The sequence below is a fragment of the Phoca vitulina genome, unplaced genomic scaffold, assembly GCF_004348235.1.
Source record: "Phoca vitulina isolate PV1807 unplaced genomic scaffold, GSC_HSeal_1.0 scaffold11, whole genome shotgun sequence".
Lineage (NCBI taxonomy): Eukaryota > Metazoa > Chordata > Mammalia > Carnivora > Phocidae > Phoca > Phoca vitulina.
In genome coordinates, this window is record NW_022589714.1 from 8,518,342 (window position 1) to 8,590,430 (window position 72,089).

At 37.0% G+C, this 72,089-nt stretch overlaps 1 protein-coding gene and 2 pseudogenes across 2 annotated transcripts; 1 reads left to right on the forward strand and 2 right to left on the reverse strand.

The window, feature by feature from the left end:
* The first annotated feature begins 28,954 nt into the window (after positions 1–28,954).
* LOC116635441 lies at positions 28,955–29,503 on the forward strand (annotated as a pseudogene).
* Positions 29,504–37,576: 8,073 nt separating this feature from the next.
* On the reverse strand, positions 37,577–40,820 carry TPBG (trophoblast glycoprotein). 2 transcript variants are annotated; one of them, XM_032409381.1, is made up of 2 exons: positions 40,621–40,820; positions 37,577–39,905 (listed from the first exon to the last, which is right to left on the reverse strand). In XM_032409381.1, the coding sequence occupies exon 2, from the start codon at positions 39,563–39,565 to the stop codon at positions 38,306–38,308; it is 1,260 nt and encodes a 419-aa protein (XP_032265272.1). In that variant the 5' UTR covers positions 39,566–39,905; positions 40,621–40,820; the 3' UTR covers positions 37,577–38,305. The 2 variants fall into 2 exon arrangements, with proteins under 2 accessions (XP_032265272.1, XP_032265273.1); XM_032409382.1 differs by lacking the exon at positions 40,621–40,820 and adding an exon at positions 40,067–40,128.
* A 15,748-nt stretch (positions 40,821–56,568) lies between these two features.
* On the reverse strand, positions 56,569–69,618 carry LOC116635747 (annotated as a pseudogene).
* Positions 69,619–72,089: the final 2,471 nt, after the last annotated feature.

Genomic DNA, 72,089 nt, shown 5'->3' on the forward strand with positions numbered 1-72,089 from the left:
GTTCCGATAAGTGGCTTTTTTGGTTTTGCTGGAATCTAAATGCATCACTTTCAAATTTTGGGTCAGTGGAACATAAAAAAAGCCTTAAACAATTTATACTTCAGATTCATTAAGGTAAAACATTTCCACATAGAGTTTCTTCAAGAAGAAAGCATATTTCACAATATGCATAACTGTGTTTCTTTACTTAACTGGGATGAACTAAATATTCACAAATTCATCTCTAAGAAACCAATTACAAATACAATTAATAAAAGTCCCCTACTTCTAACATGTCTTTCATCGTATTACATGTAACACATGATAGAGAAATATGTCGTTAATAATCATAATTATGTAATGTCACAATCATCCAGGTGTTCATTAAATTAACAAATATTTATGTAATCCTCATAATGGTCTGGTAGGACAAGCTATATCTTCTTTTTTTCTGTACAATGGCAAAAAGGAGGTATTTTAAACATGGTGTATGATATAATAATAGCTAATATTTATTGATTGCTTACCTAATAAAGTACTTTCCTTATATCAATTCATTTAATCTTAATAAGTCTTGCTGATGGATACTGTTATCCCCATTGTAAAGTTGAGGAAACTGAGGCACAGTGACAGAGACTCACCCACAGTGACACAGACACACTAGGAAGAGACAACTCTGTAGCCTGGTTCAAGGTCCTGTTCTTGGCCCCCATACTGTTATTCTCATGTAGCAGTCTCCTTCCCAAAACAATGTGCTGCTATCTCTTTCTATTTGCTAAAACATAAAAGTTTTTCTTCCATTTTTTTTAATCCTAAGAAAAATGTTCAAAAGTATGACCTGCTTCTGTGTCTCCTATCAAGTAATAATGGCTCTGGTGTTCTGGACATTGATTTAGGTGCTTCTTTTTATCTCTAGGTTCTTTGAAAGCACCTATCATTATAATGCCTGTGCGCTCAGACAAATATATGAGCCATGCTTTAAAGAAGAGAGATAAATTTCCTCCTGGTCTCTATTACATTTTAATAGTGTGAAGAATAATGCAGTGGACAGATAATGGAGTAAGGCAAGGAATTATGGGAGGAAGCTTCTTTAATGTTTTTTGGCTGAATCACCAGATAAAAACTCAGACCTTGGCTACCCTGGCGTAGATTTCTGAATCTTGGACCAAAAAGACAGAGAAATAATAGTAACACTATGGTGCAATAGTATAAACCCTGTGATATACATCTAATCCATGAGATTTATAGTGGAGGACTAGGCTAAATGTTAAAGTGTTTTAATTAGGTTTTCTTGTACTTCCAATAATAACTGTCTTTGGACAAGATACACAGTGAGTCTGTCTTATAATGAATTCCACAGTATGGAACAATCAGAGCACTGCTAGAGAAAGAATCTAAGTTGTTTACATATCAGGTACAACTGCATAAATTATCAGTGAAACAAAAATGCCATGTATAAAGATACTAGAAACACATCAGGATGAAACCTAACTCTACGTTCTCATGTTTTCACATTCTTTGGGGCGTGAGTGCCTTCCTTTCCTGGTTTATTTGCTTGTAAATAATTTAGTTAATTTAACAATTTTAGTTTTATTGGGTTCTGTTTTCTCTAAGTTGGGAATGGAATGGAGGCGTCTTCAGCCCTATGTTCAGGCTCTGCCCCTGTGGGAGATCTCTGGAATAGGAGTCTTGGCCATTTGTCACTCTCACTTATCATAGTTTGTCAGGCTTCAAGTCAGCGGCAGAGAGGTGAGAACTTGTCTCACAAGGCCCCGTCTTACAAACGCCTTCTGAAATTGTTCCTGCTAGTGGCAGTGTGCCAAGAGCAGCTGGTGCCCTGGGGAAAGGCAGGGAGCCTCCCAGTTAGAAATAGCTCTGTGGATCACCCCACAAAAGCCATGCTTCCTGCAGCTGCTGTGAAGGCTGTGGACGCAAGGAAGTTGTTTAAGTTCGGTGTTAGTTCCAAATGTCACGTTTGGTGACATAATTTTGAAAGAAGAAAATTAATTATGATTTAAGTTCAGTAACTTAGAAGACAAATTACAAAAGAAGTGCAATAATTTACATTACCAAAACACCTTTAACATTCAGAATTTAAAGTACTTTTCATTCCTGAAATGAATATAGTTCCTATTGCCCAGAGAGATTTGTAGCTTAGTGGTTCTGGACTTTTTGATCTTATTTATGCTAAGTGAAATGTGCAGTACCTGATACTTTTTTAAAAATATAAAGCATAACAACATTTATGTGTGAATATGATAATATTTACACAGAAATTTCTCACCTTACATTGCTCCAAAATATATGTAAGAAAAAGTTAACTTGAATTAATAGTGTGCTTATGAAGAGACTTCCTAAAGGTGGATCTTTCACTTCTAAATCCACTTTCACCTTTCTTACAAGTTACCTTGATTATAATTAGAATATTTTATTGTTATTTAATCTTTATTTTCTTACAGCATTTGTGTTCAGCCTTTTTGAGTAACATTACATGATAAAATCACGTTATATTAATCTTCAAAGTGACTGCAAATAATCAGTGGTGATGGAGGTTAGTTCGTTTTATGCTGATTTCTTTTTGTTGCTGATGTTTGACTAAAAGCAACATACAATAAGAGAAGGCTAGTAAGATATTGATCCTGAATAAATGACTCACCTTAGACATTGTTTTGTTGGACATCTGTGTCTTCTCTCTCGTTTCTATATCGAGCTGTCAGTCTTCACAGTACTGAGTTCACAAAAAATCATAACTTCTGTACTGTTACATTCTACCCATCATTACATCATACTGTTCAATATTATAACTACTGTACTATGATATATTTCTATCTTCCTTAGTCTTATTTTTACCTAAGCTTTTTAGTTACTAAAAATTTAAAACCAGTATCTTTATTTCTAAAATCAAATCAGTACAATCATAATTATCCAGTTTATATATTGTTATTTTTGAAATCTGTAGCCATATTCATCACTAAAAAATAGTATTTTATTTTTATTTTTTAATTTTTTAAAGATGTATTTATTTTATTTTTTTAAATTTTTTTTATTTTTTTAAAGATTTTATTTATTTATTTGACAGAGAGAGACACAGCAAGAGAGGGAAGACAAGCAGAGGGAGTGAGAGAGGGAGAAGCAGGCTTCCTGCTGAGCAGGGAACCCGATGCGGGCTCGATCCCAGGACCCTGGGATCATGACCTGAGCTGAAGGCAGACGCTTAATGACTGAGCCACCCAGGCACCCCAAGATGTATTTATTTTAGAGAGGGGGGCAGGGGCAGAGGGAGAGGGAGAGGGAAAGGGAGAGAATCTCAAGCAGACTCTCCACCAAGCGTGGAGCCCAATGCTAGGCTTGATCTCACAACCCTGAGATCAAGATCTGCGTGGAAATCAAGAGTAGGATGCTCAACCAACTGAGCCACCCAGGCATCCCTAAAAAATAGTATTTTAAAAGGTACACAGCTCATTGCTCTGTCTCAGTGTCTGATCTGATAGCCTTTGATGTTCTTCCATAGTTTATGTGAAACCCTAGAGAACAAGAGATACTGGTATAAATAACATCGAGAATCCTAAGTCAGAGAACCTGAGCTCTAATCCTGAGTTTGTCACCTAAGAGCATTGTGACATTTAGAGAAATCCATTTTTGTATGTATAAAACTGGAATAAGACATCCTTTCTCCTTGAGTTGTTTTGAGGTTTTACGAGCTATGATTTATTAAGTGGCCAACACCATGCATGACCTCCAATAGGTGGTCAATGCATGTTCTTTTTCCTTCCCTCATTTGAGTCCCAGTTTCCTCATCTGTAAATCAGCAATAATAACACCTTGATAGTTCAGTGGGGTACAAGAGCTGGCTTATACCAGCTCGTGAGAGCTACTTGCTAAATTTTTAGGAACTTTGCAAACCAGTTTTTAAACACAGCCAATAATAAAGATTAAATGATATAAATTTACAATTAAATAAACTATATTAAAACACAAAGGTAGTATATATTTATTTATTTTTTTTTAAGATTTTATTTATTTATTCATGAGAAACAGAGAGAGAGGCAGAGGGAGAAGCAGGCTCCCAAGGAGCAGGGAGCCCGATGCGGGACTCGATCCCAGGACGCTGGGATCATGACCTGAGCCGAAGGCAGACGCTTAACCATCTGAGCCACCCAGGCGCCCAAAGGTAGTATATATTTAAAGTGTATCACTTTGTAAGTATTTTGCTATTACCTATGTTCTTGAGGTTATTTAGGTGTACTGTATCTATGTGGTGAAAATATTATATAAAGGACACCACATTCAGTGAAGTCATCATGTTGGAAGCTTGAAATTGGTCGTGGTGGGAGTATTTACAATGCAGAAATTGTCAAACTCTTTAAATCTGAGATTTTTTTTTTCCTAAGAGAGCTGGTTGCTAACATTTATCAGCACTATAGATATCTAACTGGGTTTGAAATGGAAAAGCCCTCCATACACGTAGATAATTTAGGGGTTCCTTCTAAGTTTAAAGTCTAATATTCCTATAATGTTGAAAACATTGTATGACAAGACAGACATGCTGTTGGTGATCACTGAAACATCAACAGTTAATAGTAGGTTGACTATAAAGCTTGGAAGGAAGTAGCCCTGAAGATTGGGCATGAAGATGATTGGATCCTTGGATTCAAAGAGATTTAAACATATGACCATAATCATTTGGTAGGCATGTATTTCAAGAAGTAAACTCTGCAAATAGCCCTAAATATCATTTAGTCTCTCATTCTAATTATAATCTGTAATTTAGTGGCTCCACTTTTAGAATAGACATAACAATACTGCATCTTCATTCTTTACAGTGTTACGATGTACATTTATAAGATGTCTTGTTGATAAAAAAAGGTCAGTGAACTTTGTAAATGACTTTTTTCTGAAGTCAAAGGTGTTTGCCCCTGAAAATATATTTTAATTATTTGAGACCATGATATCCACCAAAAAGGGGTAAGGGAGGGTAGGTTTTACTCAAAACTTCCTGGAAAAGAAAAAAATTGAAACTTTTAAATACATGCTAGCAGTGAGGTATTTCTATATATATATCTCAATTATTATCTGGAGTATTTTTTCTCATTAGTGCTGTTAAAAAAAGCTCTAATATCCCATAAAACTCTACTTTGAAGCAGCTATTTGCACCTAAACTTTTTTTTCATTTTCAGGTAACAAGTTGAGTCTGCTAAAAAAGCAGTCTCAGCATGCCAACTTTGAGAGAATAAAACATTATAAATTGTAATGTTTGGGAAAATACTATAAATGAGCCATTTTGAAAATAAAATCTGGAAAATATAAAGAATTAGGGGCGCCTGGGTGGCTCAGTTGGTTAAGCGACTGCCTTCGGCTCAGGTCATGATCTCAGGGTCCTGGGATCGAGCCCCTGCATCGGGCTCCCTGCTCCGCGGGAAGCCTGCTTCTCCCTCTCCCACTCCCCCTGCTTGTGTTCCCTCTCTCGCTGTCTCTCTCTCTGTCAAATAAATTTTAAAAATCTTAAAAAAAAGAAAAAGAAAATATAAACAATTAAGAACAAGTTAATATTTGAATATTTCCAGCAATGATTTTGTTTTATTTCTCTTACACTAAAATTCATTTTACTTATCCAAGAGAGCAGCTTCTATTACAAATTACTTTAGTATAAAGAAAGTTATTTTAATCTAATTATGTAATTTTATCCTGATTATGTAAAATAGCATTTTATTGATAAATTTTCTCCCAAAATTTATATTTTGCTTTTAAATTATTAAATTATTTTCCTATCCACATTTTTCTTAGATTAGTGCATAATGTTCTTTTTTTATTGAAGTATAGTTGACATACAGTATATTAGTTTCAGGTGTACAACCTAGTGTTCAACATTTATATATACTATGAAGTGATCACCTAAATAAATCTAGCTACCATTTGTCACGATACAAAGTTGTTACATACTATTAACTGTGTTCCCTATGCTGTACATTGTATCCCCATGTCATTTTTTTTTAATAACCAGAAGATTATACCTTTTAATTTCCTTCACCTATTTCACACATTTCCCTACCTTCATCCTCTCTGGCAACCACCAGATTGTTCTCTGCATCTATGAGTCTGTTTCTGTCTTGTTTTGTTTTGTTTTTTAGATTCCACATATAAGTGAAATCATGCTGAATTTGTCTTTCTCTGTCTGACTTATTTAACTTAGCATAATATCCTCTAGGTCTATCCATGCTATCCCAAATGGCAAGATTTAATTCTTTTTATAGCTGATTAGTATTTCATTGTATACAATTACTACATCTTTTTTATCCATTCATCTGTCAAAAACATAGGCAGTAAGCTCTTGGACATTAGTCTGAGCAGTATTTTTTGGATATATCTCCTCTGGCAAGGACAATAATAGCAAAAATAAACAAATGGGACTACATTAAACCAAAAAGCTTATGCACAGTGAAAAACCACTAATAAAATGAAAAGGCAACTTACTGAATGAGAGAAGATATTTTGCAAATGATAAAACTGGTAATGGGTTAATATCCAAAATATATTTTTAAAAACCCACACAACTCGGGCGCCTGGGTGGCTCAGTTGGTTAAGCGACTGCCTTCGGCTCAGGTCATGATCCTGGAGTCCCTGGATCGAGTCCCACATCGGGCTCCCTGCTCGGCAGGGAGTCTGCTTCTCCCTCTGACCCTCCCCCCTCTCATATACTCGCTCTCTCTCATTCTCTCTCTCTCAAATAAATAAATAAAATCTTTAAAAAAAAAAAACCCACACAACTCAACATCAAAAAAACAAACAATCCAATTAAAAAATGAACAGAAGATGTGACATTTCTCCAAAGAGGACACAGAGACGGCCAAACAGACATATGAAAAGATGCTCAACATCACTAATCATCAGGCAAATGCAAACCAAAACCACAAGATATCATGTCACACTTGTCACAATGACTTTTATCAAAAGACAAGAAATAACAAGTGTTGTCAAGGATGTGGAGAAAAGGGAACGCTTGGTGGGAAAGCAAAATGGTGCAGTGACTATGGAAAACAGGAGGGAGTTTCCTCAAAAACTAAAAATAGAACTACCATATAATCCAGCAATTCCACTTTGGGGTATTTTCTGCAAAGAAAATGAAAACACTGATTTGAAAAGATATATACACTCCTATGTTCATGCAGCATTATTCACAATAGCCAAGATACGGAAACAACATAGTGTTCTTTGTGACATTGTAATTATGAGACTGGGTTTGGTCCCTATTATTTACTGATCATGAATAAATTAATATAATTCTTCTGATTAGTTTCTTGCAGTCATAAAAACTAGGAAAACAGTACCTAAGAAGCAGTCCTAAAAATGTTTTTATCAGGCAAAAGTTGATTTCTACAATTCCTATTGAAGATGATATAGGACTTCTCACACTCAAGTGTATTTAGTAGGGTAAACTACTATACCAATATCATACAAGAGTTCAAAATTCCATCAAGAGAGCAATCCTCATTAAGATCATTTTAAGCTTTCACTAAAACATAGAACTTAAAAATAAATGAACGTCTACACCACTAAAACCTGAAATTGGTTGTATTACATACATGAGACTGTAAAGAATCTGTCCAAATTGTAAGGCATGTTGAAGGTAGATTAAGGAAAATTCAGGCAGACCTCAACTCTCACATGAAATGAAGAACATTTGGAAAAAGGTACAAGATATTTGGAGTACATCAACTCTACCCCATTTGTCACTGACTGCAAAGAATGTGGGTGTTCACCCATTAGAAAGCAAGACAAACAATTCTACATGTTCCTTCCACAGCAACATGTGCATACATCATATTCCAATGAGGATAGGAGTTGATGGAGAGATGCCCTACCCTTTGTCCTTGGAAGACAATTCTGTGGTACATGTTTCTCCAAAGGTCCTCAATGGAATAAAGCTCTAGTTGTCCACAGTTGTAATGAGCTCAAAAACAACTTTTATGACTTTCTCTTCTTTCTCTGCCTCACATTCTTTCACTCTAGCTTCCTGCAAATTAACTACTTATACCTGACTCCTGTGCTAAGGGAAACCCAAACTAAGACTACTTCCCTTTCTTTGATTCTCTATAATTTTATTCACCCTTTAAGAGTTAGCTCAAACAGGGGCACCTGAGTGGCTCAGTCATTAAGCGTCTGGCTTCGGCTCAGGTCATGATCCCAGGGTCCTGGGATCGAGTCCCGCATTGGGCTCCCTGCTCAGCAGGAAGCCTGCTTCTCCCTCTCCCACTTCCACTGCTCTCTTGCTGTGTCTCTCTCTGTCAAATAAATAAATAAAATCTTAAAAAAATAAAAAAGACTTAGCTCAAACATTACCTCCTCAGAAAAGCCTTACCTGACTGCTCTACTCTGATTTAGATACCTCTTTTATTATAATATTATAATTTCTGATTAACTGGAGTCTTTCTCCCACCATCAGATTGCAGCCCCCCCCCCCCAGGTATAAATCAGGACACTTTCCTATTGCTTTTGCACCCCAGTGCCTGGTACATGGTAAGCTCTCAATATATGTGTGTTAAATGGGTGACTGAAATGAATTTTAAAAAGAGTAAAAGGAGAAGAAAGAGGAAGAAAAGAAATAAAGATAGACTTCTCTTGCTAACATAAAATAGATCAAGATTTTGTGCCTGATCATCCCAAAATGCAGCTCCCCATAACCCAACTATATTTCCTTTTTTTGGCTTACAAACTCATCCCATAAAAATAGCCTGAAAAAAGCTTCCATATCTTAACTCCTGAATGAAAGGTAAAGGACTTGGTAAAGTGAAGGTGTCTGAGATTTTTTCAGCAACATCAGGAAAATAGACCTATCTTCTTAGCTAACTCCTACAAGAAATTACTTGGTAATTCCCTTGATAGATAATTCTCAGGAACAAAAAAAGTCACAAGGTTACACTTGGAAAGTTATTCATACCTACAACAGGAGTGGTAGCAAACCCTGGAATGGTGGAGCAAAACCCAGGCCAACAGTGAATGAATGCTGTGCTGTGCCAGGTGGGACATACACAGACAAAGCAGGGGTCTGCAGCAAGAGCTAAAGAGGAAGGGGCTTGCCGATGGGATGCAGAGCTGTGGCTGCCATGGTTAATAACTGATGGTGTGGTGAGACAGATGGAAACCACTGGCACTCTTAAATGGAACTTTCAAAAACACTAGAAACACTTTATCCCTTTACTTTAGGACAAAGGAAGAGCAGCAGGGAATCCAGTCTTGCCAGAAATAATCAAGTTAACTAGGTATGCAAGTATGACGCTTTTTGTCTGATATGGAAACTCTTTTTTTTTTTTTTTTTTGGAAACTCTTAAATTAGGAAAAAAGAAGGCATGCAGTTATAAATGTAAAACTTCTACATCAATATATTATAAACTGTAGTTTGTGACCAATTAATGAGACATGGAATCAGTTTATGAATCTTGCCCAGTATCTTTAAAAAATTAAGGTAAAATGGAATAGGTTCAAGTAGAAAACTCAGAGGAATTTACATACACAATGGCACAATTGAGTTTTCTTCCATCTTCCTTTAAAGAAGACTGATTTTGACAATCACCCACAGACAAGATTACCCTAGATTGCCATTGTAGAGGTCCAGAAGTCTAACAGAGAAGTTCCAGCATACTGCTGAAGAAAAGAAAATCCAAGATTGGATGTACTGAAGGGGGTAAGAGGAACAGCTTCACTTTACCCCAGAATTCACATTCTGCAAATCTCACCCCACACACCCTACTCCTTGGCCAGCTGCCTGTACATGCTTCAAAGGTGGCAAGTGTGAGCCTCTGCAGATGGCAAGCTTTGCAGGTGAGCACATGCAGAAAACCAGCCTGATTCTGTAGGATTGGGAGAAAGTACAACTTGACAATTCAGCACCACCCTAGTGAAAGCAATGGGAGTTTTTCAACAACCAACCTGACTTTGCAGGAATACAATCTTAATAATTTAAGAAGGAAAAAGAAGTGTAGAGCAAGCTTATCCATAGAAAATGTCTAAGAAATCCTCAGAATCTCTAGCAAGAGTGACAGAAAGTGTTTCTCTTCTGAAGCCCATCAGTAACACTGGAGGATATGACTGCTTCTTCAAATGTGAAGGCAGCAATTCGAGAATTCAAGGAACATGAAAAATTAAGGAAGCATGACACCATCAAAGGAACACAATAATTTTCTAATAAATGAACCCAAAGAAGTGAAGATCTGCATTTTGCCCCATAAAGAATTCAAAATAGTTGTTTTAAGGAAGCTCAGCAAACTAAAAGAAAACACAGACAATTCAATGGAATCAGAAAAACAAGACACTATTAAAATGAGAAGTTTAACAGAGATATAGAAATCATAAAAAAGAACTAAGCAGAAATTCTGGAGCTAAAGAATACAATGAATGAAACAACAAAAAATGCAATGGTGAGCATCAACCACAGACTTGATCAAGCAGAAGAAAAATCTGTGGACTTAAAGACAGCACATTTGAAGTTATCTGGTAGGAGAACAAATTAAAAAGAATGAAAAAAGAACGAAGAAAGTCCATGTAAATTATGGAACATCATCCAAAACAAAACAAAACAAAAAATAATTTATGCATTGCAGGAGTCCCAGAAGAAGAATGGCAGAAAGGGACAGAAAGCTTATTTGAAGAAATAATGGCTGAGAACTTTCCAAATCTGGGAAGAGATTTGGACATCCAAGTTCATGAAAATTATAGGCCCTGAACAGATTCAATCTGAAGAGAGCTTCTCCAAGACACATTATAATAAAACTGTCTAAAATTTAAAAAACAAAGAACAAACCCACCCCAAGACTGAGAATTTTAAAAGCAGCAAGAAAAGAATATTATATACAAAAGAAACCCCATCAGGCTGTGAGGGGATTTCTCAGCAGAAATTCTGCAGGCCAGTAGAGAGTGGGTTAATATATTCAAAGTCTTGAAAGAAAAAAATACCAACAAAAAATACTTTACTCAGCAAAACTGTCCTTTATAAATGGAGAGATAAAGACTTTCCCAGGCAAACTAAAGCTGAGAGAATTCACTACCACCAGACCTGCCTTAGAAGATGCTAAAAGGAGTTCTTTGAGCTGAAATGAAAGGATGCTAATAGTAACATGAAAATATATTAAAACATAAGATGCATTGATAAAGGTAAATATATAGTCGAATTCAGAATACTCTAATACTGTAATGTGTTGTATAAACCACTTAACTCTAGTATGAAGGTTAAAAAACAAAAGTATTAAAACTAATGAGTTAGAATAAATTTTAGTGGGCATTCAATATAAAGAGATATAAATCATGACATCAAAAATATTAAATGTGGGAGGAGTAAAAGTGTAGAATCCAGGCCAGTGTCCTTCCACCAGAGTGGACCTCAATTCCTGGCTGAGAGCTCAGTCCTAACGGTGGTGTGCTGGTAAATGTTCTTTGGGTAGAAAAATATGTGTATATTTTTATAGGTAATTTTATTCTCATGTTACTCGCATAAAGAATATGTTGGGGCACCGGGTGGCTCAGTCAGTTAGGTGTCCAACTCTTGATTTCGGCTCAGGTCATGATCTCAGGGTCATGAGATCCTGCAGGGTGTTGGGGTCCACACTGGTTGTGGAGCCTGCTTAGGATTCTCCCTCTACCTCTGCCCACCCCCCCACCCCTCCAGCTTGCATGCACATTCTCTCTTTCTCTCTCTCAAAAAAAAATTTGTAAGTTTAAAAATGATGATAAAATATACAATACTCCTTTAAAAAAAAAGATAGTAGGAAGGGAAAAATGAAGGGGGGAAATCGGAGGGGGAGATGAACCATGAGAGACTATAGACTCTGAGAAAGAAACTGAGGGTTTTAGAGGGGAGGGGGAGGGGGGATGGGTTAGCCTGGTGATGGGTATTAAGGAGGGCACATATTGCATGGAGCACTGGGTGTTATACGCAAACAATGAATTAGGGAACACTACGTCAAAAAAAAATTAAAAATTAAAAAAATATATACAATACCCTTTATTATAAATTTCATATGCCCAGTTGATTTTCACCAAATACTTTTAGCTGATTTTTGCTGAATTATATCCATAGCCAAACTATGGTTACAATTTAACCAGGATTTGACTAATGGGATTGTATCTCAATCCACTAACTCTTTTTTTTAAATTGTGGTAAAACACATAAAACTTATCATCTTAACAATTTTTAACTGTATGGTTCAATAGTGTTAAGCATATTCAGATTGCTGTGCAACCAATCTTAGAATTTTTTCATCTTGCACAGCTGAAACTGTATAGACATTAAACAACAACTCTCCATTCCTCCTTCTCCCCAGCTCCTGGCAACCACCATTCAACGTTCTGTTTCTATGAATTTGACAACTCCAGATATTTCAAAAAGTGAAATCATACAGTATTTGTCATTTTGTGGTTGGCTTATTTCACTTAGCATAATGTCCTCAAGATTCATCCATGCTATAGCATGTGAAAAGATTTCCTTCATTTTAAGGCTAAATAATATTCCATTTTAAGTATGTAACAATTCTATTAATCCATTTATTTGTTGATGGATTTGGGTTGCTTCCACCTCTTGGCTATTGTGAACAGTTCTGCTATGAACATGGGTATGCAAATAATCACTTTACAATCCTGCTTGTAATTCTTTTGTATATATACCCAGAAATGGAGGTGCTAGATCATATGGTAGTTTTAATTTTTTTGGAGAACTGCCATACTGTTTTGTATAGTGGCTATACCATTTTACATTCTCACCACAGTGCAGGAGAGTTTCAGCTTCTCTCTATCCTTGACAAAACTTATTTCCTGTTTTGTTGTTGTTGTTGTTGTTGTTGTTGTTTTTATAGTAGCCATTCTAATAGGTGTGAGGTGATCCACTGACTCTTCACCCAATAAAATTGTTGTCGGTAAGTCTGCTGTATGAACTACTATTAAACTACTTTTCACTTCCATACAGATTATATGCATTAAACTAAAATCTCTTTTAGGTTCAGCATACTTATGTTAAATTTCACTCACTCATCAAGATGAGTGATTACTTTGCTGAATCAGATAATAGTTTTCCAATAGTAGAAGAATATTTCTTCAGTTTTCTGTGCTATTCACAATGGAACAGCTACAAACAGCATGAACAGTGGAGTCACCAAGGTGTGCTCCATGGCACCTGGGGGTGGTGTTTCTACTGATAACAAGCAGGCGACTGGGCTGGAGAGGGAGGTCATGATGGCTGCCTGGAAGGGACTAGACCCATACAATATGCTAGCCCCAAAGGCAGCTTCAGGCACCAAGGAAGAGCCTAATAAATTAGGGTCCCTTCTATCACCAACAAACGAATAGTGGGCTGCATCTGTGAAAAGAACAAGAGTGCCGTCATCTGGTTCTGGCTGCACAAAGGCTAGACCCAGTGAGGCTCTAGCTGTGGAACCCATTACAAGCTGGTGCCCCACTAGTTGGCCCACTGAGCCTTTGCACCAACTTATTCAAAATGTGCTGTAAAGTTTTTTCTTCCCAATAAAGACTAGCCATTGGCATTGGCTCCTTCTCCCATTAAAAAAAAAAAAAAAGTTTTAAAATTTAGTTTGCATTAACATTTGCCTCATCACTTCCTTAAATCTAGATGAAAGATAGGCCAACTTTTTCTATAATGGGCCAGATGGCAAATATTTTAGGCTTTGTGGACCATACTGTCTCTTTCAAAACTATGCAACTCTGCCATTGCAGTGTGAAAATAGACACCAATAATATATAAGTGAATGTGCATGGCTGTGTTCCAATAAAACTTTATTCATAAAGGCAGATGATGGGAGAGCCCTAGTTTTCTGAACCCTGGTTTAGACAACCAACAAAACAATAAATGATTAGCCTTGCTGCTTGACAATTTCCCTTAAGGCAGTGCTCTCACCATTGTCTACTTCAGGTTACCAACAGGAAGTTACTGAAAGTGAAGTTAGAAAGAGATGCATAGAAGCATGCCATTTATAGCCTTCCCATCACACAGATACAGTAGACATAAATAATAAAATGTAGTAAAATAATTAGGAAGTGATAAATATAATCACCTATGTTTTTAATGTAATTTTTTATTTCTAAATTTATATAATTTAATTTTTATTAATGGCTATAATTAAAAACTGTCTCATGAAATTCCTAAAAATTTAACCGTTGTTCTCACAAGCCAGTGTGGACCAGCTCCAGCATCCCAGTGGTTCAATTCCAGTGTTCTGCCAGTCTTCTCAGACAACTGAGAACCAATCCAACCCCTGCTCCTTGTTCCCTTTCAAACTTTACAAAAATGTTCCTTCCAAAAGATGTTGGAAACCTAATTTCTGGGTGTGTATCCTACTAGCCCATAAGCTAATTTTTTATTTTTTTTTAAAAAATGAACCTCCTCTTCCAGTAATTATTTAGGCAGTCTCGCTTTAAGGTAATTAAATTTCTGACCAAACTTGCAGTGTATTGGATCTTACAGAACTGAACAATCACTCATGTGTTTGTATTGAGTCACATTTGCTTTAAAAGAATGCATGTACTCTTTAGAAGTTTCTGAAATTACAGCACTACTCAGTCTGGGAATCAATAACTTTGGGTAGAAAGTAAGATGGATATAAGATCATGCATGTGAGCAGAATCAGGTGATCTGTATTTTAACTCCCCCAGCATACACAGTGTAATCTTGGACAACTGATTTCACTTTTTTATTTGAGTCTGAACTTTCTCTGTTATGCAAACTAAGGCTGGTAATAATGCTTGGTATGCTTAAAGTTTGTGAGGGCTAATATTGCTAAAGTTATTTGAAAAGATTGGCTAATGGGGTTTTGGAAATATAGGTCAACGTTTATCATCTTGACATAAATGTGAGACATTAAAGATTGTAATTCCATGAACCTGACATAAACACTGTAAGCTTTGAAAAATGTGCCTAGATTCTTAGGGCAAATTGAAACTACCAACTGAATTTAGCTTTTTAATTTTTATTTTCATTTTCTTTAATGTTCTCTCCCTTTCTCCCTATGCCATAAGTGATTGAGAGGTGATGGCTGAATTTATTCAGACATGGGTTTTTGTGTGTTGTCTTGGATCTGGAATAGACAGACTGTGGTACCAATACCACTATTTCCATTTTTCCTTTCTCTGCCCTTCCTTTCTTACTCTATACTTTCCATCCTCTTTTTTTCCGTCACTCTTCCTTTTTTCTTACTTGCTAAAATACAATGTATACACAAACATTTTAGCCTGGTGTGACCTTTGAATCAGTTTGAGGCATAGTTACATAACAATGTATATGGTTCTCTTTTAAATAGGAGGCAACCTAGATTCTAATGATCATTGAGTCCTTATTTATCAGGCCATTGTATTACCTCATCCTTTTTCTGTTTCCAGGTTGTTTCCAGGCGCTACCTCCCACTTTCCTTATGGGTACACATACCAAAAGACAGCCGACAGCCCTCCTAACATTAATATATCTCTTTAATAAAAGAGACATGAGGGAAGGACATGGGCTGTGGGTAGTTGAGTTCACTCTGATAAAGCATAGCCTTGGCATGATAACTCTTGTTCTATGTCTTCTGTAAAGCCCAATTCAGTTTGTGCTCTAGTCTCATGAGAATGTCAGCCTGGCCCATGGGTCCTTTCAGAGACTGACATATTTCCCTAGTATGAAGAGTCACTGTGACATCTGTTTGCTTAATATCCCAATCTAATTATTCTTCACTAGTATTGTACATAAAGGTAAGTGTTCCAAATCACATCAAGTTGGAAAATATATTTCTCATTTTTTAGTGGAATACCATATTTATACTGAAAAGCTTCTGTTAATGAGTACTTTGTTGAGGACGGTAGTTGTAAAAGGGTCATCTAACCCTGGGTTTTATTTGCCCTTTGTATGTATATGGATTTGAAAGAGAAAACGCTTGCTTTTATATCTGCTAAGATTAGCTACAAGTAATTGTGGTTAGCTTTGCTGAAACTCCTCATCCTAATGATGCAAACAAAAATCACAAAGCACAGAGCTTTAGGTTTCACAGGTGACTCACAAAGACTAGCAATCCATCTTGGAAGTCTTAGCAGGCCTGTTTTTGGGCTGTTCTCCACACATGGCAAGGCTGAAGAATCCCAGGTGTTCTTGCTGAGAGCAAAGTGAGAGCATGAAGATTGCCCTGAGAAGCAAGAACATGCTCATTAAAGTAGGTTTCTGGTGGGAGGTGAATCCAACTGGCAGTTCTGTGTTTCTCCTTGTGGTGACCTCTTTCCTTGTTAGAGAGGGGGTCTGATGTCCAAATGTATCCGGGTTTAATGAGTTGCAGTTCACTGGGGACCCAGAGAGGACAAAAGAGTACCTGCTTGGTGAACCAAGAACAGTATATTGCTTGTTTCCTGGATTCTATACCATTTAAACAATGTAAAAGTTTTTCTTTTGTGAGATCTTTCTATCCCTTGGAACTCTGAAATGGCATATGTAAATATAGGAAACAAGAGCTATGACATAAATGGACTAATCCAGTTGGCTATATTAATGATTTCCTTATGATAAAATCACTAAACTCTTCAAAAATGATTTTGCAAGACCAGCAGACATTCATCTCTCTATTGCAAATGAAGATGGAATAAATCTAGAGAAACTCTTCTCATAGGTCTGCAGATATAGGATGGCTAATCAGGTGAACAATCTTTTAATAATAATAAACTAGGGAATTAGGTCACCATATTGGATTGTTTTATTCTGTCAGATACTTACTAATGGCAAGAATACTTTGTCTTGCAGGGCATATTTCAATGAAATGGCAAGTAAATGTGATTTTGTTTTTTGGTTTTTTTTTGATTTGTGAAATCAAAAGTGAGAAATTATGTATCACGAAATTGTGAATAGCAAAGTGTCAATTTACATATGGTCAAAGAATATAATTTTATATGAAATATAAAGGGTATAATGTCTATATAAGAAAATGCATGGCAACTAAAGCAGTGTCAATGCTTTAAGAAACACCAAGTGTGTATCAGAAGCTAAGCATTAACTTGGCATTAAGTGTCATGAAAAAAGATTTTTTCCTCTGCAATATTTTGAAAGACTTTTCTGTCACTCAAAAAAGTAAGTTTTTTTTTTTCCTGCCAGTATTCTAGAAGTAAATTCAAATGCAATTAAGGGTATGAAAAACTTTTCTACTATTATGAACATAAAAATTAACTACAAAAGAAAATGCTGCAGTAGTTGAAGTCAACACACAACTTCTGAGATCTTATCCCATTCTAAATTTCACACTGAAATGCATGCCCTTTTGTCATCCATTATTGTAGAAGGATCTGTTCATATGAGCTAGTAGGTGGGAGATGTGGAAATACTATGTCTCCTGCTCTGTTAATTTTCTGGGTTTGGTAAAGAAAAACTCATTTTCTTTGGAGATGATCAAATGCTTCCCATACAATTCATGAAAGCCTCAAACAGAACATTTGGGCATATATTCATCTGCCCTCAAGGACAAAATGTCACTATGCATTACTTGGAAGTTTCTTTCATCTTTGGAATTATAATAGATTTTTTTTTACCTTTTCCACACAGGAATATGTTATGATGGTTCAGGAAAATGACATATTAGATGCATAATTATTATGAATGATCACTGTGGAATAAGTAAAATAGATAAGCCCCTCACTGATCTGATGCCCTACCTGTACATCTTTTATCGGACTAAATATTTTAATTGTGGCAACGTCTGTAACAGTTATTTTACAAAGAAATACATAAGATTGATTTTTAGAAAAAGGGAAACACATATTCTCTAAGTATAGAGAAGAATGATACAGTGGTCATTTTTTAAATATTGATTTCTTAAAAGAATGTATATTTGTGTTTATTGAACATAGAAAAGAGAATTTTTAAGTTATAAGTGATATAAATTGCTATGGCTTTCAGCTAGGGAAAAAAACCAATATTTTTCCCCAAATATTTTACATTTAAATGTTTGAGCATCCTAGAACAGGACAGCTCAGTTTTTTCTGGAATATGTCTATTTTTCTTAATGATATATATTACAAGCAAGTGTCACAGTGAGTTCAACTCACTTTTAAAATTCTTAGGAGATTACAAGATGGAGAGCTACTTAAACACCAGGGAAGAAACCTCAATTATTCAGAAACAACCACCTTTTTTAAAAGCTTCATCTAAATGAGGATTTTTGTGTAATGTAAATGAACTCCTTTTACTAAAAGTAGACGTTCACCATTGTTATTAACACTTTACCCCCAGGAGGTACAATTGCCCCCCCCCCATGCTAAGTAGTAACACAAAAATGCACAGCGATTGTTCTTCTTAGAAAAAAAACTGATGTATTCAATTTGTATTTATTTTATTATTTTGCAAAAACACTAGAACAAAAAGAAAAAATACACCATATAAAGTTTCACTCTACACAAAATTAGGCTTCAGAAAGAACTGTTTTCCAGGCTGCCAGATGTTTTTCCCCTTTATAATAAGTTAACAGCAGTGATATATCAAGGATAGAGAGGAATTCACAAATGTATTAAGTCTCCTGCTGCCACTTTAGTGTGTGTGTGTGTTTTTTTTTTTTCTTAGCAAATGAATAAAATTTGTATTTGGTATCTTCTAACTGAAAAGCTATTCTTAAAGATACAGACATTGTTTTTCCATTAGGCTAATTTGTGTTACTCCATTTGCCTCAACCTGTAACTGACAACCAAGGAAAATGAAAAGATTTGCTCTTGCTTGCTTTCATGAGAAAATACTACTTAAAATGAATTTGTTAAGGTTAAATTAGTCCCATAATTTTCCAGTTCTTTTGACGTGGCTCCTAAAAAGTTATCCAAGATTTAAAAAAAAAAAGTCATCCAAGATAAAGAGACGTGTTGATAAAGTCTGGAAGCACAAGAGGGAACTCTCTAGGCAAGAAATCTCACCATCCCAGTGCTGCTTGGTGGTTTGGCACTGGAGAGTTAGAGATGGAAACACGCACACGTATGCTCACACACACATGCACAGGGGCCCTTGCACACACATACAAATACAGTGTATACACACAATATCCCATCGAGCAGATTCTCCTACTGTTATTTGGAATTTCTTTAACAAATATCATGCCACACCAAAATGTGGCTAAATCAAATGTGTTAGAAAAGAAGTGAAAAGGAAGGCCAGCCTCTTTCCTGGAAGGAGTCTGGTGTCTGAAGCCCTTTGCAGTTCTAGTATCAGATCAGTGAAGGTTCTCTTGCCCACTCCTACCATTCTTGCCCATTACTCCTCAAAATGAGGCTAATAATAGCCCCAAGCCTTCACTTTGGTTTTACACATCATCTATTGGATTCCACCTGTAAATGCTTCAGAGACGCCTGGGCAGGAGCCAGGAATATGGGCTGTTATTAAGTGGCATTAAAAGCTCAGAAAATCACTGGACAGAGAACAGGTCAGTATCATTCTCAATGCAATCTTGATATATTGATCAACACCATAAATATTGGAAGATTAGTTGATGTTAAATTAAAGTTAGGGCAAAAACATCATATCTTCTTAATAAAAGAAGTGAAAACTTGTGACAAAACATACTCACAATTTCAACATCCCTAATTGCTTTTCTTTTAATCTGGCTTACTCTAGGAGTAAGATGCTATCTTAATGATCACTGCTGTTTTACACATTTTAATTAATGTTTTAAGTGTTGTATTTCTATCCTGAGGCAATTTTATAAAGGAAACTATTTTCAACAAATAAAACACGTTACCCCAGCAGCTCTTCATCTTAGGTGGCTGCACGGGTGGAATTGAGAACGGTTCCCTTACCCTCATGCATGCCGAGAATACTTGTTATGAAGTGTAGCCAGGGCCAACATGCTAATGGATGTAGCTGAGGAAGGGCTCTGGCTGAGACCATCCTTTCATGTCGCTATGGCCCTGGTCACCAAAAGCCTGCCCTGGACTTCCCATGACACAAAGCCATAGAATAGAAAGGGGAAGGTAAGAGGCAGGCTTTATTCTAGAGCCGAGGCCAAGACAAGTTTCAGTGAGGTGCTTTTTGGATATGCCTGGCACAGAGTGGACACTCATTAAATGTTCAACTGAGGTTAAATCAGTTTGATACAGGGCAAAGGGGAGGAAAAAAGGAGACAGAGCACTGGGGTTAAAATTGCTGTGTACTAACGTAGTATTAAATGTGCTGTTACTAATGAGCAGTCGATTGTGTATCTGATAGCAAATATCTTAGATCATAGTATCTATCTATGAGTTGTATGGCTTAACTGCCTTTCATTTTTTAAAAAAGATATTTATTTATTTATTTATTTATTTATTTATTTATTTAGAGAGAGCAAGAGCACACAGCGGGGAGGGTCACAGGGAGAGAGAAAGAGAGAATCTCAAGCAGACTCCCAGCAAATTGCAGAGTCCCGCGGGGGGCTGGATCCCACAACCCGGAGATCATGACTCGATTGGAAATCAAGGGTCCAATGCACAACTGACTGAGCCATCCAGGCACCCCTGGAAGTTTTTTCCTAATTATATTTATTTTGTAATTAGGGAATTTGTCCTACCCTAGAAACTGAGATCCACATGCTAATGAGGGAACAGTGAAAAATTGAGAATTTCAAGTGAAATGAAAATCTCTTTAGGCTGGGAACCAACTTACCAGAGTCTGACATCCTTGTAGCTTATAATAAAGGTATCACTTCCAGTTAAGATTTGTGGTGCTCATCCCGGACCTCAGACTTGATCTTTAAAGAACATCAAATATGACAAATGAACTTTGAGAGAAATATATTTAATGACTAGTTTGCTGACATCCACAGGTAAGGCAAAGAAAATTGCCAGTTCTTAAAAACAAAACAAAACCAAAAAAACACCACTATTTTGCATCTGCTCTCCCTCCTCAGCAGCTGCCTGGAGGGCCTGGTTCCGCACGTAGGGGAAGGAGTCCTTCAGGATGAGCCCTGCACCCACGCCTGGGGACCCTGGGCCATCTATCTGGAGCCAACACAATGGGCCAGAGGAGTCTGCTCCTAACTTGTTAAAATGCTCTGTTTGTATCTAGTGAGATAAATATTTACTTCCCTTAACCTTTACTTGTATATGATGATTTTACTCGAAGGGTGGAAAAAAAAAAACTGCTTTGCAGAAATAGAAGTTTTCTGTTAAATGCCCAGAGTTCAACGTTAAAAACAAACAACCACCCAAAAACCCCACAAACTCTATATAATGAACATCTCATCCGTTATTACAGAAGTAGTTCTGCTTCAATTTCTCCCTTTCCTGCTTCAGGAGTGTTTGCGAAAGGCCAGTAACTACCCTGAATGTCTATAAAATGGTATCAAACACAAACCAGCATTTAAAAGACACGAGCTCATGTGAAACACTGAACAGAGCATTAATTACTTGTTAAGAGTAATTAATGAAAATGACTGAATTTAAACATGTTCAAAGACTTGGAAAAGACTCATTCCGAGTTTCCTCCCAAACACAAATCCAAAATATGAACTTGTATTTGATGTTTGATGTCTGCAGCCTAGACTCTAGTTTAAACTTGTTACATAAGAAAGGCAGGGCTATAGAGTTATTAAGTGCACATTCGAAAAATATTTTAGAAAATGTAATGAGTTAAAGTCTCCTACATTTTTGTAGTTGTGAATAGTTTACTATTGAATGATTGCCTTTCTTGATCACAGCATTTCATAACCAGTTTACATGTGATTAAATTGATCTATCAGACAGTTTTCAGAATACATTTTCTGGTTTGGTAACAGAAACAATTCTTTTTTCTGTCCCTCTAAAACCTTGTTATTCAAAATGTAATCAGTGCACCAGTACAGCATCTGCATTGAGGCTGTTAGAAATGCAGAATCTCAGGCTCTAGCCCAGAGCTTCTGAATCAGAAAAGGTATTTTAGCAAGCACTCTAGATGATTTATGTGCACACTGCATTTTGGGAAGCACTGATCTAAAACACAGCTACACATATTTCTTACAAAGGCAAGATGGGATTTTTAATTCTCAGAACTAATTATTAAAGTTAAACCAAAAATATTTTTAAAAATTCCAAATTTTAAACTTTTAATTTTTAATCAATTCAATATGAGTATAACAGACTTTTAATGCAACTCTAATTTTTTTCCTAGAAATCCCTCCATATAGTTGGAAGTTCATCATAATAGTCCCAAACAACATATAACAAGCAAATCACAAGTTATAGAATAAAAGAAAAATTCTTGATGACAATTATTTATAGCAACAGCAAGTTTTCTCTGATACAATATTTTTTAAATGGGCCAGGTTTATTATTTTGCCCTCATTTAGCAAACACTTTGTGCCTTGTACGCGGTATTTTCAGAATTCATGATAACAGAATTATGCTGTAAGTCCTTCGGCAAAATTGCAAAAAGTTTTGTTCAGAACAAGAGTAACTTCTACTGGATTGCGATTGTCTTTATGGAAGTCCAAAACAAAATTTAGGGTTTGCTCATTTTTACAGAGAAAGAACAACTGCTCTGTTTATTCTGACATAATCCCCCTTCATTTTCTAAAATAAACTAAAACTCCTAATGAATAATATGCTTGTATCCTGAAGAACACATTATTTAAATGATAATTGAGAACTGTAATATAGCATTTTACTGTCAAATCATGAAATCAGATTTATTTGGTTCACTTATATGTGCCAATTACACATTTCAACCTAAATTTAAATATATAATGCATCATCTTCAAGCCTTTAAAAATAAGCTTCAGGGGAAAAAAAAAAACTTAAAGGACAATAGTGGTCTGAAGATTTATTCATTTATTTCTTTTTCCCAATTTTTTGAATTTCCCAAATATTTAACAATAAAGAATTTATTACTTCATAATAAAAAAAACCTTTTATTTTAAAAAGAACAGAAAATTGCTTCATCTCTAGGTAAAACTACAAAATAATTGCATATTAAAATACAATGTGCATTTCTGATTAGGGTTCTTCTCATCTGCAAACTGTCCATAACATCAAATCTTTTAAATATAGAGATGCTTAAATGAGAGTCAGTTAATCAGAGGCAAACTGCCTTATGTAATTAAACTTGTTAAGCAGTTATGTAAAGTTTAACCAGCAGTGGTAATAAAATGCATAACAGTCTGTCCACTCTTTCTGACTTTGTAAATTATATATTCTTGATGACAGGATGGAGAAAATTCAAAAAAAGAGAGTGAAACCACAAGAAAGTATATATTTATATACTTTCAAATATAAACAAGAAAGTTATATATATAAATATGTATATATATATGCATATATATATATATTCTTCAAAGAAGAAAGCATAGTTTTGATTATAGTTCCCCTACTCAAAAACCTTCAACTGTCACCATTTCTTATTGAATAAATTCTAAACTCTCAAGTTCAGCTACAAAGTCTTCCATGATTTTGTCCCAAACAATCTTACCAGGTACTTCCCATTGTTTGCCATCTTCTCTTCTCTTTGCTCCAATCAAACCAAACCATTTGCTAGTTCCCTATATAATCTGAGTTTTTCATTCCACATTTATGTTCACACTGTTTCTGTTGATTGGCATGTTCTCTCTCCAACGCTACTTCACCCCCTCACCATAACCCCAACCTGCCAGGAAAAATCCTATTCTGTCAGTTAGGAGGCTTATAGCTTCCTGTAACAGAATAGCCAACTAACTGTGCCTTAGACAATACAGATATTTATTATCTTACATAGCAACAAGTTCTGAGATAGAAAGAGCCATATGCTTTTATATCATTCTACTTCGCTATCTTCATGTTGGCCATTGTCTTCAGGCTTGTTTCCTTATAGTCACAAAATAGCTGCCACTGCTCCTGGCATCATATCCTCACATATCTATGCCAAAAGGAATAGGGAGGGGAATTCCTCTCATCTATCTTTTTTCAAGGGAAAGGAAAACCCTTTCCAGCATGCCCATCTCTGTTTCAAAGAAGGTGGGAAATGTTAGCATCTAGCATTTTCAGGCTCCAACATGGGAGGTGGACTGTACTGTCCAGAGGGAGGAACAAGGAATGGGATGGCTGTTATGTAAACAACCAGCGGTTGCCTCTTGTCCTCCAAAGCCCAGATCCAATGACATTGACTCCATTAAGCCTTCTCCAAGTCATCCAGTAAAAGTAATCTCTCCTTTGGTTTTGCACAACACTGTGTATCTTTTATATTCACATTTTTCTTTGTATCACAATGATCTGTGCTTGCCTAATTTTAACTATGAGAACACATAGACTCTATCTTCTTAATCTTTTATTCTTCATATCCTCTAGCAGAGTCCTTGACCCTTAGAAAGTCTTGAATAAATATTTCCTGAACTGAAAACCTCACTAATTTGAACCACAGATGATTCACTTTAGATACCGGGGGAGAAAGAAAGAACCCAAAATGAAATTTAGGACTTTCACCATATTGGCAATTAATATAAACTCTGCTTTTTCTTTTTTTAAAGATGTTATTTATTTATTTGACAGAGAGAGAGAGTGAGAGCAGGAACACAAGCAGGGGGGAGTGGGAGAGGGAGAAGCAGGCCTCCCGCGGAACAGGGAGCCTGACACGGGGCTCGATCCCAGGACCCCGGGATCACGACCCGAGCCAAAGGCAGATGCTTAACGACTGAGCCACCTAGGCGCCCCTAAACTCTGCTTTTTGATAAGGAAACCATATGGGTAAGAGTCAGAAACAAAGTTAAAAATATAGAGGGATTGATGTTATCCTCTCTATTGACAAAAGAGAAGAAAAAAAAAGAAAGAAAGAAAGAAGAGAGAAAGAAAGAAAGAAAGGAAGAAAAGAAAGGAAGAAAGAGAAAAAAAGAAAAGGTTCCCAGAAAATGTGCTATCTTCTAAAGAAGACTGGTACACTTGCTACTGGGTGAAGTTAGGCTCCCAAGGGCTCATCCTAACAGGGTCCCAGACTCAAGCCAACTCAGACCAAAAGGTTTAGGGCTGCCTACTAGGGATGGAGGACTAACGAGCTAGAAGCATTCTGAGTTGCTAAGGATTTCATAGAGAAAGGCTGACATAGCACTTGTGAACTTTAAATATTTAAACTTTTAAGAGGAACAAATTTACCTCTACTGAGTTTTCTGCCACTCACAGCTGAACCTAATCCCAATTAATGCATTCGTTCTCTCCTGGAGACTATCTTAACTTGCCAGAGTCTTTGGAGGTGGTTAGGGAGTCCAGAAGCCATTGCCAGTAGGAAAGTCCTCTTGAGTCCAGCCTCAATCCAGCTTGGAACTCAACTCAGCTTGAAGATTGGCCAAAACTAGTTCCATCTAGTCAAGTACCATACACTGTCTGCACTCACTTCTCTTGATGAAATACTGGCAGAGTGTCTAGTTACTCAAGCAAAACGAAGGATAGTAACAAATTGTCAAAGATCCTAAACATCAACATTGCTGACTGTGTTTAGTAAAATGCCATTTTTCTCTACCTCTGAACTGAAAGAATTAAGTTGGGCCTTCCCAATGCCGGAGCAACTGACCTCCATCCAAGGGGTAGATGAGATACGTGGAAAAATCTGACTTAACAGTTCTTTGCTTTTATTTCTATTGCTACATCTTTTACCAAAGATCATCAGACTAACATTATGGCAACCTACACAAGCAAAACAGTCAAATGTAGGGGAAGAAAAGTCAAGTCAATCTAAACATGCATTTTGTATTTTATCCTAAGAGTCAAGTTCATTGAAAAAGTTGTTTCTTTGGACTGAGCAGTGATTTTGCTGATATGAGCAGTGATTTTGCTGATATGACCAGTGAAGTCAGCTAAAATAATAAGCCTGTTTTATACATAAAGATGCAAGTTATTTGAAAAATATCCTTATTGCAGTCCACAGTTTATAAAGGTAGCAGAGAAGTCCCTAAAGCGAGGCCTTGCTAAAGACACTAGGATTAACACCCTGGCAGACACACAAGAAGGGCAGGAATCCTTGTTCTCAGCTTCTCCACCCAGAGGGCAATTGTCCAGCCAAGATCAAGTTGAAAAGACATGACAAATTATTCTAAACTCTAACAGAATTTCACAACCATCTGATTCAAATGGAAATGCAGACCTCAGATCAGATAACTAAGGTCAAAACATTAAAAAAAAAAGGCTTGAAATGTCTGATTTATCTACATTGGTTTTATTATACCGATGTTCAGAATTGTCCAAAACTAAAGTTCACTTTGTGGAAAGCATTTCCCAAAAGTAGATGCAGCCAATAGTTTAAAACCGGTCATTTAAAGTCACGAAGGAAATCTGTGAACCCACTTAGATATTGAAAGTAAAATAGTGACACTACTCTTTTTTCTAAAAGTGATTCTTTTATAAACTACTGTGATTTATTATTTTTTTAATTTTAGATTTGCAAATCTAAAATACATTGAAATGTAGTGATTTTGTGTTTAGAGTTGAACATCAAAATATAAAAAACTAGGGGCACCTGGGTGGCTCAGTCGGTTAAGTGTCTGCCTTCAGCTCGGGTCATGATCTCAGGCTCCTGGGATTGAGCTCCACATGGGGCTCCCTCCTCAGCAGGGAGCCTGCTTCTCCCTCTTCCTCTGCCTGCCACTCCCCCTGCTTGTGCCCTTTCTCTCTTGCTTTTTCTCTGTCTACTAAATAAATAAAATCTTAAAAAATAATAATAATAAACTAAAGACTTGGAAATTGAAATTAACTTAGGTGGGTCACTTACCCAAGAATCCCATATACTATCCTTGTTAAGGAGAGAAATGTATTATATTCTTAATTTCTCTAAGAATATAAAGCATTGTGGTTATTGTGGTACTTGTGAGAAACAATATAGCACAGTGGTTAAGATGTGGACTCTGGAGCCAGATTTAAACTTTAAGACCTGGGGTTCAAATCCTAGCTGTACCACTTACTAGTTGTGTGAACTTAAGCAGATTGTTTAACCTTCAACATTGACTCACTTTCCTCATCTATACCACGTTGTCCCATTATGTCCCATTAAAAAGACAAAATGATTTAATATTAATATAGCACTTAGAATGGTGCCTGGGGCATATTAATTTGACATAATGAATTATGAAATATGTCTCTTATTAAATAAGAATCATTTCCTTAAGTAATACAAAATGTCTCTGCGGTACATAATATAAAGCTAATTTAAAACTACCCTACCTATATGTGACCAATTTACTCTAAAAACCATTAGAACATACAGGGTGCCTGGGTGGCTCAGTCAGTTAAGCGTCTGCCTTTGGCTCAGGTCCTGGGATCCAGCCCCACTTTGGGCTTCTGGCTCAGCAGGGATTCTGCTTTTCCCTCTCCCTCTGCCCCTCCCTCCACCACTTGTGCTCTCTTTCTCTCTCTCTCAAATAAATAAAATCTTTTAAAAAAAAAAAAAGCATAATACCACCCAAAGTTTAATTTGATTAGCCAACATTAAATTACTAAGATTGCAGATTTGTTCAAGCAATCTCTCTGGTAAATTCATTCTCATTAGAACATCTATCAAAGGATGGAAGAGAAAAAAAAAGGGTAGAGTATGGAATGCTCTGACTGTTACGGATAGCCACTCTCCATTCATTCCTTCAGAGGTCGGAACAACTGGCCCTGAGAGCTGACCTGCTAAGTAGTGGCAGCATCTTTAGACTTGACCAGGGAAGCTTTTAATTTTTTTTTAAATTTGAGTGAAAAACCAATATAAAGGACCCTCTTACCTAACTACTGAAATTGTCACTTGTCTGCTGTCTCTCCCTTCATCACTGTCAGAGATTATTCTTCCTGGAGCAAAAGGGTAGTAAAGAGGTCTGACTCCATTTTTTTTAATATTTGACCTCTGACACTTTCAAGCCCCACTTCTCACTCTTCCTCTCTTGCCCCACATCTGCGTAAACCAATAAGAAGACCCCAGCATTCCTTCCCTTGGTGGGGGGGGGCGGCGGGGAGGGAGTCCAAACAAACTTAGGGAACCCTCACCCTGGCCCCACCCCCTAACCACAATAAAAATCAGAGATACTCTCTGCCTAAGCCATTCTAGACCAGTTTAGATGTCTGCTCTCTCCAGGAAGTCCCATTATGTAAGTAATAAACCTTTTCATACTCTCTTGGGGTTTGTGTGTGGTGTCATAAATCTTAAAACCCAAACCAATTGAGGGTGGGGAGGTTGATCCCAGCCTCCGTGGGGCAACCAAAAACAACTGGAGCAGCAAGTAGTGTTGTGTAGTTGATGACTGCATGACCACCTTTGAAGGGAGTCTTCCTTCCTTTGCTCTTGGCTTACTCACTGACTCTGATGCGAGCTGGGGAGCATGCACTTGGAACCACACTGCTGCCTGTTGTCAAGCTTATGCTTTGAGTTGTGCGTGGCAGTGCTGCCTCTGCTGAGTCCTAGAGTTTCTGTTTACAGATTTAACCTAAATTGGAAGTTTCAATAATTAGAGTTTAGGTACAGGATTATGGGATTGGGGTTGGGGTGGTGTCACAGATCTCCTTAAAGTGGTGCTAGGTCATGTGTCTTGGCCCAGATCGATCAGTATGTCTTGGACTGAATCATGTGTCCCAATTCTATGACCTACACTAGGCTCTGGGGGACAGCTCTTACCCTGTGACCATTGGTTGTATAGATCCCACTCTAGAGTGCTCAGGGGAAGACTGATATTCTATGCAGTATACAAGCCCATCACATGGCCACTTGTGGGAGGAAGAGTCTTTACAAATTTTACTTCAGTTCATTTATGCTGTTACGTGCAAATTGGCCTGCCTTGAATAGGGTCCCCTCCAATGAAAGGCTCTAGAATCTGTCCAAAGTACATTATAATAGGCACTCCCATTAATGTTTTCCAGGGACTCCTTCACTTAGAGGCATTAGCAACCTCCTCTCATGCCTCCTAGAGTCTCTGGCCCACCTATGATGACAGTAAGTTGCCCATGAGCCTCTCCTATAAGAAGCTGCCCTCCTTACCTCCAGCTACACACCATTTGAACATCAACTGGTGGCTGCATGTTGGGCTTTTCTGGAAACAAAGGCCCTCAGTCCATGACTCTCCACACCCAGCTGCCCCCTATGCCTTGGATCACTGAGGCAGCACCCAGCAGACTGGGCACAGTCACAGAGGTCTCCTTATTAAAATGGAAATGGTAAGCGACAGCGACGCAAGATGGCAGCTACCACAGGCTCGGGAGTAAAAGTCCCTTGCAATTTTCGACTGTTGGAAGAACTGGAAGAAGGCCAGAGAGGAGTAGGAGATGGCACAGTTAGCTGGGTTCTAGCAGATGATGAAGACATGACACAAGATGGACAGGGATGATAATTGGGCCTCCAAGAACAATTTATGAAAACCAAATATACAGCCTTAAAATAGAATGTGGACCTAAATACCCAGAAGCACCCTCCTTTGTAAGATTTGTAACAAAAATTAATATGAATGGAGTTAATAGTTCTAATAGAGTGGTGGACCCAAGAGCCATATCAGTGCTAGCAAAATGGCAGAATTCATATAGCATCAAAGCTGTCCTGCAAGAGCTCCAGCGCCTAATGATGTCTAAAGAAAACATGAAACTCCCTCAGCCGCCTGAAGGACAGTGTTACAGCAATTAATCAAAAAGAGAAACCACAGACCCCCCCCTTCCCCCCTATTCGATTTAAGCAGTCATTTTCCACAGTAGTACATTTTCTAGATACGTCTTATAGACCTCAAAGTACTGGAAAGAAAGCTCCCATTCAAAGGCAATTTATCTTAAGATACTCTAAAGGATATTAATTTTTGTCCATTCGAAATATGTAAGTTGTGCTATAACAAAAAATAAATAAATAAATAAAATGGAAATGGTACTTACAAGATAGAGCCAAACCTTGGCCTTCTGTAGGAGGAATTGGCTTCCCCGGACCTTAGTCTCTTGCCAGATGTAATGGTGCTACAGAAAGTCATTCCTCTCCCAGACCCACTGGCCACCTGAAGAAAGTATGTGTGTATTTGATTGAAACTCAGGATGAACTGAGTAATCAAAAAAGGGAGTTCATTTACTTCACCTATGGTAAGATCACCATAACATGTGATGGAGCCTTCTAGGTAGCGAATGCTATCTCCAATCAGGACAACCTTGATTAAGGACAAGACTCAAGGGTCAGCACAGTTGGCCAAACTTTATGCAGTCATCTTAGCAATAGACGATGTTTGGCCAAAAATTGGTCCAATGTGCCTGTTTTTACAGAATCTTGGGACATTACCAATTATCTGGCCACTCAGACTAATGGCAATAACAACTCCTTATCCAAGGTTACCTCTTTTGGGCTAGAAAAACTGTGGGAATTTCTTGCCTCAGATACCCACAATAAAAATCAAAGTCACGCATGCCTGTCCATATTAAAGCCAAAATAAAAGGCTTCATCTTATTCCTTCCGGAGTGCCAGACATTACTGATGTTCTTCCACCAAGGCATGTATTTCTCTCCTCAAAGTACACACCACAGACTCCTGAATAAGATATCCAATGAAACTCCAATAAACCTTAATGGCCACATGCTCTAAGCCTCATAGGGAGTCATAATGGCTTACTTAAATGAGTTCAAAATCAATTAAATGAGACATAGCACATTTCAGCCATCCATCAAACATCAGTGGTGAATTATAATGAATCTGACTCCATTTGTGATGTCTGAATACTGACAACGTTCAAGCCCCATACCCTCCCTTCCCACTTTTTGCCCCACATCTGGGCAAGCCCATAAAAATACCTGAGTTTCATCCCTTGGCATCTGCTGGGTAGTTAAAGCCACAGAGACCCAGAACCCTCACTCTGGCCCCACCCCCTAATCACTATGAAAAGAAAGCCATGCCCTGCGCTCCCAGATAATCCCATTATGGGAGTAATAAGCCTTTTCATACCCTCTTGATGCATGTGTGTGATCATCGGTCTTGATATTCAAACTAATTTGAGGAGGAGGTATTTTCTTACTCTCTTGAGGACAACCACAGTTGTGTGTCTCACCCTCCTGCTCAGAGACCTCTGATAGCTCCCCCACTGTCCACTGAATTAAATAGAAACTCTTTATCATAGCTACAGATTTACCTTTCCAGTCTCACTTTCCACCATACTCCTTATAAACATAATGCTTCAAACGTTATTGTGGCCAGAACACACTAGGTCTTTAATTGCCTCCATTCTCTGTGCTTATGCTGTTCCCTCTGTCTTGAGTTTTCTCTTCCACTCACCATCTCTATTTGCCCCTTCTTCAAAGTCATCTTAAAAGCGAACTCTTCCATAAACCCTTTTCTGAGTCTTTCAACCAGACAAACCCTCTTCCTGCTTTGAACCCTGTACCACACTGTTTGAATCTCTGGTAGTGCTTTATCATGTTCTACCCTATAACATAGTCATTCACATCTTATTGCTCCTAAAGCTCAAGGGTTGAGACCATGCGCCCTGGAAACAGACATGAATGAATGAATGAATGAATGAATATCTCACATCTGATTCTTGCTACCTAGTTGCCAGTGGGCAAGTTACCTCTCCTCGCTAAGCCTCAAGTCCTTCCCAAATGAGAAGAAATAAAATCTTACATATGAAGGGTTTTGCCTACATCTGATTCATACTCAACACTCAATAAAATGCTAGCTATTATCATACTTATCCTCTACTGGATCAGAAACAATTTTATGTCAGAAACTCATTTTTCAATCCAATGCAACAACAGTGCCTGGTATATAGAAAGTATTTAATAAATATCTATTGAATAAATGGTTCATAGGACTTCACTGAAATTTTAAAGTAAATTAACAGTAAGATTAGGACAATTAAATCACATGCATGGAATCTAAATCAATTCTAAATATGCAGATACAAATCATCTAAAAAGAGTAGAATTCAGGCAAAGACATAGGTTTGTCTTGAAAACTGCTTGCTAACTTGTAACTAGCTAAATTAATTTCCAATATTCCTCCACACCCCACACCACCTCTCCCAACCCTGTAACCTATACACGTGTGCACATACACACACACGCACAGACATACACAGACACTTTCAACTGGGTTATGGGCTTAACTGTTCCCTAATTTTGTTATTTTAACAAAAAGTAGACATTGTGGATTAAAAACAGTGACAAGTTAATTGGCAACTTAAGGTTTCTTTCTGTTCAAAATCCTGTTCACAGACCATTCAACACTCTGTAAAAAGTTTGATGTGAGATTTAAAATACATAGTGAACTATGCTGGTCTATGTTTAATATTCCTAATTTAGATAGACACCAAAAATATTTTTAGGGGTTAGAAAAAAGATATTATACCTTCTGATGCAGTAATTCTCCTTCAAGTATCTACTTGAAGGGAAAAATGAAAGCTGTAGAACACAGGGAGGTACAACACTGTTTATTAGAACCTTAGCTAAAATTTCAAAAATGTCCTATATGTGTAAAATATGTGATTGCCTGTGTACTTTAAAACCAGATATAAAATTGTTTTTAATGATACTGGGGAACGTTGACAACACTGGAAGTAAAAAGGCAAGATACAATGTGATATAAACAAATGGCAGTTTATCTCAATATTGAAGCCTTTTTTCTGTAGTGATAGGATAACTTATGGTGTTTTCCCCTGTATTTTTTAAATAATCTACAAGAAACATGCATGAGTTAATTTTAAAATGTCTCTTAAATGTTTAATAGCCATGTGATTGCCATGACCTGTAAGAATAACCAGAGAATGTCTAAGTGAAAGATAAAGTCCTCTTTGAAAACAGTTCACTAACTGTATTTTAATACAGAAGCTATCTCATACAAAGAAATGTATATTTGCAAATTGACCCACCTAATGTTTCAGTCAGTCCAATTCTCCTGTGTGCAAATAGTCACCTTGAAATGTGTATCATGGTTCTTCCTGGGAGAAGACACAGAAGTAGAATAGGACTATGGGGGTAGAGAAGTAGGGAAATTTATAAAATTCCATTTTTAAAAGAAGCCTATCTTGATAACATCCTCAGGTTCTTTAAAACATATTATTAAATATTTACTTTACACAAAAAGTATTACAGGGAGTCCTATTTTAAGGCTCTACTTCCTTAGAAACAACTGTATTCTTACATTAACCACATTAAATTGTGAACTACATTAAACTTACATTAACCACATTAAACTGTGAACCACAAATAAATCCTATTATCATAAAATGTCCGCTAAACATAAACTGCATTTGTTTCTTATAAACATTTACATACAAGTTTGTGATAGAGTAATCGCAATCCTGAACCTTAAGCCATATTTTCATTTTAAATAGCAAAGCAAACCTAATTTCCCATGTGATACATTAAAAGGCACTCATGATAGATTTTTCTTAAAATTCACATAAGTGAGAAACCTTTTGTGATCTGTGGTATACATACTACAGTGAGGACACAGGGACTGTCATGTTTGGTCCTGCGTAGGTCAAGACAGTAAACTAACACATCACCAGCACTGCTGCCAGGATTTGGCCCATCAGCTCGCTGGTTTTCCTGCGTGGTAGAGATTTGCACTGATTTAGATTCCATTTGGTCTAGGCCCTCAAAGAATGGGTGCTAGCATGCACCTGGAGCAGGCACAGGCCAGGGGACTAGACCTGAGCATGCAAAATTGACCGTCTCCATGGTCATGAACTTGGTCTCATTTGTTTAATGTTCTCACCAGCTGAGCTAACTCATTTTTTTAAAGATAGAATTACACAAGCTAGCACAGCTTCCCAGAGTTTTATTTTTCTTTTCAAAAGAAATACCACCATTAAATTTCCAAAATAGTTCCTATCACAGACTCAGAGGAGCTTTATGGTAGTATGATTGCTATGAAAAAGATTATCTCAAACATATTTAAGGCGTATTGAGGGGTCTGAATTGTAGTAATTTTTAACGCAATGGAAGTGAAATTTAGATCAAACCAAAACATATTGAATGAGTGCAAAGCAAAAACGATAAAACTAATATATTCACAGCAATTGCCTTTTATATTAGACATGGGAACTGAAAGATCTGAAGGTAGGTAATTAGTAATGCCATCATGTGGCGAAAAGAGCATGAGAAAGGAGAGTTGGGAACCCTGAGATCTAGTCCTGCTTGTCATTATGTAACATAATGTTATGTCACAATTATCAGTTTCTTCATCTGTAGCCTAGAAAATTGGGCTTGACACATCTAAGAGCCCTTCCAATTTTGAAATACTGAGTTCTTACTCCTGTCAAAAGTATATAAATCACATATTAAATATTTTTAAAAATCTAGATTTTTTTAACCATGACCAAGTTAGAGCTGCTAAAATGTTTTAAGATAAAACACAAATGAAGCCAGTTTGCATTTTTTAATCATTTATAAGGACAAGAACAGAAAAATAATTGTACAAAACATCCTCAAAGGACTGTTTTTCTCCATCTCAAAGAAGACAGGATCACCTGGACAATATAGATTATGTTTTCTTAATTATTTCTAATGCAGCACTGCAGTATTACTGAAAGATTTTAAAAAGACATTGTCAAGGTATTTTTCATATATTTTCTAGAAATATAATTTCCTCCCTTCCCTCTCTTTTACCATGAAAAATCCTCGCACAAGTATAAAAGTGAAACCTGAATCTCATCTAATAAATGTCAGTCTTCACTTTATGGTGCTGCTTTCTGAAGGCTGAATGACTGAATGGATTTTGGAGCAGGAAGAAAGCACATGCCAAATTGTTTTTAACCTTGCAAAGCCTCATGGTTGTCTCTCTTAGTGTAGTCTTTGGAGAAAACATTTAAATGGAAAGCAGAAATGATATGAAAGACTCCCAACCTAGAGCTGCAAAGCCAGTAATGTCCTCAAGAAGGTAAGCCCTGTATTGGAACATTAGGCCAAAAGGGCAGAGTAAAACAGAATCCCTAAGGAAATAATCACAGTTCATTGGAGCCTTTTTTTTTTTCTTACATCTACTTTAATTAAAAAGACAGAAAACAAAGATATGTTGTTTCTAATTAAATACTGAGCATAATCCACATTTGCTGCCAATCAAGATAATGTAAAAGAATTTACCAGTCGTGATTTACTCATTTATTTCAATCCTTTCCCCACTTCTGAAAAAAAAAAGGAAATCTTGTCTATTATTGACAGTATCAATCTACATAGCTCCTTTTCCCTTAAAAATTTTTATTGACTGTGCTTCAAACTCTCCCTATTTGTCAGAAAAATCCATCAGCCATAAGGTATGACTGTGCCCTACAGGCCACCACTGAATCACAGGGGGCAGCAAAATTGATGAAATATATATATATATATATATATATATTCATGTATCAAACTGAATGGTTCCATGCAGAGAGGATGGTTACAATTCACAGTCAAATAGTGTATTATCTTATAATCTTGCACTTTAAATAGAAATTTATTGGACATTTTAATAGCTTTTTAAATTGAGGGATTTATCAAGTGCTTGTATTTTTCTAACTTTCTTCAAATGAAACTTGTAAAGGATAAATGAAGGGTGTTTCTGCTGAAACAGCTTTGTTTCAAACTGAGGAAATATACTTTCCTCAAAACTTTTTTCTCAAAAACTTATTTTGGTAGGTAATATACTTAAAATTTTTTTTTATTATGTTATGTTAATCACCATTACTTTAATTTTCTAAATAAATTTTCAAGTTTATAAAATAAATTTTTTAAAATGGATTACTTTAAGTTTTTAGGATTAGTAATGCATAATGGTACTAAAGATCAGTGTTTAAAACACTTAAAGTTATGATACTTTTAGTTTTATTTCATTTTTCCTATATACCCTTATACTCATTGGATTTACGTAGCACCTATCTTCTAAGGAACTCAGACTGTCTTAGGAGTTTCTAGACTTAGAGTATTACGACTGCACAGTAACAGCTGTTTCCAAACAGTAATATTTTTTTGTCCAAAGAATGTTCTATTGCCATGTATTGGAGAATAGCAAGGAGTGATGTGACAGAAAAGAGAGCAGTACCAAGTTGGGAAGTTCATACAGAGGAAGAAGCAAGGGGATGAAAAAGCAAGAAATGGTTACTTCAAAAAAGCCATCCACCTAACAGGCAAAAACACCTTCACTTTATTCCGGATCCTGCTTCAGTGAGTGAATGAGAAAAACTAGACTAATGAAATCTACTGCTCTCCTGGATCTTAGCTAGAGCTCGGTTTTCAACTGTTAAGATTATCATGGGATGAAGAAGAAATAATTCTTCTAAATAGACTATAAGTATTACAATTTGTTTTCCACAGAATCAGCAGACTTACCAGTCAAAGTCTATCAGTTTATTTCTGAGATGGTGTATGTGCCCTTATTTATTAGATGTTTTCACTATTTTTGGCAGGCTAATACCTTCATCATTCCTAGGAAATAATGGCAGCCAGCCAGTTTATGAATTCCTGGTGAACACTTAAAATGTTTAATGGAATATTAAGTACCATATATTTAACCTTTCCTTGGGTAATTAATTATAGGATCTGAAATATCTCCTATAAGTAATAAATACTATAATATTTCCAACTTAATCTAGTTAAAACTTCGTATTATGACTACAGAGTCTAAAGGAACAGATTCATAAATTTTTAGCCCTATTTTGAAAACTTCTCAATTTAACTCAAAGAAGGAATAGGTAAAGATCTCTAGAACCTAAAGGACTGCAGTCCTATTTCATTTATAAAAATACGGCAATGTAAATTTTATTTCAAATATAAAACACTGTAGAACATAATCAATTTAAAGAGAAAGAAGGCCCTAAGACTTATTGATGCAAGTTTACCTACACTGTATGTTAAGCAATAATGGCTAATGTCACTTTATATAATAGCTTGGAGAGTAATGGAATTTACTTTTAGGCTTCATTGGCAAATAAACTGAAAAAAAAAAATCTTGTCCATTATCGATAGTATCAATTGATTAAGCAATTGCTGTTATTTACACCTACATGTGATTTATTCTTCACACAGGTGTATATACTAATATAGAGCCTAGGTAAAATTGAAATATTCCCCAATTCTTAAATATGAACTGAACACAACCTATGATTCGCTGAGACACTTGTTTATGGATGTAGACATTTATCTCTGGTTATTTCCTCAAATTCATATCCTGTCATAACAGTTTTTTAAACATACAAGTAGGATCTCTGATAAACTACTGACCACGTATGTTCCATTTAAAAATTTTTTAAAAAATATTCTCAAGAAAATCTAAGTTCCAATTTACATCATGATCTTAGGAAATGTTCTTTTAATTTACATTTTTAAATCTTTTATTTTAGAATATTGTGTCCTTAAGACATTTCATTTTAAAACATTTGCATTGTATTTGATTCATACTCTGCTCTAAAAACCCATAAAACAATTTCATATAGAAAGTTTAATGAAGTAAATAACTTTATTCCATTCTAACAGCTTAGCCTCGAAAAAGCTCCAAACTGTGAGCTGTTTATCATACAGAACTCTCCCCTCTCACCAACTTTACAATGCTCTTACAAAATTGTTTCATGAATAGCATTAACTTTGGGACCCTGAGAAGTCTATTACATGAATATTCAAATTCTCTATTTAAGTCCTGAAAGGATCCACCATCTCAAAACTATTTCCAAAGTCTATTTAAGACATTACTTCACTTTCATTTTCAGCTACAACTAATACCTCAATTACCATCAGAACAAAGACATCATTGCCCCAATCATTTTTTTCAAATAGCAAACTTGAACACAACTGTAATTCTTTTAAGAATCTTTATTGAAGTTTTTCTTAACAATTCAGTCTGTTGGATCTCAATGCAGTTTATAAAAAAACTTCAGTATAGTTTCATATAAACTGCAACCAAAAAAGTAATTTACTTTGTCAAAGAAGTTATCTGAAGTTGCAAGTTATTTTTTTGTAATAGGTAGGGCAGTAAAATGTAAGCATGCTCTCGGATGCAGGTGCTCCTGTGTACTATGGAGTTACTTTGAAGAGCTTGCTAAGATCTGCAGGCAGTTTATGGAATGCATTCATTTTCTCCACAATTTAGGTACATGAGAATAAAACTGATATTTATGAATAAAGTATTTTTTTCAAAAAAGTTGAGGCAGCTTCTGTTGAATGCTATCTGTGTGGGCACACTGGCTATACCTCGAATTTGTACTAAGAGAAACAGCCAGGAGTCCACGTTCATGCTGAAACTTGAAAAATCCCTCCACACGAGTTGAGTTCCAAGAAAAGGATAAAACACTATGCACAGTTTTTCATCGTCTTACATTAACAAGACACACCAAGAAACTTCACATAACAAGGGAGCAAATTCACTTCACTGCTTTCGGTCAAGGTCAGTGGTGTCCATAGTGGAGGGTGGAAGTGGAGCAAGCCTAGGACAGAATAAAGCTTAAGTCTACATCTCATGCACAGCTGTCCTTGTTCTGTCCTCGAATGTTTCTCAGACATCCGAATTAGAACTGAGGTTGGTTAACCTGGGGTCCGCGTTGATTTCATATCTGTAGTGATACCCTTCCATGTGATCCCTGCAGGCATCTCTGATGTTATGCATCCACTTTTTTATCCCCTTGCGGTTTAAATACAAAACCAGTAGGAAAATGGCGCCTATCAGGGCTAAAACAATACCTAGGAAGACATAAGAAGTCTGCAGGGATGGAGGGAGGATAGGGTCACATTCCAGGTGGGAGCTGTTGAGTTCCAAGAGGGCCCGATTCCTCATTTTTTCCGGGAATGCACAGGTGAGCCTGGCTTTGCCCTGCACTACCTCTGTCTCCTTGAGCCAGGCCACCATGTCTGCCATGTGACAGTCGCAGACCCAGGGATTGTTGTCCAGGAAGACCCTGACGTGGGGCAGGCTTTGCAACTCTGCCAGGGTGCCATTGTGAAGGACCTTGAGGGCATTGTCCTCCAGGTGGAGGCTTTCTAGGTGTGTCAGGTTGCGGAAGGACGCGTAGGTTAGGCTCACCAGAGAGTTGTTGCGCAGATCCAGGTGCCTGAGGCCGGGTAGTTGGGTTAGTACGTCCCGAGGCAAGTACAGGAAGTGGTTGCTGGCCAGTTCTAGGCGCTGGAGCCCGCGAAGCGCTTGGCCGGCTCGTAGGGCAGCCGCCACCATACCCTCGAAGCTCCGGTTCTGCCGCTCGTCGTCAGGGGGCACGATGTGGTTCAGCATCAGTTCCACCAGGGGGCTGGGGGCCGAGAAGCTGGCGTTGCTACCGGAGAAGGCGAAGGCGCTGAGGTTGACCAGAGGGTTGTGGCTGAGGTCGAGCTGGCGCAGGCTGGGCAGATGCTCGAAGGCGCCAGCGCACACCTCCTCCAGGCTGCTGCCGCTGAGGTTGAGGGCGGCCAGCTCGGCCAGCGGCGGCCGGCGGGCGAAGGCGCCGGCGGGAAGCACGGCCAGCTGATTGCCGGTAAGGAAGAGGTTGCGCACGTAGGAGGGCAGGTCCGCGGGCACCTCGGTCAGGTTGCGGTTAACGCATTTGACAGTGCGCGCAGCCTCGGAGCACTCGCAGGGCTGGGGGCATTGGCCCGGCAACGGGGGCTGGGCGGACACCGCGGAGGCCAGGAACGACGCGGAGGAGGTGGAGGGCGCCGAGGAGGTGAGAGAGGACGAGGAGACCCAGCCCAGGAGGACCAGCGCCAGCCGCGCCAGCCGCAGACGCCCGTCCCCGGCGGCGGGGCCCCGGGAGCACCCCCCAGGCATCGCGGCACGGCTTTCCCCGGAGCTGGGCTGGGACGGCGCCCGCTCCGAAGGCTCGGGAACTGGGTCCGGAGGGCGCGGGTCGGCCGGAAGCGTCTGGAGAAAACTTTCCTCTCGTGGGAGCGGAGGAGGGCCGCCGCAGCCGGAACTTGGCTAAACCCCTCGCCACCGGGCGTTCCCCTCCCGGGGTTGATTCCCCCGCCCCTTCCCTCCAGAAAGTACGCACGCCGGGTCGGGACTCTCAGCTCCGCGCTCCTCCTCCCGCTCCTCTTCCTGCCGCGGCCCCCGGGTGGCACCTCCTTGCCTCTTTTGTTGGCGCTTCGCGCTTGATCCGCTCCGGGACCTGGGGCAGGCGGGAGAGAAGCGTGAGGAACGGCGGCGGCCGCAGCTCCCCGAGTGCGGGAGCCGGACTCTCCAAGCCAAGTCGTCCCCACTTGGTTCCCAAGACCTCCCTCCAAAAGTCCGTCCAGGTTTCGCCTCCCCCAGTCCCACGCACATCCTTACCCGGGAGAGGGGCGCGCGTCCCGAGACACCCAGCATAAAGTCTTCCTTCTGCCAGGCCCACACTATATATACCCTTCCAGCCTCCCGCCCTCCTCCTTTCCCGATCAGATTCGTCCCCCGAGTCTAACTTCTCGCTTAATCCCCCGCGCCTTCCCGACCAAACTTCTCACTCTCCCAGCTCCTTTCCCCCACCGCCTCCGCTGGCGACCTGCCTTCCGGGGTCTCCGCCCCCGCCCGGACCTCTCCCGGTCCAGGTTTGGATGAGAAGGAAGTTTCAGGTTACAGGAGTCTTTTGATCTCTTTTGGTACCTTCCCGGATTAGCAGGAAGTGGAGGACCTTACAGCTGTCGCCGCCGCCCCCCCACCCCCGGCCCGCGCCCCCGAGAGCCCCTCTGATTCCAGAGGGGGTTCGAGTCATCTCCAAAGAGGAGGGGAGAGGCCGCGAACAAAGCGGCTGTGGGACCTGGACCTACGCTACTCTCCCTCCAGAGGATGGGAAGGGGCCGGCGCCACCTCCGGGTTTTCGCCCTCGCCGCTTGCTCCCCACCGCTCACCTCCGCACCCGTCACCTCCGGAGACAACCGAGTCCCACCAGAGTCTCGGCGACTTCTCGGCTCCGCGCTGCAGGCGCCGACTCTCCTCGCACCCCAGCCCCTGGCCCAGCCTCCGCCGCTGGGAAGAACCAACCCGGGGGGGCGGGGGAGAGCCAGGCCTGCCGGAGGGATGTCTCCCGCCGCGCCGCCAACCTTGGCAGCCCTCTGTAGGGGGATTTAAGAAAGGAGACTGGGGGGATCTGGGCCGCGCGCCTCCTCCTGGTGGAAATTAACAAGGAGTGTGCCGGAAAAGGTGAGGGAATCCCTTTCTCTCCCCCCCTCCCCTGTATCCTTTGGTGGTTCCTCATTTTGCCTACTGTATTTACCTTGGACAGGAAGAAAACCGCTGGTGAATCTCGTGGAATTCACCCTGATTTGGGCACCTAGGGCCGTAACAAAATAGATTTAGGAGTGACAGAGCAACGCGAAGCACCAGCATCAAGAAATGAGCAGAAAATGTAGAGCGGCAGCAGCAGAAACGCTCAGCAAGCTGCAGGGGAGCTTCGGAAAGTCTTCCCACCAAAGTGATTCCTTACATGCCAACTTGAGGTCTCGGTGTAATTATGCGTCCCCACCTGTCCCGCCCCCGCACTTCTTGGATAGTTACGGAACTTGAGAACCGAGAGAGCCAACTTTAAGGAGGGATAAAAGGATTACTGGAGAGGAGATTCATTCTTGATTCATTAGCTTTTCTCCTCCCCAAATTAAAAGCAGAGGGAAGAAAGAACACAGCAGCCAAAGCATCTTAGAAAGAAAAGGCAAATAGCAATGACTTGAGTCACCCAGAAAAGCGGATGTGACAACGGTGTGTCAGCGCAAGTTACTTAAACTGGGAAAGCCTACGAGGTCGGGTGGCGGATGGGAAGTGGCCGCTCTTGGAGGACGGAAGTTTGGTCCAGAAGTCTATCCTCCCAGGGGGTGCCGGGTAGGCTGGGTAGGTGGAGAGGATGGAGTGGGGAAAGGGATAGATTACTTACCTGGAGGAGCTGTTATATCGGAGGTTTAGGGTCCTGAAGGCTCCACTGTTGCTCTCTCAATAACTCTGTATCCCCAATAATTTTCCTGAAAGGGTGAAAAGGTGCTGGTATTCCAGGTCTTCATTTGAAAATTCTCTTCATTTGTGAGAGAAAATGGCAAATAGAGGAAATAGTTGGGGAAATTAAGTTCTGGAAGGTAATATAAAAAAGGACCAAATGAGGAATGCTGAAGTTTGTGCCTGTGACATGGGCCTTTAGCTTGAAAGAATGCCCCAACTCTCAAGCCGATGCCTGATTACTTTTGTGGAAAGAGATAATCTGCACAGTCAACAGCAAAAATGGCCCAGACAAGACCTAGAGGGGCTGGAGACTGCAGAGATTTGCACAAAAAGCCAGTTTTGTTAATTTGTATCTTCATGGTTATCTTCTAAGTTTTTTTTTTTAATTTTTAAAAGTGTTTTGCAACAAGAATATGAAACACTTTGGAAAAAAATCTCAAAAGCTATAGTCATGTTCTGTATCTGTACTGGGGTAGTGGTTACATAAATCTATATGGGTTAAAATTCATGAGACTTTATACACCAAAGAGTCGATTTTACTGTATGATAATTTTTAAAACAAAATTAATTACTCAGGGGAAAAATTGTAGTAATGCTTTGGCATGGTATTAATTCTGGTTCTGATCTAAAGAGCAAGTACTCAAGGAGAATAAGAAGCACTTTAGAATTTATAAAGATAATATGTATTTCTCATCTGATCCTCAAATCAACTTGGCAATATCCCTATCATTAGCACTACTGTCTTGTTATTGATGTTATTCTGTTTTACAAATGAAAAAACTGGAGTTCTGGGCCAATAATAACTAGCATTGACTGAGTGTTCTTTCACCGGCTAAGCCCTGTGCTGATCACTTTACAGAAATTACCTCCTGTACTCATTGTGCCAGTATTCAGGTAGGTCCTCTGAATCCAGTTGTACAGACAAGAAAATTGAGGTCAAAATAAATTATGTAACTTGTTTGAATAAGTGGTGGATATGGGGACCAGGCCCAGATTTGTCTGGGCCTCCGACATAGCCCACATTCCACCTCTAGCAAGGTTCAGGAGTTTGTGCAGTCCCGCTCAGCTGCACTTGTGCAGAACCAAAGCCTCACCCCTGGTTCTCTTTCCCCCTTTCCTCTCGGCAACTGGCAGCTGGTTATGGCTGCTGAATCAGGACCCAAAAACTTGGGGTCATTTCTAGCTCCCTCATTTACTGTGTGACTTCTGTATACCTCTCTTTCTTATTCTGTAAAATAGGGCCACTAATAAAACTTTAAGGCATTTCCATTGGAATTGAGATAATATATGTAACACACTTAGCAAAATTGCCTGTTATTATTGTGCTCTCCTGAACTACTCTCCCTCTCAGGATTTATTATGCAACCACTGTATATCTTTAAGTATGCTAGTGATAGGAGTACAAGGATGAAGAGTTTATTAGAGTTTATAGTCTCCTTAAAGTAGAATTGCCAGAATTCACAAATAAAAAAAATACAGAGCATCCAGTTAAATTTGAATTTCAGATAAATAATGAATAATTTTTTAGTATACGTATGTCCTGTGTAATATTTGGGGTGTACTCATACTAAAAAGAAAAAAATCCATTGTTTACTTGAAATTCTAATTTGACTGGGCATCCCCTTATTTGATCTGGCAACCAAGGAACTCATAACCTGGTGGAAGAAATAGACACAGAAACTAAAGCTTTCAATGTACAGCATTGACTGCAATTTGACATGTGTGTATCTTTCCAATCTCCTCTCTCTTGTACATATTTTACTTCTGTTTCTGCTATTTTTATATGAATGGGATCATAGTATATGCATTATTCATAATTTTTCTTATTTTAGGACAACCACATATCATTCTGTGTCCATAACTATAGGTTTGCTGTCTTCTTTTTTAAAGACCACAAAATATTCCATGCTTTGAATTATTATACCACATTTTTTTTAATTGCCTCATTGAAAGACATTTAGATCAGTAACTACTTTTTATTTATTTATTTATTATTTATTTATTTTAAAGATTTTATTTATTTATTTGAGAGAGAGAATGAGAGACAGAGAGCACGAGAGGGAAGAGGGTCAGAGGGAGAAGCAGACCCCCCACTGAGCAGGGAGCCCGATGTGGGACTCGATCGTGGGACTCCAGGATCATGACCTGAGCCGAAGGCAGTCGCTTAACCAACTGAGCCACCCAGGCGCCCCAGTAACTACTTTTTAAAGAAGTTTCCTTTGAGTGAGAAAAGCTTACTAGGATCCATTCTATTTTGATTGTCTTAAACATTTAATGATCTTACACTTGATCTTAGCCAAAACTTGCCTTACTCCTGACAGCTTGAAAAATTTTTGTGTGAGTTGCTATTTCCATGCTCTAGAGCAGGACAGAGGATTTCAGAGCACATTTGGTCCCCATTTATTCTTTCATTCCAAAATGAAATAAAAGGAGGATCTGAATGTCCTAATGGAGAAGAACCAATTTAGTGTATTTCAATAGGTCACTTTGTAGCCTCCAGGAAAATGTTTCGGTACTATCATTTATTTAGATTGTTTCTACAGGATCCACTTTTCTTCTAATGACCCAAAGGAAAGTCATTAGTAAGTTGTTGAAATATTGCTGTTAAGTCCTAGGAAGGCAAGGAATAACGTGTAGTTAAAAAAAAAAAAAAAAAAAAAAAGACGACTGATTATGGCCACCCTCATGAGGCAGAGGGAAGCCAAGTAGTCCAGCATGGACAAACATTATTTAAGACTACTTCATTTTGGTCTCTGCCTTAAATTAGCAAAATAATTGATAAAGGTAAATCCTCTCAAATCTGAAAAATACCTAAAGCAAAATCAAGTATTGGTGAATAACATTAAGCACATATATCATCAAACCATGAACCAACACTTAAAACCAGTCAACATGAGGTTATATCCACTCAAAGACAAAAAAATTTTTTTTAATTGTTAATGAAAATAAAACTCTTTTCATGAGCTGATTTCAAATCACCTTAGAAAGAAATGGGCTTCTTGTCTAAGATATATAAAGAAGGTAAATTAAGTAAATAAATAAAGCTAAATTAATTAAGTAAAGCTAAATAAATCAAGTAAAATATCAACTAGGATTGGGTCAAAAAGGACATTTTTTTTTCATGAGTCAGTACAGTGGGGTTTGAGCTAGTAAAAGGAAAATATAACAAAGATGTTTCCAAATTTATTGGAGTTTAAATAAATACTAAAGAAAGAACAAGGTAAAAGGCTGTAATAGATGGAGAGTTTAAACTGGATGGAAATATGTGATTCTTCAAGGGAAAATATTGAAAGAGAAATAAATTACATGGTAATCTGTAGAACTCCAAAGAGCTAACATTATAGGATCATTCAACTTTAAAAGTGTTTAACTTTTTCAGAGCTTACCATATGGCCTCCACCCAGTTGATGTTTTGGGGGTACAAAGATAGATAGCATAAAAATCCCTACTGTCAGATTAAACTCACAGTCTAGTGGTGGAAGCAGACTATCTAACAGTTACAAAACATGGCAAGCACCAGGGTCAGGGGCACAGTGAGGAGATTGTCTGGAGAAGACTTCACTGGGGAAGCCATGCTTGAATAACGTTTTGAATTCTTAGTAAGAACTCATCAGACCAGCAATGGGCAAATTGGTGGAAAGACTCCGAGACCTTGTTCAGTTCTAGAGAATACAAGGGGAAGAGTACAGCACATTGGAGGAGTAGTACAAGGTCAGATTTGAAATATAGTGGGATCAGATTTCTTCCCTCCATTCTAAAAAGTTTGACTTCATTCTGTAGTGCCGGGGAGCCTCTGACCATATTCAGCTGGGAAATGACAGGACCAGATGTGCATTTTAGGAAGATCACTTTTGCTATCTGTTTGAAGGATGAAATATGGGCAGAGAAGACTGAGGACAGGGAGAGAATTTGGGAGATCCAAGTGCTAGTTGTTGCAAAACCCGACTAAGTAGTGGTAAAAGATTGGCAAGGCAGGAACAGATTACATAGACCAGTGGTTCTCAACAGGGTGACACTGTCTCTGGTGAACATTTTGGATATCTGTGGAGGCATTTTCTGGCTGTCCCTATGATTGACATTTAGTGTGTAGAGGCCAGGGGTATTAGACATCCTGTAATTAGAGGGATAGTAATATGCAATGAAAAGTTTTTCTGCTTCCCACATGACATTCAAATACCCATCTAGACATTCTTGTAGATGAAAAACCAGATTACAATCATCTCAGCCTAGAAACAACTCCATTTTACATTGAAACTGCAAATACTTATAGTATGATTTTAATATACACTGAATTTTCCAGGAATGCAGCTGCCATGTTCATTGAAGGAAGAATATATATTGCTTTGTTTGGAACTTCACAAAATTATTTCTGACAGCTCGGCCACTCATGCTATTTGAGTCACCAATACAACCCAACTGTATCAGTTTGCATTTGTAGTCATTGCATCCACAGTGAATCTTACTTCAAAATGTCTAATAGAAAGAAAAATTATTTTCACTGTTTATTTGAATATTGGTCTACTTTCTCTTAAATACTAGACTATGAATAGGTGGAAGTATATTACCACCACATTAGGTCTTCTAATATAGTTATGCCCAAACACTTATAGGTTATTAATATTATTTAATATTTAATTATTCTCCTTTTATTTCTCTTTTATATTATAGTTAATATAGTATATACTTAAAATGTATGGGTGAAGGTAAATTTTATGTAAAGGGGGCTTCATAAAATATTTGTTTTAAAAAGGAAACAGTTTTAAAAGGGTTCAAAACATCATATACAAATATTTAAGAGCTAGACACTATAAGTTGTGGGGACTTATTCAGTATGGAGGTGAGAATACAGACATTTATCATTCTAAATATTATAACGTTATAATTTCTATATTTTCAGTGATGTCCAGGAGAAATTCTAATAATTCTAGAATGAAGAGTCAAATTTGGCTGTAAGAAGCTGAAAAATACCTAGAGTAAAGGATAAAATAGTGAACTTTGTTTAAAGAAAAATCTACCTTATTTGGTTGAAATTATTTTGTTCAAAGGAAATTATGATATTTAAATCAGCGATATTACCTAATACTCTTTTTCTAATGTACAGTAATTCAACTTTGAAGGTGACACTGAAGTTTTTCCATTTCTCTAGTCCTTGCCCAAACTGGGTTCTAAACCAAAACTGGAATTCAGTCAAGAAATGGGAGCAGTTGCAATTGTAGCCATCATCCAAATTCAATTAATTTCAATTAAATTTAATACAGTTCAATAAATGTTTATTAATGTGCCTTTTTTGTGGTACTTACTTTGTCTTCCAAACAGAGCCACCTCCAAAGCCAGAAATTCTCCTTTAAAAAATTTCAAATCCTGGCAGATTGACAGACAATCTATTGCATGTCCATGGCAGAGGTTCAGCAGACAGACTTGGGCCAAAGCTTGGATACATGACCCAAGCTTCTCTAATGTATTTTATAAGTCTTATTCAGTGAGCTAAAGTACATAGGTTAATAAGTTGCCTGCTAGAACTGCTTGAAATATTTGAAGCCAGTAAGTGAATATGTATCAGATTTAGTTTAGATCCCCATATAAAAGCCCAAGAAGAGAGGACTAAATATATTGTGTATTTTGGAATAGAGATTTATCACATCACCTTGGCAGTGAAAAAAAAAAAAGGAAGTTAAGAGTTTAACTAGGGAGACAAAATCAAACCAGTGTCAAATCATATGGCCTGAGCAGTGTAGATGATGGTAGAAAAAAGGATTTGGGTGCAGAGTACATGCCAAAGGATGCCTGTACTGAACTTGAGCAAAAACTTTTTGGAGGGTTGTTTAGCATCAAGAAGTACTTGAACCCAAGAAAATTTATGTGATGACATTCGTGAAGGGATGATATCCAAAATAGTTTACAATCAGTATGGTGCATGAAAACATGGACTAATAAGTGTTCAATAATCAGACAGGGTGCCACCTGTAAGCAACCAATAGGACTTTGTTGGTACAAGCTGCCTGAATGCAAACGTATATAGGAGATAGATGATAGATAGATGATAGATAGATGATAGATGATAGAGTTTTCTGATAATCTCATCAACTACACACCACAGTATGGGCAATCACTCTAAAATTGTTCCATGATTTCCAAGCTTTGCCATAAGGAACTGAAAACTTCTTTAAAATAAGAAAATAACCAGTAGTTATGAATAAGCTGAATTTAGTCATAATTTATTAGATAATTTTGAAGTATATGATGAGTGTTTCTAGGCACTGTACTGAGAACTGAGAATGCAATGGTGAATAAAACAGGCAAGGGCCCTGTTTTCATGAAAACTTACTATTTCCACTAGTTTATTAAATCAATTATCAGAAGTATGGGAAATCTAGTTTTCTTTTTTAATTGAATGTAAATACTTTGTTATTAAATATAGAAAACACATAGTGTAACAAAAACATGTATAGTTACTGCTCAGCTTTATAAATCCTAACATTTGGTTTCTTTTTCAATTTTCTTTTGCATATAATTGAAGCGCATAACTTGGTAAGTTTTGACTTACGTATACACCCTTGAATAAGGAAAATGAACATATTTATCACCCTCAAAAGTTTCCTCATGACCTTTACTAATCCGTCCATCTCATGTTACCTCCACCCAAACCCATCCCCATGAAACCATTGATTTCATTTCTGTCACTATAGATTAGTTTGAATTTTCTGGAATTTTATATAAATGGAATCATAGAGTATGTGCTCTCTTTTATCTGGCTTCTTTCACTTGCGTACTAAATTTGAGATTCATCCATGTTATTATGAGTATCAATAATTCATTCCCCCCCTTTTTTCAACTGAGTAGTATTTCATAGTATGCATATAGGATATTTTGTTTATTCCTTTACCTGTTGATGAATATTTGGTCTGTTTCCAATTTGGGGCTATCACATATAAAGCTCTGATAAAAAAATCATGTTCAAGTCTTTGTGTGGACACATGCTTTTGTTTCTCTTGGGTAAATTACTGGAGGTGGAATGGTTAAGTCATATTGTAGATTCATTTTTAACTTTTTCAGGAATTGCCAAACTGGTTTCCAAAGTGGTTATACTATTTTACATTACCACCAGCAGTGAAGATTTCCAGTTAGTCCACATCTTTCTAACACTTGACATGGTTAGACTTCTTAATTTTAGATATTCTAAAAGGTGTGTAGTAGTATCTCATTTTGCTTTTCATCGGTCAGTGATCTTAATGTTCTTTTAATGTTCTTGTTTGCCACCTCTGTATCTTCTTTCATGAAGTGTCTGATCAGTTCATTTGCCCATTTTCTAAATTGGGCTGTTTGTTTTCACAAGATTTTTTTTTTTTTAAGATTTATTTATTTATTTGAGAAAGAGAGAGAGAGAGAGAGACAGAAACAGAGAGTGAGTGAGTGTGTGTGCGGAGGCACAGAGAGAGAGGGAGAGAGAATCTCAAGCAGACTTCACACTCAGCATGGAGCTGGATGCAGTGCTCCATCCCATGACACTGAGATCATGACCTGAGCCGAAATCCAGAGTCCAACGCTTAACTGACTGAGCCACCCAGGAGCCCTATGGGATTGAGTTTTAATTAAGAGTTCTTTACATATATATTCTAGCTATCAAGAAATAATAATAAACTAGAGCTGTGCAGCTAGACAAATACTGCTGAAACTCCCAATTTAAGGGAAAAGTAAAGAATCCCACAATCACTTAAGTAAAAAAATGGCATTTTTAAAGGAAGAAAAATCTAATGATTTCAGAATTTTTTTCTGCTCTATTAGTTGCTAGAAGAATTTGGAGCACCAGGAAAATCCTGATTTTTTAAAAAATTTTTTATTTATTTTTAACATACATAATTCATTTAAACAGTTGAAAATCAAAAAGTAACAAAAAGGTATACAAGAGAAAGTCTCTTTCCACTCCTCCTGTCCCTCAGCTATCTGGATAACCTATCCACAGGCAACAAACTTTTATCAGCTTTTCTTGTGTATCCTTCTAGTCATATCTTATGCACATGTATGCAAATTTACTTTCACAAATGATTGAATACTTCACATTGTTCTGCAGTTAATTTAACTGAACTATAAATGTCAGAGACTATTCCTATTACTATAATAAAGAACTCTTTTATGGTTATATGGTATCCATTGCACAGTGTATTATCTATCTATTGCTGTGTAATAAACCATCTCAAAACTCAGTGGCTTGAAACAATTCTTTACATGTATAGCGTATGCACCTGCAGGATTGGATAATCTGAGTTGGACCTGGTTGGTAAACTCTACTAATCTGGGCTTGCTTGTGCTTCTAGAGATTGACTGGTGTCCCAAGATGAGTGGAACAGCCTTAGCATGTTCTTCTCTTGACAACTGTAGAAGCACAAGAGAAGGCAAGCCTAATCCAGCTAAGTCCTTTTCAAAATATTGTTGGCATCACATCTGTCAATATGCTATCAGCCAAAACAAATCATGTGCTAAGGGCCCAGAGCAGGGAATTACACCCCATCACAGTGGGAGAGCACTACAAAATGACACAATAAAGGGCGTATATAGAGGAAAATCTAATGAAATGGGGCTATTGTGCAATCTACCACAAACTGATGTGACTTAATTTATTTAAACAACCCGATATTAGAAGGTTTTCTGCTCTTTGCTATTACAAACAGTGCAGCAATGACTAATGAGTATATACGTCATCTTTTACATTTGCCAGTATATCTCTAGGGTAAATCCTTGGAAGTGGTTTAAGGATATGGGCTTTTGTGATTTTGATAGGTATTGTCAAAGCACTGTTCAGAGATTATTGTAACAATTTATATTCTCACCAACAGTGTTGGGACTGTGTTATCAATTTTTCATCCTTGCCAACCTCGCATATGAAAATGTAATCTTTGTATAGCTCTAATTTGTCTTTTTGTTTAATTATAAGTGAGGTTGACAATTTCTTTATATGTTTAAAACCCACAAATACTTCCTTTTTAAATCCATATGTTCATATCTTTTGCCCATTTTGTTCCAATGGATTTTTTTCTTTTTCTAATTGATTTGTATATATTGAAGAAATTAGCACTTAATTTTTTAAATTAAGGGCACTCAAAAACAATAATTCCTCTTAATTAAGAACAACAAACAGAATCATAGACCAGCTAGTTCACTAGAGAGAGTTAGTGAAAGAGAGAGCTAAGAAACCTTCTAAGGTCAAAACACATTTCAGAGACTGACCTCAAAAACTACCCCTGCTTGAATTTGTTAATTTAATGTCTTAGTCAGCTCAGACTGCCATAACAAAATATCACAGATTAGGTGACTTAAAAAATATAAATTTATTTCTCACAGACTGGGAAGTCTAAGATCAAGGTATTGCCAGGGTGGGTTACACACTGAGGCCTCTTATATTGGCTTGTAGGTAGCAACCATCTCTGTCCACGTGGCCTCTTTGTGTACAGGCAGAGAGGAAGCCCTTCTTCTTTTAAGGACACTAATATCATCATGGGAGATCCACCCTCATGACCTCATCTAAACTAATTACCTCTCAAATGGCTTAACTCCTAATACTATCACATTGAGGGTTAGGGCTTCAATATGTGAATTTGATGGGGGTGGAGGAACACAAGCCCCCATAACATTTAGTTAATTTAAAACTTTATTAAGTAAAGAAAATAATTCGTTTTAATTATAAAAGGTACTATAAATGTATGCCTCTTATTTCTTCTCTTAACTGATTTAAAACGCAATTGTATAAAATACTATATATATAATTGTATGATTGGACCAGAACATATAGAAATATAACAAATTTGCCAACAATAGTACAAAGAAGTTTGGTGTTAGCAAAGTCTTGTTGGACTAAGGAAATGACACTTTTTGGTAACTTGAATCCATGGAACACATGTAGAGAACCAAAAAGAGTAAATAATAAGGTTAATATAACAAACTCTGTAAATAAAACTTGTTTTCTTCTCTTTACTCAGTTTAATAGACATAAAATTATACAAGGTAATAATTATAACAATATATTGGTGGATTAGTTATATATATATATAATAAATGCATAACAATAATAGTCCAAAAGAGAGAACAGAGTTGAACAGAAATAACGTTTCTGTATTGCACTGTAATTAAGTTTGTATAAACCTAAAGTAGATTCTGATGAGATGTATATAGTAATCCCTAGAGCAATTATTGACAAAATAATTGACAGAAGTACTTTTAAAATCATGAAAAAATAATTACAGTAATTAAAGTATAACTCAAAAAAATTTATTTAATGCAGAAGAGGGCAGTAGGGGGAATAGAAACAAAAAAGGCATGAGACAATAGAAAGTAAAAATTTAAAAACTAAAATAGCAGGCACAAATGCAATTATATCAATTATAACATTAAATATGAATGGGTTAAATAATTTGGTCAAAAGGCAGAGATTGTCATACTGGATAAGAAAACATGATCCAGCTATATGGTGTCCACAGAAGAAGCACTTTATATTCAAAGATACAAATAGATTGAAAGTAAAAGAATGGAAAAAGGTATATCATGTAAACAGCAACCACAGGCTAATATAATATAATATAATATAATATAATATAATATAATATATAATAATATTAAACACAGTAGACTAAAATGAGAAATGTTACAAGATATAAAAAGGACGTTCTGTAATGATGAAAGGGTCAACCTACCAGGACATTATAATTATAAACATATATGCACCTGACAGTGGAGCCCTAAAATACATGAAGCAAAAACAAATTGAAAGGAAAAATAGAAAATCTGACAATAATAATTGAAGAAGTCAATACCCCCTTTCAATAATGAATGGAACATCTGAGTAGAATATCAACCAAAGAAATAGAAAACTTGAATAGTATATGCAAAATAGACCTAACAGACATATATAGAATACTCTATGCAACAACAGCAGAATACACATTTGTCTGAGTATATGGAACATTCTCCAGGATAAACCACATGCTAGGCTATAAAACAAGCCTCAATAAATTTAAAAGGTTTGAAAATGTAGAAAGTATTTCTCTGATCACAATGGAGAGAAATTAGAAATTAATAACAAAAAGAAATTTGGGATATTCACAAATAATGAAGAAATTAGACACAACATAACTAAAAAACCAATGGGCCAATGAAGAAGTCAAAAGAAAAAATTAGAAATTACTTTAGGATGAATAAAAATAAAGATACAACCTACTGACAGTTAACAAGTGCAGCTACAGCAATTCTTAGAAATTTATAGCTATAAATGCCTGTGTTAAAAAAAAAAAAAAAGGAAATAGCTCGAACAGTGATCTAACATTCCACTTAAGATACTGGAAAAAGAAGAATAAATTAAATCCAAAACAAGCACAAGGGAGAAAATCATTAGGACCAAAATTAATGAAATAAATAAAAAATAATAAAGAAAATCAACAAAATCTACAGTTGGTTCTTCAAAAAGATAAACAAATCAATAAAGCTTTAGTTAGACCAAAAGAAAGACTCAAATTACTAAAATCAAGAATGAGTGCAGACATTATTACCAACCATGATTTCCCCTGGGGGAAAGTGGGAACATGTGAGTGAATGCCCAGCTTCCTTAGCCATGCAGGATGTTGCTCAAGAGGCACACTTTTTTCTCTTCTCACTTAAACTACTGAAGTGATCAGCAAGACCAAGGGTTGACAGAGGCTGGGAACACAGCAGCCAGGGCTCCAAACTCATTAAAGGGATGTCATTAACCACTTTTTCCTATTAACTGACTTGTGAACTCCATCAGGAATCCTACCCACAAGCCACTGGGAACATCTTGCCTGTAGACCCCCACAGCTGACCCATAGATAACCCCATCTCACCCATACCTCTTACCATCCCACCCCCCAGGACCAGCTCCCAGCACATGCTTCCTCAGACAGCAAAAAAGAGCCTTTGAAAACAACTAAGTGCAGAAAGCCAGCCTGACTCTGTGAGATTGGGAGAATGCTCACAAACTTGAGCATTTCAGGCTGCCACTCTAGGGAAAACAAATAGGAGACTCTCAGCACCCAATACAGTTTTGCAGGATCAAGAGAGGACAAAGAATCTTAAAAATTCCCCCAAGAGGGAACATGTATGGAGTGGGCACATTCATAGAAGACATCTGAGAAAATACGTTCAGAGTTCCTAGCTGGACTGTGACCAATATAGGTATCTACTTCCTGAAGCCAGTCAGTAAAAACTAGAGGAGATAACTCCTTCTTCAAATGAGAAGACAGCAATGCAAGACTTCAAGAATCACAAAAAAGCAAGGAAACATTACATTACCAAAGGAACATAATTATTTTCCTGTAACTGACCACAAAGAAATGGAAATCTATGAATTCTCTGACCAAAAAAAGAATTTTCAAAATAATTGTTTTAAGGAAGCTCACCAAACTATAAGAAAAAACAGACAACTTAATGAAATCAGGAAAAAAATACATGAACAAAATAAGAGAGCCAACAGAAATATAGAAATCATAAAAAAAAGAACCAAGCAGAAATTCTGGAGATGAAGAATGTAATGAATGAAATGAAAATGCAATGGTAAGCATCAACAAGAGACTTGATTAAACAAAAGAAAGATCTGTGAATCAAAGACAAGGCATTTAAGATTATCCAGTCAGCTGAGAAAAAAGAAAAAAAGAATGAAAAAAATTAGTGAACACCTACATGAATTATGGGACACCACCAGAAGAAACAATATTCATAATCCAGGAGTCCCAGAAGCAGAAGAGAGAGAAAAGGGGACAAAAAAGCTAATTTAAAGAAATAAGGGCTAAAAACTTCCCAAATCTGGGCAGAAATAAGACATTCAGGTATCTGAAGTTTATAGGTCCCCATACAGATAAAACCCAAAGAGGAATTCACTGAAACACATGATAAGAAAACTGTCAAAAATCAAAGACAAAGAGAATTTTGAAAGCAACAAAAGAAAAGAAACTCCACTCATACAAGGGAACACCCAGCAGACTATGATAGGATTTCTCAACAGAAACCTTGCAGGGGCACTTGGGTGGCTCAGTTGGTTAAGCTTAAAAAAAAAAAAAGAAAGAAAGAAACCTTGCAGGCTGGGGGAGAGTAGGATGATATATGCAAAGTGCCAACATGAATACTTTGAATACTTTGCAAAGCTGTCCTTCAGAAATGAGGAATTTTTTTTAAAGATTTTATTTATTTATTATTTGAGAGAGAGAGAGCACAAGGAGGGGGAAGAGGGGGAAGCAGACTCCCCACTGAGCAGGGAGCCCAACATGGGGCTCTCTCCCAGGACCCTGGGATCATGACCTGAGCTGAAGGCAGGTCAACTAATCAACTGAGCAACCCAGGTGCCCCCAGAAATGAAGAATTAAAGACTTTCCCAGACAAGCTAAAGCTGAGAGAGTTCATCACCATGAGCTCTGCCTTATAAGAAATGCTAAAGGGATTTCTTAAGCTGAAATAAAAGGACACTAATTAGTAACATAAAAACATATGAAAATGTAAAACTCATTAGTAATAGTAAATATATAGTCAAATTCTGGAATACTCTAATACTGTATTGGTGGTGTGTAAATTGCTTACCTCCAGTATAAAAGAAGACAAAGGTATTAAAAATAACTGTAGGTGCAATAATTTTTAATGGATATACAATATACAATATGAAAAGATACAAATTATGGCATCAAAAACATAAAATGGGAGGAAGAATAAAAGGGTAGAGTTTTTGTATGTGATCAAAGTTATGTTGTTATCAGCTTAAAGTAAACTGTTACAAGTTTAAGATGTTTTATGTAAGCCTCATAGTAGCCACAAAGCAAAAGCCTATAGTAGATTCAGAAAAGATAAAGGAATCAAAGTATACCACTGCAGAAAATCATCAAATCACAAGAAAGATAGAGAGGAAGAAAAGAACAAAGGAACTACAAAACAACCCCCACCCAAAACATTAACAAGATGGCAATAGTAAGTCCCTAGCTGTCAACAATTAACTGTAAATGAATTAAACTTCCCAAAGGACAGAGTCACTGAATGGATAAAATAAAAATGAGATCCAACTATGTGATGCCTACAAGAGACTTATTTCAGCTTTATAAACACACATAGGCTGAAGCTGAAAGGTGAAAAAAGACATTCCATGCAAATGAAAATGAAAATGAAAAAAGCTAACTTCTATCAGAAAAAAATTAGACTTTAAGTAAAGAACTCTAACAAGAGACAAAGAAGGTCATTATATAATAATAAAGAGGTCAATTCATCAATAGGATATAACATATATGCACCCTCATTGGAGCACCTAACTAGATTAAACAAATTTTAACAGATTTGAAGGGAGAAATAGACATTGCAATAATGGCTGGGGACTTCAATACCCCACTTTCAACAATATATATAGATCATCCAGACAGAAAATATAATAAAGAAACATTAGACTTGGACTACACTTTTGACCAAATGGACCTAACAGACATATACAAAATACTCCATCCAGCAGCAACAAAATACATTTTCTTTTCAAGCACACATGGAACATTCTCTGGACTAGCTTGTATGTTAGGCCACAAAACAAGTGTTAACAAATTTAAGACTGAAATCATACCAGGTATTTTTTCCAAACACAATGGTATGAAATGAGAAATCAGTAACAGGAAGAAAGCTGGAAATTTTACAAATATATGTGGAAATTAAACAATGCACCTCCGAACAATAAATGGATCAAAGAAGAAATCAAAAGGAAAAACAAAAAATATTCAAACATATGAAAATGGAAACACAACATACCAAACTGCAGATAAGCAATTCCCCCCCCCTTCTTTTTTTTAGGATGATACCAGGATGTTTTTACAAAATTGCTGCAGGAAAACATGATTAGCAGCTAGCATCCTTTGGCTCACTGTGCTAAGCAAGCAATTCCAGCACCAACTTCTCAGAGAACCTTACAGCTGAGGAGTATAGCGGAGGTCTTTTTTGCCAGATAGGAGCACCTTGGTAAAGACTCCTTTAGGGAAAATTTTTTTGGTTACCTCTTCAGGGATAGTTGGAAGGACCATCACACCATCTTCATTCCTCCAATTAACCAGGGTGTCAACTCTCTTTTCCAATGTCAGCTTGAAAGAAATAACTACTTCGAGAATCTCATTAAAGTTCCTCCCAGTGGTAGCTAGATAGAGAATGACAGCTTCAATTTCTTATCAGGACCAAAAATAAACATCGCACAAGTTGTCACAGGCATGCCCTGTTCATTCTTCTCTGCTGGGTCCAAGCATGCTCAACAGGATAGTAAACTCCTGATTCTTATCATCAGTGATTGGAAAAGGTAACATTTCTGTGGACGTCTCACCATTGTAAGCATTGATACCCTTGCTCCAGGCAGGGTGGTCTTCAACATCATCTATTAAAAGAGTAATCATCTTTAACATTCCTCTTGGTAAATTCTGGTGCCAGATTTGCTGCTCTGCCAAGCTTTGTAGTACACACTGGGGTTAAGTCTCCAGCCTGGGAAAAAAGAATGCCCCATGTGACTCTCAGAGAGTCATGAAAATGGATGTGGCCAATGATAGTTTTGGCCTCAAAGTTGGGAGACTTATCCCCAATAAGGGGTCATCCAGCCAAAGCAGCAGCAGTGATGTGGGAGGATAAGGAGGTACAACAGCAGGTGCTACCAGGCAGCTGGTTCTTTTGATGGAGGTCAAAAGCAGTTCTAAGAGGGCAATTCTAAGCAGGCACTAAATGCCTAATTAAGAAAAAAGGAGTATTTCAAATCAGCAACCTAAATTTATACCTCAAGGAACTAAAAAAAAAGAACTAAGCCCAAAGTAGCAAAAAGAAGGAAATAACAAAGATGAGAGCAAAAATAAGTGAATTAGAAACTGAAAACCAATAGAAAAGATCAATGAAATGAAGAGTTGTTTATTCAAAACATAAACAAAATTGACAAGCCTTTAGCTAGACTAAGAAAAAAAGAAAAAACAAACAAAAAAAATAAAAAATGAAAGGGGAGACATCCAACAAGAGATATAACAATTGCAAATATCTGTGTACCAACATTGAGCACCTAAATACATAAAGCAAATATTAGTGAAAATAAAGAGAGAAATTGATGGCAATACAATAATAGTAGGGGACTTTAATACCCCACTTACATCAGTGAATAGATAATCCAGACAAAATCAATAAGGAAACAATGTCTTTGAGTGACACATTAGACCAGATGGACCTATCAGATGTATACAGGACATTCCATTCAAAAACACATTCTTTTCAACTGTACATAGAACAGTCTTTGGAATAGATCACATGTTAGGCTACAAAATAAGCCTCAGTAAATTTAACAAGATTGAAATTATGCCATACATATTTTCTGACCACAACAGTATAAATTTAGAAATCAATCACAAGAAAAAAATTGGAAAAAACACAAACAAATGGAAGCTAAACAAGCATGATACTAAACAACAGTGGGTCAATGAAGCAATCAAAGAAGATATTAAAAAATATATGGAGACACATGAAAATGAAAACACAATGGCCCAAAATCTTTCAGATACAGCAAAAGCAGTTCTAAGAGGGAAATATATAGTGATACAGGCCTACCTCAAGAAACAAAAAAAGCTCAAGTGAAAAAACTAAACTTAGACCTAAAGGAGCTACAAAAAACAAATAAAATTCAATGTGAGTAGATATAAGGAAATAATAAAGATCAGAGCAGAATGAAATGACATAAAGACTAAAAAAAAAAAAAAAAATCATTGAAACCAAGAGCTGTTTCTTTGAAAAGATAAATCAAATTGATAAAGCCTTAGCCAGACTCGTCAAGGAAAAAAAAAGAAAAAGGACCCAAATAAATAAAATCAGAAACAAAAGAGAAGTAACAACTGACACCACAGATATACAAAGGATTGTAAGAGAGTGCTCCTAAAATATTATATATGCCAACAAACTGGACAACCTAGAAGTGGACAAATTCCTACAAACATACAATCTACCAAGACTGAATCATGAAGAAATACAAAATCTGATTAGATCTATAGTAAGGAGATTGAATCAATAGTCAAAAATCTCCCAAGAAAGGAATAGATGTCTTCACTGGTGAATTCTACCAAACACTTAAAAAAAGATTAATGCTAATCCTCCTCAAACTCCTTAAAAACCGAAGAGGGGAGAACATTCCAAATAATTTTATGAGACAGCATAGCACTGATACCAAAGCCAGAGAAAGACACTACAAGGAAAGAGAATTCCGGGTTAATATCCATGATGAACATAGATGAAAAAATACTAACAAACTGAATTTAACAGGACATTAAAAGGATCATACATCATGATCAAGTTAGAGTTATCCCTGGGATGCAAGGATGGTTCAATATACACAAATCAGTAGATTAACAAAGTGAAGGATGAAAATTGTGTGATCCTCTCAATAGGTGCAGAAAAAGCCTTTGACAAAATTCAACATCCTTTCATGATAAAAACTCTCAAAATATTAGGTAGAGAAAGAAAATACCTCCACATAATAAAAACCAAATATGACGAGTCCATAGCTAACATAACAGTGAAAATCCAAAGGCTTTTCCTCTAAGATCAGTAACAAGACAGGGGTGCTCTTCTTTATTCACCATATTCTATTCACTATATTACTGGAAGTCCTTGCCAGAGCAACTAGGCAGGAAAAGAAGGGCATCCAAATCAGGAAGGAAGAAGTAAAAATGTCCCTATGTAGATGACATGATCTTAAATAAAGAAACCCTTAAAGACTCCACCAAAAAAATGTTAGAGCTGCTAAATTGTAATGTTTCAGGATACAAAATCAACATATGAAAATCAGTTGTGTTTCTGTATACTAACAATGAGCTATCCAAAAAAGATGTTAAGAAAACAATCCCATTTACAATAGCATCAAAAACAAAAAACAAAAAACTTAACCAAGTATTAACAAATTTAACCAAGTATTAACAAATATAACCAAGGAGGTGAAAAACCTGAACAATAAAAACTATAAACATTACAGAAAAAAATCGAGGAAGACATAAATAAATGGATTGGAAGAACTAATACTGTTAAAATGTCCATACTACCTAAAATGATCTACAGCTTCAATGCAATCTCTATTAAAATTCCATTGGCATTTTTCACAAAAATAGAATAAACAATCCTAAAATTCATAGGAAACCATCTGAAGATCCTTAGGGAGCTATAATTGTGTTGGATGTGCCCTAATAAAATTGTGAAAAATAGGCAATAATAATAGCTAAGATTTTTTTGAGTTCTATGTAGCGAGCATTTTTAACAAGTTTTCTTTTATTTATTCTTCATAATCCCACTCTGAGGGAGGCACTATCATTATTGTTGTTTTATAGATAAGGAAAATAGGTTGCAGAAAGGTATATTGTCTAACATCACAGTAAATGGTGGAGTACTTACACTCCTGCAGACTGATACAAGAAGCCATGCATTTAATTGCTATGTAAAGAGTCATCTAATCATGGTAGACTTGAGTTCGTTCAAAAATCAACTGAAGACCAAAAATAAACCTTCAACTATATGGCCAAAGAAATTTTGACAAGGATATCGAGAAAACTCAATAAAGGAAAAGATAGTCTCTTCAACAAATGATGCTGAGAAAACTAGATATCCACATGGAAATGATCCTGGATCTCTAGATTATACCCCTCACAAAAATTACTTGAAGAAGATTAAAGACTTAAATATAAGACCTTAAACTATAAAGTTTTTAGAAGAAAAAGGGAAAAAGCTCCTTGACATTAGTCTTGGCAATGATTTTTTTGGATATGACACCAAAAGTGTAGGTAATAAAAGCAAAAATAGACAAATGGGACAATATCAAATTAAAAGTTTTTGCACAACAAAGGAAACCATCAACAAAATGGAAAGGCAACCTATGGAATGGGAGAAAATGTTGGCAAACCATATATGAGAAATGGGGCTGATATCCAAAATATATAAGGAACTCATACAACTCAATAGCAAAAAGAAGTGATTAAACAATTGACAAGGGACCTGAATAGATATTTCTGTGAAGGAGGAGGAGGAGAGGGAGCGGGAGGAGAAATACAAATGACCAACAGATCCATGGAAGGGTTCTCAACATCATTAATCATCAGGGGCATGCAAATCAAAACCACAGTGATTCTGGGTATATATTCAAAAGAAACAATCCCATGTTCATTGCAACATTATACACAGTAGCCAACATATGGATATAGCCTAACTGTCCACTGATGGATAGAGAAAGAAAATATCTATTTTACCTAATATCTACTATCTATTCTGATAACGAAAATGTGTTACATATACAGGAATATTATTCAGCCATAGAAAAGAAGGAAATCTTGCCATTTGTGACAACATGAATGAACTTGGAGGGTATTATGTTAAGTGAAATAAGCCAGACAGAGGAAGACCATGTATGTTATCACTTATATGTGGAATTAAAAAAAAAAAGAATGGTGGTTGCCGGGGGCAGAGGGTGGGGGAAATGGGGAGATGTTGGTTATAGGGTACAAACTTTCTATTACAAGATGAATAAATTATGAGGATCTAATGTACAGTATGGTGACTATAGTTCATAATATTGTATTGTCTACTTGAAATTTGCTATGTGAGTAGATCTTACACATTCTCACCACAAAAGTAAAAAATAGTAACTTTGTGAGGCGATGGATTCATCACATCACACGCTTCAAATATATATCATTTTATTTTGCAATTATACCTCAATAAAGCAAGGGGGGGAACTATAAAACTTTGCTGAAAGATGTTAAGAAGGCCTAAATACATGGATAGACATCTCTTGTTTGTGTATTACAAGACTTAATATTAAGATGGCAGTATTCACAAATTGGTCTACACAGCCAATACAATCCATATTAAATTCTCAGTTGAGATTTTTACAGAAATTGATAAATTGATGATATAATTTATAAAGAAATGCACAGGACCCAGAGTAGCCAAAATCATCTTGAAAAAGAAGAACAAATTTGGAGGATTCACACTTGATCACTTCAAAATATATTACATAGCTGCAGTAATCAAGAGAATGTTGTGGGGGCATAAGGATAGTCTAATAGATCAATGGAATAAAAATGACGGTTTAGATATAAACTCTCACCTTTGTGTTCACTCAGTTTTTGAGAGAAGTGCCAAGACCATTTAATAAAGAAAGATTGCTTTCAACAAATGGTGCTGAGACAATGGGATATCCACATGCAAAAAAATGAACTTAGGCTCCTTCCTTCTAAAAAAATGAACTCTAAATGGATCATAGACCTACATGTAAGAACTAAAACTATAAAACTTTTAGAAAAAAAATGAATAAATCTTCATGACCTTAGGTTAAGGAAAGCCTTTTTAGATATAATAAGAACACAAACAGTAACAACAAATATATTAAAAAACTAAAAACTTTTATGCTTCAAAGGACACCATCAAGAAAATGAAAGATAACCACAGAATGGGATAAAACATTTATAAATCATATATCTGATAACAGATTTATATCTAGAATATACAAAGAATTCTTACAACTCAGTAATAAAAAACAAACCAATTTTTTAAATGGACAGAGGACCTGAATTGACATTTCTGTTGACAAGGATGTGGAGAAAGGGGAACACTCTTGCACTGTTGGTGGGAATGAAACTGGTGCAGCCACTCTGGAGAACAGTATGGAGGTTCCTCAAAAAACTAGAAATAGAACTACCCTATGATCCAGTAATTGCACTACTGGGTGTTTACCCAAAGGATACAAAAATACAGATTTGAAGGGGTATATGCACCCCAATGTTTATAGCAGCATTATCAACAATAGCCAAATGATGGAGAGAGCCCAAATGTCCATTGACTGATGACTGGACAAAGAAGATATGGTGCATATATAATAGAATATTACTCAGCCATCAAAAAGAATGAAATGTTGCCATTTGCAATGATGTTAATGGAGCTAGAATGTATTATGCTAAGTGAAATAGGTCAATCAGAGAAAAGCAAATATATGATTTCACTCATATGTGGAATTTAAGAAACAAAACAGAGGAACATATGGGAAAGGGGGAAAGAAGGAAAGAGGGAAACAAAAATGGATACTCCTAATGACAGAGAACAAACTGAGGGTTAAGGGAGAGAGGTGGGTGGGGGGTGGGCCAGATGGGTGATGGGTATTAAACAGGGCACTTGTGATGAGCACTGGGTGTTGTATGTAAGTGATGAATCACTGAATTCTACTCCTGAAACCAGTATTGCACTGTCTGTTAACTAACTACAATTTAAATAAAATTGTGTTTGATGCAGTGAATATCCCACTATTGAATCTACATCATGAAAAGTGTATTATTTTTTATCTTCTTTTTTCAGACAGGGTGACTCATCTTTTTTCTTTAGGAAAGAGGGTAAAAGAAAGTTCAGTTCCCATTAAAAGTGCTGTAATATAATTTCTAAACTTTTTTTTCTGGAAGTTAAAAATCATTCTAAAAACCTATTAGCTAAGAAGGTATCAGATTAATTATTTAAGTATTTCAAATTGCACTAGGATTAAAGTAGCTGATTGAGACTCTAGTTTGTCATCCATCCATCCATCCATCCATGCAGTCCTTCAATAGGTGTTTTCCTTGGCAGTGAGAACACAAAGAAGAAAGGACTATAGTCTGATGTAGAAGTCAACCATGTAAACAACTAATTGCCATACATGAGGTATCATAATTTGCATGGGTAGTGCATAGAATGGAGCAATCCATACTGTGTGAGGTCAAAACATTTCAAGAAGAAGGTGATGTTAAGGTGAGTATTAGAGAATGAATATGAGTTTACCAGGCAGGTAAAGAAAGTGTCTGTGTGGAAAGTCCTCTGAGTAGTGTTGAATGTTCAAAAACAAAGAAAGAAAAAATATGACATGTTTAGGGAACCACAAACTTACTGGTATTGTGGGAGAATGGGATACAAGGAGTAGTTTGAGGCAAAGGGTGTGAGGGGCTGTGAATGTTACACTAAAGGGTCTGGACCTTATTCTGGAGGTGATGAGGTATTATGAAGGCTTTGAGGAGAGAGTGATATGCTCAGAATTTTGCCTTAAAAAAAATCTCTTCAGTAACAGTATGGAGGATGAATTAGAAAAAGGAGGAACTGGAAGCACTGGTTCTCTCCTTCCTAAAGAAAAAAGATGAGTCACCCTGTCTGAAAAAAAAAAAAAAAGATAAAAAAATAGTACACTTTTCATGATGTAGATTCAATAGTGGGGTATTCATTGCATCAAACAACAGAATTTAAGTAGGTACTTCAGGAGCTTGGTGTTATGAGAAGTTTTGAAATTTCAACAAAGCTTATCAGAGCTCACATAAAGAAAATATATGTAAATACTAATTTGGAGGTAGTGACTGAAGTGTTTTTAAAGAGTTATCTAAATAGCCAAGACGATCTTGAGAAAGAACAGAGCTAGAAGTATCACAATGCCAGATTTCAAGATATACCACAAAGCTATAGTAATCAAAACAGTATAGTACCAGCACAAAAATAGATACATAGATCAGTGACACAGGATGGAAATAAACCCATGCCTATATGGTCAATTAATCTACGACAAAGGAGGCAATAATATACAATGGGGAAAAGACAGTCTCTCCAATAAATGGTGTCGCAAAAACTGGACTGCTACATGGAAAAGAATGCAACTGGACCACTTTCTTACACCATACACAAAAATAAACTCAAAATGTTTCTTTAAATGCAGACCTAAAACCATAAAACTCCCAAAAGGAAATAGGCAGTAATCTCTTGTACATAGGCCATAAGCAACGTATCTATAGCTCTGTCTCCTCAGGCAAGGGAAGCAAAATTAAACTATTGGGACTACACCAAAATAAAAAGATTTTGCACAGCAAAAGAAGCCATCAACAAAACAAAAAGGCAACTTACTGAAGAAGATATTTGTAAATGATATATCCAATAAAGGGTTTATATCTAAAATATGTAAAGAACTGATACAACTCAATACACACACATCTGATCAAAAAATTGATACAACTCAATACACACACATCTGATTAAAAAATGGGCAGAGGACTTGAGTAGACATTTTTCCAAAGAATACATAGGGATAGCCAACAGACACATGAAAAGATGCTCAACATCACGAATCATCAGGGAAATGCAAACCAAAACTAAAATGAGATATCAACCTCACACCAGTCAGAATGGCTAATGTCAAAAAGAAAAGAAATAGCAAGTGTTGGTGAGGATGTGAAGAAAAGGGAAACTTCATACAGTGTTAGTGGGAATGTAAATGAGTGTAACCACTGTGGAAAATAGTATGGAGGGTCCTCAAAAAATTAAAAATAGAAATACCATATGATTCAGTGATTCCACTACTGGGTATTTACTCAAAGAAAACAAAAACACAAATTCAAAAAGATATTCACCCCTGTGTTTATTGCAGCACTATTTACAATAGCCAAAATTGGGAAGCAACCCAAGTGAGCATGAATAGGTGAATGGAAAAGAAGATGTGGTGTGTGTACATATAAGGTGTATTACTCAGTCATAAAGAAAAATGAGATCTTGCCATTTGCAACAACATGGATGGATCTAGAGAGTATTATGCTAAGTGAAATAAGTCAGACACAGAAAGACAAATACCATATGATTTCACTTACATAGAATCTAAAAAAAAGCAGAAAAAACGAACAAACAAAAACAGAGACAGAATAATAAATACAGAGAACAAACTGGTGGTTGCCAGAGGCTGGGGGATGGGTGAAATAGGGGAAGGAAATTAAGAGGTACAAACTTCTAGTTATAAAATAAATAAATCACAAGATCAAAAGTACAGCATAGGGAATATAGTCAGTAACATTGTAATAACATTTTATGGTGATGACACTTATCCTGGTGAGCACTGAAAAATGTATAGAATAGTCAAATCACTATGTTGTATACCTTAAACTAATATAACATTGTGTGTCAACTATGTTTCGGTAAGTTTAAATACTAATAATAAATAAATAAAAAGTTGTCAAATATATATTGTATATAGCTAATGTGACAAATACATTTTATTGTAAGCAATTCATTATAACATTTTTTAAGTCTTTGGACAGAATGGAAAATGTACTTATTAGATCTCAAGTTGTACCTAATACCTAATATGAAAAGTATAGAATTCCTACTTATTTGAGCATGAAATATTATTTATTATAATTCTTTTTTTATTTGTTATAATTCTGAATAGCTCTACTCAACGTGATTTTCTATTAAAATATCTGTTACAAATTCTTTCATGTGTATAATCTCATTATAAATTGATTTCTGACTAAGAAAAAAGACACCTAACATATCAGTTTCCATTTTATGATAACAGCTTTATTGAGAAAATATTTTCATGCTCAAGAAAGCTGCAACAATATATTGCCAGTACAAATAGTATACAATTTTTTCCATTGTTTGCTTTTGTATTCTTAAAAGCTTGTGGCTTAAAAACATATCACAAAACACTAGATTTTTCTTTATGATTAAGAGTTAGAGAATGTATTCTGCTTTGTCTCTTGAAGGCGTTTTTAGAGTCCAGTGTAGTTATTACTGAGTTAAAGGCCCATCTCAGACTTCTCTGTCTTTTCTAAGCCCAAGGCTGCTTACTACTAAACTTCAACTGGTGGGCTTACCAGTGGACCATGTTTAAAGAAATTTCCAAGGCATGGAATTTGGGTTAGGCTTAGCTATTATCACAAGAAATAATAAATTGCTTGGTGCAGAAATAATTTTTCTATCTTAGAATATTCACAGCCCTTCGTATTTTTCTTACAGATCTTATCTCTTTCCACCTTGCTTTATGGTTGCTTATATGCAATGTTCATTCCCCCCCTACGATATGAAAAGTAAGAGACTGAGTTTTACTGATCTCTTTTATAACTCACACCACTTTTTACGGGGATTTAGCATACAGGAGTTACTTAATCGATGGCATTCAAATGTCAAAATTATTCAATTAATTTTTTTAACCTCATGTATAGACTTGTGATAATGCCAAAGAGAAAATGTTAGCTCCACCATGATTATAAACATCAATGATACAATAATTAAACTTGCTCTATAGAATAGCTTATATGCAGATAGATGTCATTTTCTTCCTCCCTCTAGTTCGTTCTCTTGACTAGGTAGCCGCTCACTGCAGTATTTCCTGTAAGAGGGCTCTGATGTTTTAGCACCCTCCAGAGGCCTCCAGGGTATTCCCGCACTTGTCCTTGGAGGATGTGCAGGTGCGCTGTTAGCAGAAGCCCACAATTTTGCATTAGAGACGTAAAGGTTGCCAGAACCTGCAACACCTGGCATGTCTTCCTGGGTCTGAAGCAGCTTTTTTCAGAAGGTACATCTCAGTAGCTTAAGGAACCTGGCATTTAGGTCACCCAACTCTAGAGCTGATCATAAGTCAGAGATGCATGCCCCTAAGAGGTATAGAAGATGACCTTCAAAATGCGGAAAGAAAATATTAGAGCCTCCACTTACATATTTTGTCTAAAAATATTAAAAAATTATACATTTTTTAAAAGATTTTATTTATTTATTTGACAGAGAAAGAGAGAGTGAGCACAAGCAGGGGTGGAGCAGCAGGCTGAGGGAGAAGCAGGCTCCCGGCTGAGTAGGGAGCCTGATGCAGGACTCGATCCTAGGACCCTGGGATCATGACCTGAGTCAAAGGCAGACACTTAACCTACTGAGCCACCCAGGCATCCCAAAAAATTATAATTTATTATTAATGTTTAATACACAGATTGCCAAAATATGGAACTGAGTATATCCTGAGGAAAGAAGGGGAGAGGTAGATACCAGTGCTGTCCTTTCTTTGTTTGCTTCAATTTATCACAGTTTACTAATCTTAACCTTACTCCTAATCCTCACCATCACCAGGTGTAGCAGACACTGTAGATACCACTCGCCATTCTCGCTGAGCCCAGCTGAATTCACCTTAGGTGCAGTAAACAGTTTGCAGCACGCTAAAATTTAGCCTTCCACCTCTAGCACCAGCATCTCTTTTCTCTGCCTGATTCTTCAGCACCATGGGAGTTTGGAGTTCGCTCTGCCAGAGACAGGTGTAACCCAGAGGTGGAGGGGAATTAAAGCCACTGGCGACAACCATCAACCAATGGGAAATGAAAGTTGGTGGATAAATGTGCCAGCTGCCTCAGTCATCCAGGAAAGGATGATTCTGAGGTATGTCCAACATGGCTTCTGAGAGGTCAGTATTGTGATTGAGCCCCTGGCAGCAACGTGCTCCTGTGCTTCCAAAGATCACCTCCCAAGAAAATGACCTGCATTTGGTCCTTCTCTCTGGAGCTGCTAGTGAGGGAATCCAAAAAGTCCGATGAGATGGACTTGTATACTGTTAATTAGTTAACGGAATGAATGCTTACATAATGGAAATATTTTTTAAAAGATTTTTTCCAAGAAACTTCATAAGATAATACTGATATATAAGAGTGGGTGAACAAGAAACTAACATTGCTAACACTTCTCTAAATCCAAGAAAAAGCTCGTCGTCAGCCAAACTGCAATACAAAAGTAATGAAAATCTAATCAGATCTAACAAGAATTGGGCAAAAAATCAAAATTGTCTAGGACTATTTTAAATAGGCATTTACATCCATTATAATGATAAACATCACCCTACTTGTATACTGTGCCTTGAGATAGTAATGATTATATGATACATCACAGTTGATAAGGCATTTAACTGTATTGCTTAATCTTTATGTTTCTATTTCTGTGTTTCATAACATACTTAATGTATTAGTAAAGTGATGTTTGTACAAAATAACACATTTAGAAATAATTTACAAATTTGTCCATTTAGCATGTTCCTAAATGGGGGTACTTGCTAAGATTTCTTTGCTATTAAGAGTCGTCCATGATCAAAAATCATTAAAACCATTGTGTAAATGATACTAGACTTTGTAACTATGTAATTATCAGAGATTACCCATGTTGAAATTTGGTTTTACAGGGGTGCCTAGGTGGCTCAGTTGGTTAAGTGTCCCACTCTTGATTTTGGCTCAGGTCGTGATCTCAGGGTCATGAGATTAAGCCCTTCATCCAGCTCTGCGTTCAGCACAGAGTCTGCTTGAGATCCTTTCCTTCTGTCCCTCCCCTCACTCACATGCGCTCTCTCTCTCTCAAATAAATAAAATAAATCTTTAAAAAATTGATTTTACAGGGCACCTGGGTGGCTCAGTTGGTTAAGCATCTGCCTTCGGCTCAGGTCATGATCCCAGGGGCCTGGGATCGAGCCCCACATCGGGCTCCCTGCTCTGTGGGAAACCTGCTTCTCCCTCTCCCTCTCCCCCTGCTTGTGTTCCCTCTCTTGCTGTGTCTCTCTCTGTCAAAATAAATAAATAAAATCTTTAAAAAAATAAAATAAATAAAAAATAAAAAATTGATTTTACAGATGAGAAAGGTGAGTTCCAGATAGTTTAAGTAGCTTTTCCAGGATTGCACATGTGATTGCTCGTAGAATCAAATTATAAGCAGTCTTCTGATGTTCGGTTCAAAAATCTACCACAGAGTGTAAGACATCTGAAGTGACTTTACCTTCATTTTGAAGGCATTCTTGCCTCTGGCACACATTCTCTTCTGCTGTCTGCTCTCTGCCCCTCTCTCACCCATGACCCATCTTGGCTCTCGGTTTCTTCATATTCTTGACTCCTTTACATTTATTGACATTAATCCATTCCTTTATGTGGACTTGTCTTTTACTTTTACTCTAGAGCATCTACTCACTTTGTCCTAAATGGCAGCTCCATATTATGTTTTGTCCTGCCTTAGAGCCTTATCTTCTCAACTCAGTGCTACCCATTGTCCAACATGACAGGGCTAATATTCACCAAGAGATCCAGATACAGCTCCTGAGGTCTAATTTTGCTTTGGGTTATAGGAACCATGCTGGTTGTTTGCACCTCTATTTGTTATTGGGCCAATGGACCCTGCTTTAATCTCCAGTTTCCCTTTAAACTCTGAATTAACTTGGTTCTGAATTGCTCTAGGATTAGTTGAAGGGTTGGAGGAAGCTGAAAATATGAATTTACTTCCAGATCTGTATCTGTAAGTTTGTAAATTGAGTAACCATTGTATTCTCGTAGCTATAATGGAAAAATAATTAGGATCTTAATGTAATACATAGAAGCAGAGCAAAAGGAAATGTAAGGAAGTGCAGTGATTGAAAGCATGGATTTAAGGCCAAACAGTGATATAATTCTGGCTCTGCCATTTATTAGCTGTATAAACTTGGACAAGTCAGTTCACTTCTCTATGTCTATCTCCCCATCTATAAAATAGGAATAATTGTACCTACTTCAAAAGAAATTTATAAATATTAAATAAGGTAATATAGCTAACACATTTAGAGTAATGTCTGGTGAATAATAACTGCTGTGTTAGTATTAGACAGTAGAGTAATCTTCATGAAATATAAATGTTAGGTATTCATTTATTCACTTAACAAATGTCTGATGGTCTATTTTTGTATACAAAATTGGGGTAGGGAACTCTAATTAGAACTCTAATTAAAGCATAATACACAACACTTAATCTCAAAAGAAATGAGATAGGATGAGGGTTCGGGTTAAAGCAGCAGAAATGATAATGGAGATGAATGGACAAATTTTTAAATTTAAAAATGAGAATACACAGGATATAGTGACCAATTAAATACAGGAATAAAAGAAAAAGAGATGTAAAAAAATGCATATTTTACCCATACTCAGGCTTGTATGTTTATATAAACCATGTTTTAGAGTGAGGGAGGGACTGTGGAAGGATGAATAGGCTTTGGAGGAAAGATAATGTGTTTGATTTAGATATTTCTAGTTTGTGGTACCTATAAGTAGAGATGAAACTGAAGCCTAGGAGAAAGAAACACTGGAATTTGAATTGAGATGATTGTTGAGGACATAGGAGTCATTGAGTTCACCCAGTGAAGATATTTAAAGGAAGAAGAAAACAATGAATCGTGGATCACTACATCAAAAACTAATGATGTATGGTGACTAACATAATAAAATTAATTTTAAAAAAAAGGAAGAAGAAAATCCAGATTAGCCCAGTATTTTAAAAAGAACAAGGGAAGAATAAATCAGCAAAGTCAAAAAATAGTCAGAAATGTGGAAGCACTGACAGAATGTAATGTGGTGGAAACAAAGGATGGAGAAAGGTCTAAAGGTCCAACACTGGCCACTGCTATGGGAAGATTGAGTAGGATGAAACTGAAAATAAAATAAATAATAATGATATCATAATCAGTTAATGAGCAGATGGGAGGTTAGGACATGGAGACTTCTCAAGAAGTCTGCAAGAAAGAGAAGAGACATGAAGCATTCACTTGAGTAGTAAACTGAGTCCAAGAAGGGATTTGTACAATTCTAGGATGTAGAAAAGCTTGAGCATGTTTTTAGGCAGAGGAGAAAGAGCCAGCAATAGAATAAAAATACTATATGAAGTGGGGAGGTATTTATTTAGAGAAAATTTTCTCATAACTGATAAATTTCATAAAGAGATAATATGACAAGTTCAATAAATCAATAACTGAGAACAATATTTGAATTGGAACATCTGTGGATGAAGCTAATTTATGAAACCACCTATAATTTGTTGGCTGTTCCCAAGCAAAAAAGTGTTTCCTCTATGGAGCACTTTCAATTTATAATCCTTTACTGCTTCTGAAATGAATGCGAATTCTTTTTTTTTTTTTATTTATTTTTTATTTATTATTTATTTATTTTTTTTTTTTAAAGATTATTTATTTATTTGACAGAGAGACACAGTGAGAGAGGGAACACAAGCAGGGGGAGTGAGAGGGGGAGAAGCAGGCTTCCTGCTAAGCAGGGAGTCTGATGCGGGGCTCGATCCCAGGACCCTGCGATCATGACCTGAGCCGAAGGCAGATGCTTAATGACTGAGCCACCCAGGCACCCCATGAATGCGAATTCTTAAAAGATGTGGCTAAAAGTCTAGAGAGCTTTATCGAGATGAGCTATCACCTCTTTCCAGTAGTTTTTGTAGTCAGGTGAGAATGGAAAATGCTGGAGAGTGTGCGACCAAGAGAGCAAGCGAGAGAGAAGGAAGTGCCTCAACTAACCAGGCATTCAATCCCCCAAGGGGATCTCATGATGTAGGGATTAGCTTCAGTGTGTAGGACACATGAAGAATATTGACTAGACTTTGTTAGCCATAAATATTCCACAAAGAAGTCAAAAAGCCTTTTCCAAAATGGATGGAGATCAGTGGCCCCACAATAGTCACAGAAATGAGAAAAAGGGAATATGGAGAGGAATACAGAGTACTTCCATCTTAGTAAGTAGCTTGATTCAAAAAATAAGTGTTAAACATTATGTGTTAAAGAAGTGTGATAAACCAT

Bases quoted from the DNA above. Each gene is read 5' to 3' on its own strand.
- TPBG (XM_032409381.1), bottom strand. From the start codon at position 39,565: ATGCCTGGGGGGTGCTCCCGGGGCCCCGCCGCCGGGGACGGGCGTCTG.